The 67,709-nt window shown below is 44.6% G+C and overlaps 2 protein-coding genes and 1 long non-coding RNA gene across 14 annotated transcripts in view; 2 read left to right on the top strand and 1 right to left on the bottom strand.

Moving 5' to 3' along the window:
* Positions 1-11,816: 11,816 nt before the first annotated feature.
* Positions 11,817-25,127, bottom strand: LOC101150451 (uncharacterized). 3 transcript variants are annotated; one of them, XR_008674165.2, is made up of 4 exons: positions 24,965-25,127; positions 19,731-19,807; positions 14,172-14,361; positions 11,817-13,121 (listed from the first exon to the last, which is right to left on the bottom strand). It is a non-coding gene; the product is annotated as an uncharacterized lncRNA (long non-coding RNA). The 3 variants fall into 3 exon arrangements; XR_010131891.1 differs by having other exon boundaries at positions 19,731-19,811; positions 24,965-25,067; XR_010131892.1 differs by lacking the exon at positions 19,731-19,807.
* LOC115931610 (zinc finger protein 561) lies at positions 25,105-39,244 on the top strand. Of its 8 annotated transcripts, none has more exons than XM_031004286.3 (6): positions 25,105-25,447; positions 27,004-27,154; positions 28,405-28,493; positions 29,417-29,543; positions 32,485-32,567; positions 35,251-39,244. In XM_031004286.3, the coding sequence occupies exons 2-6, from the start codon at positions 27,130-27,132 to the stop codon at positions 36,406-36,408; spliced, it is 1,482 nt and encodes a 493-aa protein (XP_030860146.2). In that variant the 5' UTR covers positions 25,105-25,447; positions 27,004-27,129; the 3' UTR covers positions 36,409-39,244. The 8 variants fall into 8 exon arrangements, with proteins under 8 accessions (XP_030860146.2, XP_055227763.1, XP_030860145.1 ...); XM_055371788.2 differs by having other exon boundaries at positions 25,135-25,684; XM_031004285.3 differs by having other exon boundaries at positions 25,259-25,447; positions 28,418-28,493.
* A 22,763-nt stretch (positions 39,245-62,007) lies between these two features.
* ZNF121 (zinc finger protein 121) overlaps positions 62,008-67,709 on the top strand; it is a 21,905-nt gene continuing 16,203 nt past the window's right edge. Inside the window, exons 1-2 of one of the 3 annotated variants that reach the window (XM_019016603.3) lie at positions 62,032-62,111; positions 62,224-62,388. The gene's annotated coding sequence lies outside the window, so the exon portion shown is untranslated. Of the gene's footprint in view, positions 62,112-62,223; positions 62,389-67,709 lie in introns of all 3 variants that reach the window. The other 2 variants (XM_004059960.5, XM_055371842.2) reach the window with 2 other exon arrangements.

Below are 67,709 nucleotides of genomic sequence, written 5' to 3'. Positions count from 1 at the left end.
TATCCAGGTTTATGAATTCTTTCAGATAATATTTGGCTTGAAAAATCTACACTATTTCTTGCATGTTTTCTGTTCCACTAATTCTGTTAGATATTTATATAGTTACATCAGCTTGATTTTCCTCTACTTCTTAGTCTTTCTGTATGCTTTTTTAAAAAATGTGTCTTTTTATACATACTTTAGCTGGAGTTTTAAAAAATCTGTATACCGCTGGGCATAGTGGCTGACGCCTGTAATCACAGCACTTTGGGAGGCCAAGGCAGGTGGATCACCTGAGGTCGGGAGTTCAAGACCAGCCTGACCAACACTGAGAAACCCCATCTCTACTAAAAATACAAAATTAGCTGTGCCTAGTGGTGCATGCCTGTAATGCCAGCTACTCGGGAGGCTGAGGCAGGAGAATCATTTGAACCCGGGAGGCAGAGGCTGCAGTAAGCCAAGATCATGCCATTGCACTGCAGCCTGGGCAACAAGAGTGAAACTCTGTCACAAAAAAAAAGAAAAAAGAATACTTGAATAATACCAATTAACAATCCTTTTATGTTGCACATTTAGTGCCTGACATATAATTTAATTAGTAATAATTTGGATTAATTTCTAGCATCTTATTTTTTTCTGTTTGTTTCATTGTGTTCCCCTCTTTGTATTGATCTGTATTGATCATACCTTTATTTTATTCTTGATGTTTGAAATTTGTATGTTACTTTTCATTGTTACCATAAATAACAATTTTAAATATGTCTTCCTTAATACCTTTTCTTTCTAACTAAGTGCACTACGCTGTTTGAATAAAGTGATTCCCATATACACTTACTACACTTGGAGAGAGACCCAGAAGGAAGTGCACTGTCACACAAGCTATTAGACAGATCTGGTGGCAGAAAGAATAGGCTCCTTGACAGAGGCCCAGTGACACCCTGTGGTAGATTACAGATGTCTTGAGATTACTCTCTGAAGGTGCAATCTCTCTCCTTTCCTTTTTATGTGAGCCAGTCCTTGCTTTGACCAGTAGAAACCAGCACAACTTTGGTTTGCAAGTCCATCCTCAAGAGGCTTCTGCTAATTAAGTAGCTGCTGTTTTCAGCTAGTAATTTTTGTGGCTGTTTATTACACAGTAAAGGCCAACTGATACACATACCCCTTTGCCCACAAGCCAATAAACTGTGGTTCTTCAGGACCCATTGGGAAATCCTCCAGAACCAGGCCCACTCGTGTTAGCAGTAAAGAATTCTGGGCCAGGCACAGTGTCTCATGTCTTTAAACCCAGCACTATGGGAGGCTGAGATGGTTGGATCACGAGGCCAAGAGATTGAGACCATTTTGGGCAACATGGTGAACCCCCATCTCTACTAAAAATACAAAAATTAACTGGGTGTGGTGGCACTCACCTGTAGTCCCAGCTACTTGGGGGCTGAGATGGGAGAATCACTTCAACCTGGGAGGTGGAGGTTACAGTGAGCTGATATTGCGCCATGGCACTCCAACCTGGTGACAGAGTGAGACTCTGTCTCAAAAAAAAAAAGAAAAAATTCTGTCAGTGTTCACAGAGAGACTGGGCATCTCCCACTATGAGCTGCAATGAGAAAATCAAGATTTGAATTCATATTCCTCTGCTTAGGGACTCAGGAGGCCGGAAGTCAGCAGGACTGAAGGCCCAAAGAAACAGTTGATGTTATGAGCTGCAAGCAAGTTGCCAGGTGATATGGTTTGGCTGTGTCCCCACCCAAATGTCATCTTGAATTGTAGCTCCCATAATCCCCATGGTGTCAAGGGAGAGACAGGGTGGGAGGTAATAGAATCATGGGGGTGGGTTTCCCCATGCTGTTCAAGTAATTCTCATGCCTCAGTCGGCCAAGTAGCTGGGATAATAGGTGTGTGCTGTTTTTGTGACAGTGAGTAAATCTCATGAGGTCTGTCAGTTTTATAAGCAGCTGTTCCCCTGGACAGGCTCTCTGGCCTTCTGCCATGTAAGATGTGCCTTTGCTCCTCCTTCACCTTCTGTCACGATTTTGAGGCCTCCCCAGCCATGTGGAACTGTGAGTCCATTAAACCTCTTTTTCTTCATAAATTACCCAGTCTCAGCCGGGCACGGTGGCTCACACTGTAACAACAACAAGGAACACAGCACCTAAACTCACACTTTTTTATTTTGGTAGAGAAGGTATCTCACTCCATTGCCCAGGCTGTTCTCAAACTCCTGAGCTAGAGTAATCCTCTCTTCTGGGCCTCCCAAAGTGCTGGGATTACAAGCATGAGCCACCATGCCCAGCCAGACATCTTTACATTACTTGAAATTTTCAAGGTCCAATTGGTCCTAATTCTCCATAAATCCTTTCAGAGTATTAACAATGAAGCAAATCTTGCTAAATCTTTTTATGATGCAGTACAAGATGTATATATGTATCGTTTTTATCACTGATAAAAACAGTACAGTCATTAAAAACTACAGAATTATATTGGTAATGAATATTGGTACAAATGCACTAAGTAAGCCAGGTACGGTGGCTCACATGCCTGTAATCCCGGCACTTTGGGAGGCTGAGGCAGGTGGATCACAAGGTCAGATCGAGATGATCCTGGCTAAAATGGTGAAACCTTGTATCTACTAAAACTAAAAAAATATAGCTGGGCGTGGTGGCATGTGCATGTATTCCTAGCTACTCGCGAGGCTGAGGCAGGAGGTTACAGTGAACCAAGATCACACCACTGCACTCCAGCCTGGGAGACAGAGTAAGACTGTCTCAAAAAACAAACAAACAAAAAAATGCGCTAAGTATAATAGTAGCAACTGGGCAAAGTGGCTTATGCCTGGAGTCTCAACACTTTGAAAGGAGGCAAAAGGATTACTTGAGCTCAGGAGTTCGAGGCCTGCCTGGACAGCATAGCAAGCCCCCCTGTCTACAAAAAACTTAAAAAATTAAAAAATGCAGTGAGCCAAGATCATGCCACTGCATTCCAGCATGGGCAACAGAGCAAGACTCCATTAAAAAAAAAAAAAAAAAGAAGGAAAGAAGGAAGCTAGGAAGGAAGGAATTAGCAAATAAATTCCAACCCCTTGATAAGAAAATAGTAAACCCAGTGGCATTTACTGCAGGAATGTAAGGTTGGCTCTGGCTCATTCGTATCTTTGTATTTGTGCATTCATCATTATGGATGATGCCTGGAATTTGCCCACAGGGATGCTCAAGACCCTTTCAGACGCATTTTTTTTTCTAAACTTACTTATTTATGAATGACAGAGTCTCGCTCTGTCGCCCAGGCTGGAGTGCAGTGGTGTGATCTCAGCTCACTGCAACCTCCAATTCCTGGGTTCAAGTGATTCTCCTGCCTCAGCTTCCCAAGTAGCTGGGATTACAGGTGTGCACCACCACACCCAGCTAATTTTTGTATTTTCAGTAGAGACGGGGTTTTGCCATGTTGGCCGGGATGGTCTTGAACTCCTGAGACCCCCCTGACTCAGCCTGATTCAACCTCCCAAAGTGCTGGGATTACAGGAACGAGCCACAGTGGCCGGTGGTGTTCTTTTTTTTTTTTTTTTTCCAGAGACAGTGTCTTGCCACGTCACCTAGGCTGGAGTGCAGTGGTGCAATCATAGCTCACTGCAGCCTCGACCTCCTGGGCTCAAGCAATCCTCTCACCTCAGCCTTCTGAGTAGCTGGGAATGCAGGCATGTACCACCATGCCTGGCTAATTTTTTTATTTTTAATTTTTTTTTTTGGTCGAGACTGTGTCTCACTATATTGCCCAGGCTGGTCTTGAAATCCTGTTCAAGTTATCCTTCTGCATCAGCCTCCCAAAATGCTAGGATGACAGGGTTGAGCCACTGTGCCTGGCCTCTATTTCTAATGTCTAGGCAGCAACTGTTGTTGTGTTGTTCCTGTTACATAGTCTTATTACCCATTTGATACAAAGTTCAGATTGATTGTTCCTGTTCGTATTCCATTTTGGGTTTTCCCTCTATCTTTGTTGATTTTTTAAAAAATTAAATATGTAAAAGAATAAAGGGCCAAGCAGAGTGGCTCACAGTTGTAATGCCACCAATGTGGGAGGCCAAGGAGGGATGATTGCTTGAGCTCAGGAGTTTGAGAGCAGCCTGGGCAACATAGAGAGATCTCTTCTCTACAAAATATATTTTTAAAAATTAGCTGGATGTGGTGGTGCACATATGTAGTCCCCGGTACTCAGGCGAAGGATTGCTTGAGCCCAGGAAGTAAAGGCTGCAGTGAGCCATGATAATGCCACTATACTTCAGCCTGTGTGACAGAGTGAAACCCTGTTTTTTTTTTTTTTAAAGAAAAAAAAGAATGTGATTTTAAACATCAGAACTGTAAGGTACTCTGAGCTGGCCATACCATGGTCAAGCCATTGTGACATCCCCCCGCCCTTGTGATAATGTACTTTGTGATATTCCCCTGCCCTTGTGAATGTACTTTATAAGATACATCCTCCCCCACCTAGTGAATGTACCCTGCCCTTGGCCCTTGTGACAGTACACCCTCCCTGCCCTTGTAAATGTACTTTGTAACCTTCCTCCCCACCCTTGTGATGATACACCCTCCCCGCCCTTGTGAATGTACTTTGTGACATCCTCCCCGCCCTTGAGAATGTACTTTGTAACATCCACCCCACTGCCTACAAAAAAAATTGCTCCTAACTCCACCGCTTATCCCAAACCTATGAGAACTAATGATAATCCCACCACCCTTTGCTGACTGTTTTGTTGGACTCAGCCCATCCGCATCTGGATGTAATACACAGCCATTGTTGCGCGCACAAAGCCTGCTAGGTGCTCTCTTTACTCAGACGCATGTAACATTTTGTGCTGAAACCTGGGACAGTAGAACTCCTCAGGAGACCCATCCCCTGTCGTTACACTCCCTCCATGAGGAGATCCACCTATGACCTCGGGTCATCAGACCAGCCAGCCCAAGGATCGTCTCACTAATTTCAAATCGGTAAGCAGTTTTTTGCACTTGGGTAAGTGTTTTTTTTGCTCTCTACCTAATCTCTCTCACCTCCCTTCAATCTCTCTTCTTTCAGTTTCAGTTTCTCTCCCTTCCTAGTAGAGACAAAAAGGAGACACATTTTATCCGTGCATGCAGACTCTGATGTTGGTCATGGACTTGGGAAGACAGTCTTCCCTTGGCGTTTGATCACTGCGGGGATGCCTTCCTTGATCATTCACCCACATTCTCTTGATGGCAGGTCAATTGCAGGGATGCCTGCTTTGGCTGCTCACCCACATTAAAGCCCAGGACTCAGTCAGGGATGCCTACTGGAAGACTGGTAGCTGCCCACCTCCATTTCTCCATGTGTCTACCTTCCTCTTTAAACTTACCTTCTCCACTAAGGGCAACCTTCTGCATTCCATTCCTCCCTCTTCCCCCTTAGCCTGTGTTCTTAGAAACCTAACACTCCTTTGACTAACACCTGACCTAAAACCTGAACGTCTTATTTTCTTCTGTAATACCACTTGGCCCCAATACAAACTTGACAATTTTTCCAAGTGGCCAGAGAATGGCACTTTCGATTTGTCTATCCTACAAGACCTAGATAATTTTTGTTGAAAATTGGGCAAATGGTCTGAGATGCCTGATGTGCAGGCATTTTTTACACTTTACTCCCTCCCTAGTTTCTGCTCCCAATGCGACTTGTCCCAGATTTTCCTTCTTTCTCTCCCGTCTGCTTCTTTGTTCTCCACCCCAAGCTCAGAGTCCTCTGAATCCTCCTTTTCCACTGACCTCTCTGACCTCTCTCCTCCTCCCCCAGCTGCTCCTCGCCAGGCTGAATTGGGTCCCAATTTTTCTGCAGCCTCTGCTACCCCACCCTATAACGCTTCTATTACCTCCCCTCCTCACACCCTGTCTGGCTTATAGTTTTGTTCTGTGACTAGCTCTCCCCAACCTGCCCAAAAATTTCCTCTTAGAGAGGTGGCTGGAGCTGAAGGCATAGTGAGGGTACATGTGCCTTTTTCTCTATCAGACCTTTCCCAAATGAGCCAGCATTTAGACTCTTTCTCATAGGACCCCACTAAATATATACAGGAATTCCAATATCTAACTCAGTCATACAACTTAACCTGGAGTGACTTAAATGTCATCCTGACCTTTACCCCCTCCCCAGACGAACGAGAAAGAGTTTATTTTCTAGCCCAGTCCTACACAGACACCCACTGGCTTCATGAGCCAGAACTCCAAGAGGGCACCAGGGCAGTTCCCTGAGAGGATCCCCATTGGCAATACCAGACGGAATCCCCAGGTATAGCTAGGCAAGATTACATGGTCTCCTGCCTAGTTGAGGGGCTCCAAAAGGCAGCATATGGTGCTGTTAATTATGGCAAGCTAAAGAAAACTACCCAATGTAAAGACGAAAACCCAGCCCAGTTTATGGCCCAATTAGCAGTTACCTTTAGATGTTTTACAGCCCTAGACCCGTGGGGGCCAGAAGGCCCCCTTATCATTAATATGCATTTTATCACCCAATCCACTCCTAACATTAGAAAAAGAACTCCAAAAATTGGATTCCAGCCCTCAAGCCCCACAACAGGATTTAATCAACCTCACCTTCAAGGTGTTCAGTAACCAAGAAAAAGCTGCCAAGTGCCAACATATCTTGGGATTCTTCGTAAGCCGTGCCCTGTCTGTGTGGGCCGCCACTGGAAGTCGGACTCTCTGACTCACATGGCCACCTCTCCTAAAGCTCCTGGAGCTCAAATCAAACGTTCCTTGGCTGACTCCTTCCCAGATCTCTTTGGCTTAGCGGCTGAAGACTGACGCTGCCCAATCACCTGGACCATGATGGACACCAAGCTTTGGGTAACTCTTACAGTGGAGGTTAAGTCCATCCCCTGTTTAATCGATATGGGGGATACCCGCTCCACTTTACCTTCTTCTCAGGGGCCTGTTTCCCTTGCCCCTGTAACTGTTGTGGGTATTGATGGCTAGGCTTCTAGACCCCTTAAAACTCCCCAACTCTGGTGCCAACTTGGACAATATTCTTTTATGCACTCTTTTTTAGTTATCCCTACCTGCCCAGTTCCCTTATTAGGCTGAGACATTTTAACTAAATTATCTGCTTCCCTGACTATTCCTGGACTACAGCCACACCTCATTGCTGTCCTTATGCCTGATTCAAAGCCTCTTTTGCATCCTCGTCTCATGTCTCCCTACCTTAATCCACAGGTATGGGATACCGCTATGCCCTCCTTGGTGACCGATCAGGCACCCCTTACCATCCCATTAAAACCTAATCACCCTTACCCCACTCAACACCAGTACTCCATCCCACAACAGGCTTTAAAGGGACTAAAGCCTGCTATCACTCCTGTTACAGCATGGCCTTTTAAAGCCTACAAATTCTTACAACTCCCCTATCCTACCTGTCCAGAAACCAGACAAATCTTACAGGTTGGTTCAGGATCTTTGCTTTATTAACCAAATAGCCTAACCTATCCATCTGTGGTGCCAAACCCATATACTCTCCTATCCTCAATACCTCCCTCAACAACTCATTATTCTGTCCTCGAGCTCAAAGATGCTTTCTTCACTATTCCTTTGCACCCCTCATCCCGACCTCTTTTTGCTTTCACATGGACTGATCCTGTCACCCAACAATCTCAGCAACTTACCTGGACTGTACTGCCACAAGGCTTCAGAGACAACCCCCATTACTTTAGTCAAGCTCTTTCTCATGATTTACTTTCTTTCTGTCCATCTGTTTCTCACCTTATTCAATATATGGATGACCTTCTCCTCTGCATCCCCTCTTATGAATCTTCCCAACAGGATACCCTCCTGCTCCTTCAACATCTATTCTCAAAGGGGAATCATGTATCCCCCTCTAAAGCCCAAATTTCTTCTCCATCCATTACCTATCTCGGCATAGTCTGTCATCAAAACACACGTGTTCTCCCTGCTAACTGGGTCCAGCTAATCTCTGAAACCCCAACCCCTTCTACAAAGCAACAACTCCTTTCCTTCCTAGGCATGGTTGGATACTTTTGCCTGTGGATACCAGGTTTTGCCATCCTAACTCAACCCCTATATAAACTCACAAAGGGAAACCTGACCGACCCCATAGAACCTAAGTCCTTTTCCCACCCTTCTTTTCATTCCTTAAAGACAGCCCTAGAAATAGTTCCCACATTAGCACTCCCTAACTCGTCCCAATACTTCTCCTTATGTACGGCTGAAATACAAGGCTGTGTGGTCGGAGTTCTTACAGAGGAACCAGACCCACAACCTGTAGCCTTCCTATCTAAACAACTTAACTTCACAGTTCTAGGCTGGTCCTCATGTCTGTGTGTGCTGGCAGCCACCACTTCAATACTTTCAGAGGCCCTCAAGATCAGAAACCATGCCCCACTTACTCTACAGTTCTCATAATTTTCAAAATCTATTTTCCTCCTCACACTTGGTGCATATACTTTCTGCCCCCAGACTCCTCCAACTGTACTCACTATTCATTGAAACTCCCACAATTACCATTGTTCCTGGCACAGACTTTAACTCGGCCTCTCACCTTATACCTAGCACCAAACATGAACCTCATGACTGTATCTCTCTAATCCATATGGCATCCTCCACATTTCCCCATATTTCCCTCTTTTCTGTTGCTAATCCAGACCACACTTGGTTTATTGATGGTAGTTCTTCAAGGCCAAATCGTCGGTCACCAACAAGGGCAGGCTATGCTGTATTGTCTTCCACATCGGTCACTGAAGCTACTGCCCTGCACCCTTCCATTACCTCTCAACAAGCCGAACTCATTGCTTTAACTGGGGCTCTCACCCTTGTAAAGGGACTATGTGTCAATATCTACACTGATTCCAAGTATGTCTTCCGCATCCTACATCACCATGCTATTATATGGGCAGAAAGAGGTTTTCTCATGACACAAGGGTCCTCCATCATCAATGCTTCCTTAATAAAAATCCTCCTTAAGGCTGCTCTACTGCCCAAGGAAGCCAGAGTCATTCACTGCAAGGGGCCTCAGAGGTCACCAGATCCCACTGCTCAAGGCAACGCTTATGCTGATAATGCAGCAAAAGAAGCAGCTAGTATTCCCACATCTGTCCCTCATGGCCATTTTTTTTCCTTCTCATCTATCACTTCCACCTATACTCCCACTAAAACTATGACCTATCAATCCCTTCCTACTCAAGGCAAATGGTTCTTGGATCAAGGAAATTTCCTCCTTCCTGCCTCACAGTCTCATTCTATCTTATCGTCCTTTCATAACCTCTTTCATGTTGGTTACAAGCCAATGGCCCATCTCTTAGAACCTCTCATTTCTTTTCCATCATGGAAATCCATTCTCAGGGAAATTACTTCTCGGTGTTCCATCTGTTACTCTACCACCCCTCAGGGATATCTCAGGCCCCCTCCCTTTCTTACACATCAAGCTCAATGATTTGCCCCCACCCAAGACTGGCAGATTGACTTTACTCATATGCCCTGAGTCAAAAAACTAAGATACCTTTTTGTCTGGGTAGATACATTCACTGGATGCATAGAGGCCTTTCCCACAGGGTCTGAGAAGGCCACCATGGTCATTTCTTCCCTTCTGACAGACATAATTCCTCGGTTTGGCCTTCCCACCTCTATAGAGTCCAATAACGGACTGGCCTTCATTAGTCAGATCACACAAGCCATCTCCCAGGCCCTCGGCATCCAGTGGAACCTTCATTCCCCTTACCATCCTCAATCTTTGGGAAAGGTAGAAAGAACTAATGGTCTGTTAAAAACACACCTCACCAAGCTCAGTCTCCAACTTAAAAAAGACTGGACAGTACTGTTACCATTTGCCCTCTTTAGAATTAGATCCTATCCTCAAGAAGCTACAGGGTATAGTCCATTTGAAGTTTTATATGGACATACCTTCTTGTTAGGCCCCAACCTCTTGCCAGACACCAGCCCTCTAAGCGACTATCTTCCAGTCCTCCAGCAGGCTAGACAGGAAATTTGCCAGGCTGCTAATCTTCTCTTGCCTACTCCAGATTCCCAGCCATATGAAGACACCCTAGCTGGACGATCAGTTCTTGTTAAGAATTTGACCCCTCAAACTCTAGAACAACCTCAATGGACCAGACCCTACTTAGTCATCTATAGTACCCCACCTGCAGTCCACCTGCATTATTAACATAAAAAGGCAGGAATGTAAGGTCCTCTGAGCTGGCCGCATCATGATCAAGCCATCGTGACATCCCCCTGCCCTTGTGATAATGTACTTTGTGATATTCCCCCACCCTTCTGAATGTACTTTGTAGGATACATCCTCCCTGCCCTTGTGAATGTACCCCACCCTTGTGACAATACACCCTCCCCACCCTTGTCAATGTACTTTGTAACATCCTCCCCGCCCTTGAGAATGTACTTTGTAACATCCACCTCCTGCCTGCAAAAAAAATTGCTCCTAATTCCACTACCTATCCCAAACCTATAAGAACTAATGATAATCCCACCACCCTTTGCTGACTGTTTTGTCAGACTCAGCCCGTCCACACCTGGATGTAATACACAGCCATTGTTGCTCACTCAAAGACTGCTTGGTGGTCTCTTTACTTGGACATGCATAATAAGAACTAACAGAATGTTATTCTCAGAGAGCTCAGAGAGGTTTCCCTTTCCCTATCCTCTACATCTTGTTTTTGTTTTTGTTTTGAGACAGAGTCTTGCTCTGTTGCCCAGGCTGGAGTGCAATGGCACAATCTCAGCTCACTGCAACCTTCACCTTCTGGGTTCAAGTGATTCTCCTGCCTCAGCCTCCTGAGTAGCTGGGACTACAGGCATGCACCACCGCACCTGGCTAATGTTTGAATTTTTAGTAGAGACAGGGTTTCACCATGTTGGCCAGGATGGTCTTGATCTCTTGATTTCATGATCCACCCGCCTTAGCCTCTCAAAGTGCTGGGATTACAGGTATGAGCCACCATGCCCAGCCTCCATCATGTTCTTACCCCACCATTCTGTTCTAGCTGTTCCCATCCATCCCCAATAGATTCTGAATCTTATTATTTTCAGAATAATCCTATCAGTGTTTCCCTATACTCAGAATAAACAGATAATTATGCATTTTATTTTTCTTTTCTTTCTTTTTTTTTTTTTTTGAGATGGAGTCTCACTCTGTGGCCCAGGCTGGAGTGCAGTGGCATGATCTTGGCTCACTGCAACCTCTGCCACCCAGGTTTAAGCAATTATCCTGCCTCAGCCTCCCAAGTAGCTGGGATTACAGGTGCCTGCCACTGTGCCCAGCTAATTTTTGTATTTTTAGTAGAGACGGGGTTTCACCATCTTGGCCAGGCTGGTTTTGAACTCCTGACCTTGTGATCCACCTGCCTCAGCCTCCCAAAGTGCTGGGATTAGAGGGGTGAGCCACAGCACCTGGCCTTTATTTTCATTTTTTTATTTGTATTGTTATTATTATTATTGTTTTTGAGACTGAGTCTCACTGTATCACCCAGGCTGGAGTGCAGTGCTGTGATCTCGGCTCACTGCAACCTCTGCTTCCTGGGTTTAAGCAATTCTTCTGCCTCAGCTTCCCAAATAGCTGGGATTACAGGCACCCACAACCACGCCCGGCTAATTTTTTGTATATTTAGAAGAGACAGGATTTCACCATGTTGGCCAGGCTGGTCTCAAACTCCTGACCTCAAATAATCCAACCTCCTCAGACTCCCAAAGTGCTGGGATTACAGGCGTGAGCTACCGTGCCTGGCAACAGTTTTTATTTTCACTTAACCATATATCTTGGAAATCACTCCATGTTAGAAATAAGTTCTCGGTGCCACAGAGAGAGACCAGCACTCAAAACAAAAATTTCTCAGCAAGGCAAGGTTTACTTCTGCAGAAGGTGGCTGCTTGCGCCTGTAGCAGTCTCAAGAGCACATTGGACAGGGAAAGGAAGGGGTTTTTAACCCTAATGCATCATAGCTTCTGCTTCTGTGTTTTTTCCTCATTGGCTGGTGGTTGAACCACACAATGTAAGTTGATCCCGATTGGCAGTTTCAAATAGATTAGGGGTATGGATTACAGTGGTAGTGAAGGGCAGTTTTGGTCAGCGGGAAAGACAGTTTTTGCGGGAAGGGCAGTTTACAGAACAAAGGTTACAGAACAAAGGACAAGGAAGTTGGACCTTTGTAGAGCAACTCATTTTGTCTAATAATTTTCCCCTTTTGATTTTGTAGTCCTTCCTCTTCATATACTTCTAACAGGATCTGGCTTCACTGCTCTTCTTGGTTGCTTAGAAATAAACGTTTATCTGAATAGGGTGGGGGAGAGTTGTGGGAGGTCTTGGTAAGGGCTGTTTCTATGAGCTTTTGAACTAGTCCGGAGACACAGGGTGTAATACAGCACCCTAAGAGAATGAGCACCCCTATTATGATCACAAGGGAAGTGAGAATACAGGCCATTAGTCCTTTCCATCTACCAAACCATTTTTTCCATTACACCTGTAAAGGGATCATTTATTCCTGAATTTTCAGCTAGTTCATTTCCTAGAGTGGTGAGGCCTTATAGACCCTTAGTGATAGTTACATCAGGGGCTGTATTATTGGGGATAAAGATACAACATTGGACTTCACCTTTCTCCGCTAATATCATGTCAAGAGCTATTCTATTTTCCCAGGCCATTTGGCTGGTGAAACCCAATTGTTCAGCTATTCCTTTAATGGCATCCCTGGTGTAATTGACAAATCATTGTTGGTTATAGTATATGTAATTTATCCAGTCTACATTTTTATTTATAGTAGACCACAAGAAAAGGACAGACTTGAATCCAGCAGCTATTTGATTTCGAGCTTTGAATTCGTTTGGTACCCCTCAGGGGACCCCGATAGCATCTATGTAGATATCGGGGTCAAAGGACCCTTGAGGGGATTTCCTTTTTCTCTGAGTTAGTTGGTTTTTGTTTGGCTGATGAAATGCCAGGGTGAAAGGGATAGACAACTGGATTAGAGCCCAAGTGCCACTCCAGTTGCTTGGCAGCATACCCATTAGAGGTCCTCTGCAATACTATCAAACATCTGCTCATGGATAGACAAGGGCAGTCTGATTGGTGAGCTCTTGAAAAGGCTTGGGTTCACTGCATCCTGTTAGATTCCCAAAGAATGCCAAGTTTTCTCCCTGTTGTGAGAGACATGAGGAAAAATTGGCATCAGACACTGGGAGCTGGATGGCCCTTGGGGGCTGACTCACAGGGCGGTCTTTGACTTCTGGGAAAAGCAGTAAGAGAGTGCCGCATGACTTATTACCCCAGGCTGTGGGATGCTGGAAAGAGCTACCACGCAGTCCATACCCAGTTGGTTGGTTAGACCATCCAAGCAGAAAAGGAACTATTTTTGTTTCTGGCCTACCCGTTGCACAAGCGTAACAGTCACTTTTGTTTAGAGTATGAACGGAATATTTAATCCATTCCAGCTAGGCATTTGCATCCTGATACCCGGTTTCAATGGCTAGGGTTTAAGTCTTTGACTTCCACTATGGCCACTTTAGTTTTGTCATTAGGTAGTGGCAAAATAGTTGTTTGATTTGGAGGAGGGTTTGAAGAGGGGTTACCCCTAGGAGGTGGGGAAGGGTTGCTAAAGCGCATTTCAAAGGACCCTATGGGATCTGTCTCAGCCACTTCGGTTCCTATGCCATAGAAAAGACCTAAAGTGGGCTTAAGATTGATGGAGGTAGGGGTAAGATAGAAATTTGCACTGGGTTGCATTGATGATGTTGGCAATTAGAGGGGGCATTTCCTTTGGTGAAACGAATATATGGTTTTAAAGAGGCACAGCTTCCTGGGGAGGTCCACCCTTGACGCTTAGTAGTCCATAGGACATTGTTCCAGGTGGAGCAGAACCTTTCCCAAAACGTAAGGGTTTCAGCTTCTACCAAGCAAGAGTTGCGTGAATGTAAGAGGTTAGAATCTACCCTGGAAGGACAGAGATATTTCTACAAGGAGGATAGCTGCTTCTGGTTTTGGAGGTCCCCAAAGTGTATGGCAAGACATGCGTCAAACGTGATTGTTTGAGGAGAGAGTGATCTGGTTACATCACTCTGATAATGAAGTGTCCTTGAGTAGTTAAGGGAAGAAGGGAAAGACAGATTAGACCCTTTTGAATACTAACTTGGAGGGCATTGGTCTTGGAGTGACAGCCCATGACTCTGTAAGGGTGGGGTCCTTTTTACCTGGAGTGCTGGGTCCATCCTTTTTCAGCCATTCAGATTGCTGTTTCATTCATCAAGAGTACCAGATAAGGTCCTCCTAAGCTGGTTCAAGCTTTCCCTCTTCCAACTCTTGATGAGAACGTGATCCCCAGGCTGGTATTGATGTAACGGGAACTCCAGGGGTGGTGTTTGTGCTAGGAAGCCTTTCATCCTGAGGGAAGAGAAAGTGGAAGATAGATCGAGTATATAATTTTTGAGGAACTGATCCTTTGTTTCAAATGAAACAAACTTTGTTTCAGTGAATGTCAGTAGTAGAGTGTAGATAAGGCAATCCATATAGGATTTCATAGGGAGATAGGCCAACATCTCTCTGAGGGGCAGTTCAGACACTTAATAAGGCAATGAGAAGGCACTTAGTCCATAGTAACTGAGTTTCTAAAATTGATTTGGTTAGGTGGCTTTTTAGAGTCTGGTTCATCCTTTCTACTTTTCCTTATGAGGGTGGGTGCAAGGAGTATGATATTCCCATTTTATTCCTAGTACTTAGGCTAGTCCCTTAATGACATGTGCAGTGAAGTGGGTCCCATTGTCTGAATCAATGTTTTCTATCAGTCCAAACCTGGGTATAATATTTTCTACTAATGCCTTAATCACATTATTAGCAGTTGCACTTGAAAAGGGAATAGCCTCCACCCAGTGAGTAAGGTGGTCCACTATTACTAGCAAGTACTTTAGGTGGCCTATTGGGGGCATTTTGGTGTAGTCAATTTGGACACTTTGGAATGGTCTCAATCCTGGGCTTTTTCCCCCAATAGGTGGTTTCCTTAGGGTTTTTTAAAATTAGTTTTCTTACATATTAGGCAACTATCTGTAACTTATTTTGCTAGGGTATAAACTCCTATACACCCATAAACCCTGAGAACTGCATCGCACACAGCTTGAGGTCCCCAATGAGTCCCTTGATGCAGTTGAGATAGGACTTCCCTCATTAGGGGTTTTGATAGCATTTCTCTTTGGTCTGGTAACATCCATTTCCCTTCTGAGTTTTCTTTAGCTCCTATTTTCCTTAATTTCTCTTTTTCAGTGGGAGAGAAGATGTGAATTGCAGTTGGGGAAGAAAGACAAGGGGTTAGGTGAAAAATGGTCATTTTGGGAGAAGAGGCAGCTTGTTTGGCTATTTGGTCTGCAAGTTTATTTCCTTGGCTTTTGAAAGAAATATTTCTCTGGTGTCCTGGGACACACAGGATGGCTATCTCTTCTGGTAGCTGGAGATTTTCCAATACCTGAGTGATTAACTCCTTGTGGACAAGGTCCTGGCCTTTTATTCAGTCCAGATCTTTCCAAAAGTATGGACTACCCCGAAGGCATATTTGGAGTCAGTGTAAATAGTCCCTTTCCCAGTTATGGCTTGATTTAATGTGAACAATTCACATGTTTGGGTGGACCAGTTATTGGGCAGTCTTCCTGACTTTACCTCTGTGAGGGCTTCCCCATTGACTACCGAGTACCCATTGTGTCTTTTCTCTTCAAATACCCAGGAGGAGCCATCTATAAACAGGTGTTGCCCCGTTTTGAATGGGGTCTCGCTTAGATCAAGCCTGACTTTAGTTTGATAACAGATTAGATCCAGACATTTATGTTCAGGGTCCTTGCGGATTGGATTTCCCTTTAGGAAAGTGGCAGGGTTGAGTGTTTTTTCTGTGGTTAGGGTTAAATCATCTTTTTCTAGTAAGATAGCTTCATATTTTAAGATTCTTGAATCGGTAAGCCATCTGCCTGCTTTTTGGTTTAGGATGGTTCTAACCTGATGGGTTGTGCTTACAGTGAGGTTTCCCCCAAAGGTTATCTTCCTGCTTTCCTCTGTTAATAGGGCAGTTGCTGCAACAGATTAAATACACTTGGGCCACCTGTGGGTTAGTGGGTCAAGAATTTTTGACAGAAAGGCTATAGGCTGCCGGTGGCCCCCGTGTGTTTGGGTGAGCACCCCTAGAGTTATCCCTTTATTCACATTGACGAAGAAGTGGAATGGCTGTTCTAGGGAAGGTAGAGCTAAGGCAGTTATGAGCAGGTGTTTTAATTCCTCTACTTGTTGGACCTCCCGTGGTGTCCAAAGAAGAGGATCAGGTCTCTCTTGAGTAAGTTTCAGGTATAGAGGCTTTGTTTTTAAAGCATAAAGTCAATCCATAAGTGACAATATCCAATCAAACCCCAGAATTTCCTAAGCCCTTATTTTGTTTCAGGCAAAGGTAAGGCTATGATTCCTTCAGTTTGTTTGGGGCCTAATCTCTGTTTGCCTTTGCTTATTAAGTATCCTAGGTATTTTACCTCAGGTTCCACAAACTGGAGTTTACTCCTTGAGACCAGCAATCCGTGTTCCCTCAGAAAATTTAGAAAGTTAATTGATACTGCTGTTACCCAGCCCTTGGTGCCTCCTGAAATTAGCAGGTCATCCACATATTGGAGCAGATATATGGATGAGGGGAGGGGAAAATTCTCTAGGACTTGTTCTAGAATTTGACCAAATAGATTTGGGGAGTCCACAAACTCTTGGGGCAGGACTGTCCATCAGTACTGTTGCTTCCAACTGGAGTGAGGGTCCTCCCATTTGAAAGCAAACATGTCCTGGCTGTCCTCTGCTAAGGGGCAAGCCCAAAAGGCATCTTTTAGGTCTATTACCATGAACCATTGGTGGTCATATGGGATTTTGCTGATAATGGTATAAGGGTTGGGGACCACAGAGTGAGCAGTCTGGACTATTTGGTTAATAGCCCGGATATCTTGCACTAGCCGTGATCCATGTGACTTTTTTACAGGCAACATTAGAGTGTTATAAGGAGGCATACAGGGTTCAAGGAGTCTGTCATGGACGAGACCTTTGATTATAGGTTTTAAACCCACTCTGCCTTCTAGGGGAATGGGGTGTTGTTTTCTTTTTACTATTTCCCCAGGAGGTTTTAGTTTTATATGAATTGGCAGAACTTGAATCTTCCTTGATTTCCCTCCTTTGACCACACATCAGGGTGGATTTGGCTTTCTTTAGGGGCGGTAAGCAAGTTTAAGGAAGTAAATAATTTTCCCTGATTAACATATAGACCTATCTCCAATTTAAACATTAAGTCCCTTCCTAACGAATTTGTCCCTGCTTCAGGGATTAACAGGAATTTAATGGTGGCTGATCTATTCTTGAATTTAACTTCTGTTTCCTCCAAAATTTTTGTTCTAAACCTTTCCCCCTTTACCACCGTGACGAACAGCTCCTCTGCAGAGCAGGCTACATTTGATGAAAGGTAGCAAATAGAGGAGCAAGCTACTCCTGAATCTATTAGGAAAGTGATAATTTCTAGCTTGGGTCTCACCTGTAGATTTATCAAGGGCTATTGGTGGGATTTGAGATAAAAGAGACAGAGCCTCTGAACCCCCTATTCTTCTTCAAAAGTCACGAGTGGGAGGATTTCTCTCTCTTTCTCATTTGGGACATTCCGTCTTAAAGTGTCCCGGTTTCCCACATCTGAAACATTTATTTTCCCCCTTTTCCCTTCTTGCCGTTAGGTCCCCAGGTTTTATCCCTTTTCTTTCCTGTATGTGACTTTGCAGCTAGTGGCTTAGAACATTTATGGGACCTATTTCCTTGTGTCCCTTGTTGAAGGATGGGCAGCGCAATTTTTGCTTTTTGTTTCTGCTTTCCTCGTCTTTTCTCATATATACCTTTTGGGCCTCCTTTAGAAGTTCTGCTATGGAGCTATCTTTCCAATTCTCTATTTTTTTGACAATTTTTTTGTAATTTCTGGCCAAATGTTGGTGACAAAGTGGAGTTTTAACAATCCTTGCCCAAGTGGATCTTCTTATTTCTAAGCCTGCATATTTCTTACTTGCTCTTAGAGTCTGTTTAAAAATTCCATGAGCTCTTCATCCTTTCTTTGTTGTATGTTGAATGCTCGGGAAATATTTTGAGTTCAGGGTACTGGTTCCCGAATTCCTTTAATTATCATTTCCCTGAGATCCCTCATATTTTCTTGGTGAGCTGCATTGTGATTGTCCCATTGAGGGTCTTGGAACAGAAATTTTTGGTCCGCTGCAGAACGTTTTGGCCAGGAGGATGTTCACGTTCCCTGACTATCACAGTGGCCCTGTGGATCACAGTCCTTTCCTCCCCTGAGAAAAGAATATCTAAAATGGACATTAGTTCAGCCCAAGTATACAACTGTGGCCCTAAAAATTGATCAATTTGATCTGCTACCCAATAAGGGTCATCTAATAATGGTTTGAGTTCCCTTTTGAAGTTTCTGACTTCTGAGCTGGTTAAGAGGGCATTTATGCAACCAATGCCCCCTCCCCCCAGTGGGACTTCCCTTAAGGGGACAACCGTTGGGGCAGATTCCTTTGACAAACAAGGGAAAGGGAAGTTTTGAATGTCCTTTCTACATTGTTCTATCTCATGTTGGAGGTTTCCTGGGGGAGGGACATGTTCAAGGAGGTGACTAGGAAGAGCATGGGTTGTTGATTCCCTGGGGACAGGATTATATTGGGGAGGAACTGAGATATAGACATACATAAGAATAGAGTTGGACCCTAACCTTATACCATATATAAAAATTTACTTAAAATGGATGAAGGATGGGCGTGGTGGCTCATACCTGTAATCCCAGCACTTTGGGAGGCCAAGGCAGGTGGACCACAAGGTCAGGAGTTCGAGACCAGCCTAGCCAATATGGTGAAACCCCATCTCTACTAAAAATACAAAAATTAGCTGGCCATGGTGGCAGGCGCCTGTAATCCCAGCTACCCAGGAGGCTGAGGCAGGAGAATCACTTGAACCTGGGAGGCAGAGTTTGCAGTGAGCTGAGATTGTGCCACTGCACTCCAGCCTGGGTGACAGAGCAAGACTCCATCTTAATAATAATAATAATAATAATGTGGCATGATTTTTAAAAAATGGATCAAAAACCTTAGTGTAGTGTAAGAGCTAGAGCTGGAAAACTATTAGAAGAAAACATAGGTGAGAAAGCTTCAACTGGAAATGACTTCTTAGTTATGTCATCAACCACACAGGCAACACAAGAAAAATTATGAGTTGAACCTAATTAATGATACAAATTTTGTGCATCAAAGCATAATAACAAGAGAGTGAAAAGACAATCTACAAATGGGAGAAAATATTTGCAAGTCCTGTATCTGACTGGGGACAAATATCCAGAGTTTATTTTTAAAATTTCTAGAACCCAAGAGTAACAACAACAAAACCCATTTCAATACAGAAAAAGGACTTGAATAATATCACCAAAGAAGATATACAGATGGCCAATAAACACAGGAAAAGATGCTCATGAAAAGATGCTCAACATCACTAAACATCATGAAAATGAAAATCAAAACCATGCTGGATGTGATGGCTCACACCTGTAATCCCAGCACTTTGGGAGGCTGAGGCCAGGGGATTCCTTGAGATTAGGACTTCAGGACCAGCCTGGGCATATGGTGAAATATGGTCTTTACAAAAAAATTTTTTTTAATTCAGCCAAGGATGGTGGTGGCATGCACCTGTAATCTCTGCTACCTGGGAGGTTGAGGTGGGAGGATTACCTGAGCCCAGTAAGTTGAGGACTGCAGTGATCCATGATCACGTCACTGCATTCGAGCCTAGACAATAGAGTGAGACCCTGTCTCAAAAAAAAAAAAAAAAAAAGAATGATTAAACAGAATTACCATGTGATCCAGATATTCCACTTTGGCATATCCAAAACTGTTGAGAGCAGGGACTCAAAGAGATATTTGTACACCAATGTTTGTCTCACTAGTATTCACAATAGCCTACCCCTGCCAAACTGCAATTTTAACACACTGGATTGTTTGAAACATAGCCTGAACAAGCCTATTTTTAGCCATTTTGAGTGTGCCTGCTTTGTATTCTCTGAAATTATATCCAATATCTGACAGCCATAGATAAGATAACTCCAGGGCTATGAAAACCCCATAACCCTGCGGTCCTTCAGAGCTTTTTTTTTTTTTTTCTGATGCAGGGTCTTGCTCTGTCACCCAGGCTGGAGTACAGGGGCACAATCTCAGCTCACTGCAGCCTCCACCTCCTGGGTTCAAGCGATTCTCCTGCCTCAGCCTCCCAAGTAGCTGGGATTATAGGCACCTGCCACCATACCTGCTAATTTTTGTATTTTTAGTAGAGACAGAGTTTCACCATATTGGCCAGACTTATCCTTCAGAGCTTTTTAACTGGAAGATATGCTGCCAGTCTGGTGAATATCATCATTTAGTTATTTATAAGCCCCCTCTTTGATTCCCCTTCTCCTCTGAGAGTCTTTCTTCCTTTCCACCCTTTCTGAGCAGCGACCCACAGGTAGAGGCCTGAGGATACTCTCTTGCTGTTTGCTACCTTCCCCACTGCTAACCTGTCAAAGCACATCCCAAATGAAGCTTGTGTGCTACTGCCGCCTTGTGGTAACATCTTTTTCCTTACTCAGCCAAGAAATCACTTAAACACCCTAAATACGTGTATGGTTTTATTTTTTACACTTAGATCCCTAGTCCACTTGGAGTTTATTCTTGTATATGCTGTGAAGTATGGATTTAATTTCATCTTTTCTCAGATGGCTAACCAGCTATCTTAGACCTTCCATTTGTTACAAATGGCATTTTTTGCCCCATTTATCTGAAATGCCACTTTTTTTTTTTTGGACGGTGTTTCGCTCTTGTTGCCCTGGCTGGAATGCAATGGCACGATCTCCACTCACCCCAACCTCCGCCTCCTGGGTTCAAGCGGTTCTCCTGCCTCAGCCTCCTGAGTACCTGGGATTATAGGCATGTGCCACCATGCCCAGCTAATTTTGTATTTTTAGCAGAGACGGGGTTACTTCATGTTGGTCAGGATGGTCTCTAACTCGTGACCTCAGGTGATCCACCCGCCTCTGCCTCCAAAAGTGCTGGAATTATAGGCATCAGCCAATGCACCCGGCTTTTTTTTTTTTTTTTTTTTTTTTGAGACAGAGTCGTGCTGTGTCACCAGGCTGGAGTGAAATGGCGTGATCTTGGCTCACTGCAACCTCTGCCTCCCAGGTTTGAGCGATTCTCTTGCCTCAGCCACCTGAGTAGCTGGGCTTACAGGCGCCCACCACAACGCTTGGCTAATTTTTTTTTTTTTTTTTTTAGACGGAGTCTCGCTCTATCGCCAGGCTGGAGTGCAGGGGAGCGATCTTGGCTCACTGCAACCTCTGCCTCCTGGGTTCAAGCGATTCTCCTACCTCGGCCTCCTGAGTAGCTGGGATTACAGGCACCCACCACCATGCCAGCTAATTTTTCTATTTTTAGTAGAGACGGGGTTTCATCAAGTTGGCCAGGATGGTCTCGATCTCGTGACGTCGTGATCTGCCTGCCTCAGCCTCCCAAAGTGCTGGGATTACAGGCATGAGCCAGCATGCTCGGCCATGCTTGGCTAAATTTTTTTTCTTTTTTGAGACAGAGTCTCACTCTGTTGCCCAGGCTGGAGTGCAGTGGTGCGATCTCAGCTCACTGCAACCTCCGCCTTCTGGGTTCAAGCAATTCTCCTGCCTCAGCCTCCTGAGTAGCTGGGATTACAGGCATGCATCACCACACCCAGCTAATTTTTGTATTTTTACTAGAGATGGGATTTCACCATGTTGGTCAGACTAGTCTTGAACTCCTGACCTCGTGAGCCGGCTGCCTCGGCTTCCCAAAGTTCTGGGATTACAGGCATGAGCCACCGAACCCGGCTATGTTTTTGTATTTTTAATAGAGATGGGGTTTCACCATGTTGGGCAGGCTGGTTTTGAACTCCTGACCTCAAGTGATCCTCCTGCCTCGGTCTCCCAAATTGCTAGGATACAGGCATGAGCCACCGCGTCTGGCAAAATACATTTATGAACCAAATTTCTACATGTTCTTGGGTCTATTTTTTGATATTTTATTAGTTTATTTCTGTTTCACGTGCTAGTATCACAGTTTTAATTATAGAGGCTTTATAGTATGTTTTTTAAATTAATTAATTAATTAATTTTCTAGACAGAGTCTCACTCTGTCAGCCAGGCTGGAATTCAGTGGCACAATCTTGGCTCACTGCAACCTTAATCTCCCAGGCTCAAGCAACTCTCCTGCCTCAGCCTCCCAAGTAGCTGGGATTACAAGCATGTGCCACCATGCTTGCTAATTTTTGTACTTCTAGTAGAGACAGGGTTTCACCATGTTAGCCAGGCTGGTATCAAACTCCCGACTTCAGGTAATTTGCCTGCCTCGGCCTCCCAAATTGCTGGGATTACAGGCATGAGCCACTGTGCCTGGCCTTTATTTTTATTTTAAAATAATGCAATTCTTTGCCTTGCATGAAAACTGTCAATAGTATGTTTTAATATCTGCTGCTCATCATTGCTTTTGTTTTTGTTTTCTTGGTTATTATTAGATGTTTGTTCCTCCACATAAACTTCAGTATCAATGTACTTAACTCCAGAAAAAAACTTTTGGTATTTTTACTGGGAGTATGTTACATTTCTGAATAATCTTGGGGAGAATGTCTGGTATCAGTGCTATTTTACAACGTAGGAAATGTGTTCCTGGCCCATGTGGTAAGATCAGAAAAATAACAACAGAAATACATATTTTTGGCTGGAGCAGTGGCTCATGCCTGTAATCCTAGCACTTTGGGAGGACCAGGTGGATGGATCATGAGGTCAGGACTTTGAGACCAGCTGGGTCAATATGATGAAACCAGGTCTGTATTAAAAATGCAAAAATTAGTTGGGCGCGGTGGCACATGCCTGTAGTCCCAACTACTCAGGAGGCTGAGGCAGAAGAATGGCTTGAACCCAGGAGGCAGAGTTTGCAGTGAGTGAAGATCGCACCACTGCAGTCCAGTCTGGGTGGCAGAGGGAAACTACGTCTCAAACAAAACAAAACAAAACAAAACAAAACAAAACAAAACATTTTTTAATTTAAATTATATATATATATATATACACACAGATGGGGTTTTGCTGTGTAGTCCAGGCTTGTCTTAAACTCCTGGCCTTAAACGATCCTACCATCTTGGCCTGGCAGATATTTTAGGCCAGGAGTTCGAGATCAGCCTGGCCAACCTGGGGAAATCGTTCTCTACTAAAAATACAAAAATTAGCTGGGTGTGGTGGCAGGCGCCTGTAATCCCAGCTACTCCAGAGGCTGAGGCAGGATAATCGCTTGAACCTGGGAGGTGGAGGTTGCGGTGAGCTGAGATCACACCACTGCACTCCAGCCTGGTCTGATCCAGTGAGATCTGTCGCAACGAGCAAGCAAGAAAGAAAAAGAAAACCCAATGGAATCAGCAGGTTCTAAAAAATAAAGAATGAAGAAATAAAGGCCTACAGAAACTCTGACTGAATGGAAGGGATAGACCATGCCATTCACTGGCAGCTTTATCAATATGGAAGAATCATGGAAAGGCTCTGGGAACATGAGGAGAGGCATACAAACAAGCTTTATATTTATATCTAAAAAGTAAAGCAGAGGTTCCTCTTCAAAGACGTTCCTTCACATTTAATTAGGAATAAATAGTAACTTCTCTTAGAAGCAAAATTTATTCAAAGACCTGTGCTAACATTCTCAAATATCTGTGAGCCGTGATAAAGAAACCAATGTACTTTATATTCTTAGCTCCCACAGTTTAGTCTACATATTTGCCCTGGCATGCTTGTACTGGTCCAAGCAAGCATTAGGGCATAGCCTGTTCTTTTTCCTTATTTGAAGATGTTTTGACCCTTCTCAGCATTCCACAAGTTACTTCCTCCTTCCTTTGTTCTCCTCTACCTTTGCCTCTTTTAAAAAGTTATAAGTTGCTAGCCAATTGGGACAAATACAGAACGTGAGGTCCCATTCCAGCCAGTGGAAACTGGACACAGCAGTAGGTTGGAAGCATCAGGTTATAAATGACCCTATCTCCTTTGTTTGGTGTACTCTCGTGGCAAAACTGCTGGTGAGTATACCGTTTCTGAAGGAAGTAAAAATGGCCTTGCTGAGTAAATTAAATTTATGTTCAAGTGCTATTTCTTTATGGCACCAGGGAACAAGCATGTTGAACATGTATATTTATATATATTTTTATATATTTATATATTTATATGTATTTATACATATATGTTTATATATAGAGAGAGAGAGAAAGAGAGAGACAGGGTCTTGCTACTTTGCCCAGGCTGGTCTCAAACTCTTGGACTTGTAGAAAATGAAATAAATACAGGTTCCTCTTCAAAGTGACTTTCCTCCCAGTCTGATTGAAATAAATAGTAATCCCTCTTAAAAGCCAAATTTTCTCAAAGACCTGTGGTAATATTGCTAAATTCTGCCATCCGTAATAAAGAAATCAACAGACTCTGCGTTTTAAGCTCCCACATTTTAGCCTAGATATTTGCCCTGGCATGCCTGAACTGGTCCAAGCAACTATTAGGTCATGGCCTATTCCTTTCCCTATTTAGAAGTGTTTTTGCCTCTCTCAACAGTCCACAAGTTACTTCCTCTCTTCCTTTGTTCTCCTCTGCCTTTGCCTCTTTCGGGAAGTTCTAAGTTGCTAGCCAATCCAGTGAAGTACAGAAGGTGAGGTCCCGTTCCAGCCAATGGAAGCTGGACACAGCAGAAGGATGGACACTTCAAGTTTAAATAACCCTGTCTCCTTTGTTAATGTGTCCTCTGGTGGCAAGACTGCCAGCCAGTGGCACCCATTCTGCAGAAAGTAAAACTAGCCTTGCTGAGATCCTTTGTCTCAGTGTTGATTTTGTGACACCAAGTGAGCACCCATTCCCAGCAGACTCAAGCTATTTACCTACCTTAGCCTCCCAAAGTGCAGGAATTACAGGCGTGAGCCACTGCGCTCGCCCGATAAAAGCTTTGGAGGAGCATCCCCCGGGATGCTTCCCATCCCTCATCCCCGCCCTTCCAGCCCGACCGGCCACCTGAACCACCGGCTAGGCCGGGTCCCTCCTCTAAATCACCCCCCGAGTACGGGCCCCTCCCCTCGCCCACAGTTCCGTCCGGAGGCCCGGTTCTAACCTCACCTTTTTCTCTGGACCTACTTCTGCATCCCCCTCCCTGAGCCAACCCCAGGCCCTCTCTGCACCCACCCGGGAGGAAACTAGAATTTCTGTGTTCTACCCGGTCCTACGTGGCTGAAACTCGAGCCCACGAGCCTCGCCCGGCCAGAGTGTTGAAGCGGAAGTGATGTCAGCGCACCACCGCCATCTTTTCCGGCGCTGGCTCCCCTCGGTCAGTACGGTTTCGCCTTTATGGCGGTGGAGTCCGCCCAGGCTGTGGTGAGTTCCACCTCCTTGGCGGTCCCGGAGATAGCAGGGGGCGGCAAAGGAATGATTGCGCGCTGTCGCCTAGGAGCCTCTCAGATCCGCTTCACTTCACTCGCTTCTCCAGGGACTATCAGTCCTCCCTGTGCGGCCAGTTCGGAGAGGCTGCACGCTCTCTCGGCTCACTGCAACCTCTGCCTCAAGGGTCAAGCAGTTCTCCTGCCTCAGCCTTCCGAGTACCTGGGATTACAGGCAAGTGCCACCGCCCGGCTACTTTTTGTATCTTTAGTAGAGATGGTTTTGCCATGTTGGCCAGGCTGGTCTTGAACTCCTGACCTTAGGTGATCTGTCTGCCTCGGTCCCCCAAAGTGCTGGGATTATAGGTGTGAGCCACTGCACCCGGCCGACTTTTGAAAATTTTAGATTTTGTTCTTAAGTCATCTTAGGTACTTAATGAAGTTATCAATAACACACGTGGCTGGTGACTAATGAATTGTTCTGTGCAGGTCTGCACTGTCTTCTGGTCATATGGGGGGGTAACACCATATACAGGAGATCAGGCTCTAGGGACAAGTATCAGACCGACTACTAGAGTTGTTTGAGTGTAGGTTTTTTTCAGTATTAAATAGAAGTAATGGGCCAGGTATCGTGGCTTATGCTTATTATCCCAGCACTTTGGGAGGCCAAGTCAGGATTGTTTGAGCCCAGGAGTTTGAGACTAGCCTAGGCAATCTGGTGAAAACTTGTCTCTACTAAAACTACAAAAAATTAGCCGGACCCAGTGGTGTGCACCTGTAGTCCCAGCTAGTTGGGGGGCTGAAGTGGGAGAATCACTTAAGGCCAGGAGTTCGAGACCAGCCTGGCCAACACGGCGAAACCGCGTCTCTACTAAAAATGCAAAAATTAGCCAGGCATGGTGGTGCGTACTTGAAATCCCAGCTACTAGGGAGGCTGAGGCCTGATAATCGCTTGCACCTGGGAGGCAGAGGTTGCAATGAGTTGAGATCGTGCCACTGCATTCCAGCCTGGGCAACAGAGTGAGACTCTATCTCAAAATAATAATAATAATAATGAGTGATGATATGCACGTATGGTCCCAGCTATTCAGGAGGCTGAAGTGGGAGGATCACTTGAGCCCGGGAAGTCTAGGCTACAGAGAGTTGTGTTAGTGCCATTGGATTTCAACCTGGGCAACAGAGTGAGACCCTGTCTCGATAGATAGATAGATAGATAGATAGATAGATAGATAGATAGATAGATAGGATAGATATAGATAGATAGATATAGATAGATATAGATAGATAGATAGATATAGATAGAGGTAATGATAGCTATTGGGAAGGATGGTTATGATAATTGAGCATGTATATATAAAGCTACTAGAGGTACTTCTGACATATCAGTCCTCAGTAAATGTCAGTTACTGTTATTAATACTTTTGTTACTGAGTGACGGTACTGAGTGGGCAATTTTTGGTGGCCTTCACATCTGTCACCTGCAGAGACAAAGCTCAGGCATAATGTTTGATGACTGATGTTTCATGCTTGTTGTTTGATGATTGATATGAACAGGACCGCAAATAACCCTGTACAAAGAGGAATGGAGATTGCCTCTATCCACCTAGATTCATAAGCTGGCCTGAGGTGATCTTGGCATCAAGGAAGGGATGCACATCATCACACCATCAGCTTCAGAGAATGGCAGCCATTTATTTGTACCGTGGTAAGTCCTTGTTGATGCTCTTTTTCAGAGATTCTGCTTTAGGTCACCCTCCACAACACAAGCGTCCAGTGAGCTGAGCCTGAGCAGGCATGCAGCTGGTTCTTTTAGGAGGAATTGAAGTGAACCACAGAACAGAATGCTGTTTTATTATTTATTTATTTATTTATTTTTGAGACAGCATCTTGTTCCGTCACCCAGGCTGGAGTGCAGTGGTGCAATCTTAGCTCACTGCAACCTTCACCTCCCGGGTTCAAGTGATTCTCTTGCCTCAGCCTCCCAAGTAGCTGGGACCACAAGCACATACTGCCAGGCCTGGCTAATTTTTGTTTGTTTGTTTGTTTTTGTTTTTGAGACAGAATCTCACTCTGTCTCCCAGGCTGGAGTGCAGTGCCTATGGTCTCGACTCACTGCAACTTCTGTCTCCTGGGTTCAAGCAATTCTCTGCCTCAGCCTCCCATAATTTTTGTATTTTTAGTAGAGATGGGGTTTCATAATGTTGGCCAGGCTGGTCTCAAATTCCTGACCTCAAGTGATTTGCCCGCCTTGACCTCCCAAAGTATTGGGATTACAGGCATGAGCCACTGTGCCCGGCCAGAATGCTGTTTTAGAATTCAGCCCTGGTTTGTGTACCTTAGGAAATGCTACATAAGCTTCATGAGTGTTACTACTATGGGCAGATAGAGAGTCCCTTTTTTTTTTTTTTTGAGACGGAGTCTTACTCTGTCACCCAGGCTAGAGTGCAGTGGCACGATTTCGGCTCACTTCAAGCTCCACCTCCTGGGTTCACACCATTCTCCTGCCTCAGCCTCCTGAGTAGCTGGGACTATAGATGCCCACCACCACATCCGGCTAATTTTTTGTATTTTTAGTAGAGATGGGGTTTCACCGTGTTAGCTAGGATGGTCTCGTTCTCCTGACCTCATGATCCACCCTCCTCGGCTTCCCAAAGTGCTGGGATTACAGGCGTGAGGCACCACACCTGGCCGAGAGTCACATTTTTCAGGGTGTAAGTTTCCTTGAAAAATGAAACTATTACCCTTTACCCAACAGGCAGTTTGGCCCAAGTCTGCTTTTGTGTCTAGCTGACACAGGACTTACTATGGCATTTCATGGAAGTGTTGTGTGTGTAGTTTTCTCGAGTGTGTAGGAGCATATGGGAGTTTCAAGCTAGGATGGAATGACTTCTAGCCATGAGAATGTGGGAAGGATGGGCAGCTCTGGCTTCTCATGCCTTCTTACTTTTCCACTAGGGTTTTTTTCCAGGGAACCAATCTGCCCTTTTGAAGAAAAGACAAAGGTAGAAAGGATGGTGGAGGACTACCTGGCAAATGGTTATCAGGTAAGCAGAAAACGTACTGTTGTTAAAAATGTTATGCTTTCATCCAATAGGTAGACACATTTCTTTCTAGACAGACTCATCTTCAGAGTTTTCTTAGAGCAAATGAAGCCTTACTCAAGGACTGAGTCCCCAGGTGAATTTCCCCAGGGAATGAAGTCTCCTATACATAAAGTGTTAACTTGAAAGTCAGTCCGGTAGCTCAGTAATTACTACTTAAGCTTGACCTTCATGGTGCCAACTGCATCTTTCTTACATTGCTGGGTGCGGTGATGGATGATAAAGCAGATGAAAGTGTCCTTTTATCAAATCATTCACTTATCAGCATTTATCAGGTATCTGCAGTGTGCTGAGGAGTGTGCTGCATAGACACCAATGGGACAGGAAGAGCTCCTAGCCTGGTTGTGCTGAGATCAAGCGTAAGCAGCGTGCAGTGGCTTATGCCTGTAATTCCAGCTACTCAGGAGACAGAGGTGAGAGGACCACTTCAGCCCAGGAGCTCGAAGCTGTAGTAATCAGCAGTTGTGCCTGGGTGACACAGTTGGTCCCTGTTTTTATATATAAATAAATAAACAGATTAGATAGATGATAGATAGAGGAAAATTCATCTTTAGGAAGTACTGTTCTAATCAAAATAAAAATAAAATTTAAAATTTAAAAATACAAATATTAAAAAATTAAAAATAAATAGATCAGCAAAAAAAGATTTAAAAAAATTTTAAAAAGTGCTGTTTAAGGCATATGCCTGTAGGAGGTCAACCTTGAGTGTTTAGACACAAGAGCTCCTGAGACATTAAACCCTGGAGTAGATCATGGGAGACCTGACAACCACGTATAAGTGAGTATAAGGTTCCCCTTCATCATTCACCAGTGAATATTGGTGGAACTGTTCATTGGCTCAAACCAGCATGTGTATGATGACATAGGATTCAGTGACGTTTGATGATGTGGCTGTGGACTTCACCCCAGAGGAGTGGGCTTTACTGGACACAACTGAGAAATACCTCTACAGAGATGTGATGCTGGAGAACTACATGAACCTGGCCTCTGTGGGTAAGAGTAACATCACTATGCTTGGCATGGTGGCCTGCACCTGTAGTCCCAGATACTTGGGAGGCTGAGGTGGGAGAATCGCTGGAGCCTGGGAGTTTGATACTAGCATGGGCAACATTGTGACACCTTGTCTCTTAAAAAAAAAATTCTAGGCCGGGTGCAGTGGCTCATGCCTGTATTCCCAGCACTTTGGGAGGCTGAGGTGGACGGATCACAAGGTCCAGAGATGGAGACCATCCTGGCTAACGCTGTGAAACCCCATCTCTACTAAAAAAATTCAAAAAAATTAGGTGGGCATAGTGGCAGGTACCTGTAGTCCCAGCTATTTGGGAGGCTGAGACAGGAGAATTGCATGAACCCGGGAGGCGGATCTTGCAGTGAGCCAAGATCACACCACTGCACTCCAGCCTGGGTGACAGATTGAGACTCCATCTCAAAAAAAAATCCTAAAAATGAAGACTAGGCCGGTTGTGGTGGCTTACATGTATAATCCCAGCACTTTGGGAGGCTGAGGCAGGCAGATCACATGCGGTCAGGAATTTGAGACCAGCCTGGCCAAAATAGTGAATCCCCATCTCTACTAAAAATACAAAAATTAGCCAGACTTGTTGGCGGGCACCTGTAATCCCAGCTACTTGGGAGGCTGAGACAGGAGAATTGCTTGAACAAGGAGACAGAAGTTGCAGTGAGCTGAGATTGCGCCACTGCACTCCTGCCGGGGCGACACAGTGATACTTCGTCTAAAAAAAATACATTAAAAATAAAAATAAACACTAGCATCATTTCTTGTAGCCTGTTATAGAGCAGATGTATGTTACATGCTTGCTTGTCAATTCTGAAAGCAGTGGGGAATAACAGAGACAGTCCCAAAGTAACAGTCCCTGCTGTAGTTTGTTTTAATTTACTGTGGTAATCCTGGAAACTTCATCAACAGCATCAGCTTTGTGCTGTAAGAAATATACATCTTCCTTCCCCTATTCTTTGATGTAGTAAATTGGAAACTCCAGGGTTGGGGCCCAGTCATCTGTGTTTTCAGAATCACTGAAGGTGAATCTGATATACTATCATGTTTGAGATCCAGTGGCAGAGTTGTTTACCCATGACAGCAAGCATCTTTTTGTTGTACTTACTTTATTTCTGCTTTTTTTTTTTTTTTGAGACAGAATCTCACTCCATCGCCCAGGCTAGAGTGTAATGGTGCCACCTCAGCTCACTGCAACTTCAGCCTCCCAAGTTGCTGGTATTAGGCACACCTGCTACCATGCCCAGTTAAATTTTTTTTGTTGTTGTTGTATTTTTAGTAGAGATGGGGTTTCGCCATGTTGGCCAGCCCGGTCTTGAACTCCTGACCTCAGGTGATCCACCCGCCTCGGCCTCCCAGAGTGCTGGGATTACAGGTGTAAGCCACTGCACCCAGCCTACTTACTTTATTTATTTATTATTTTTGTGACAGGGTCTTGCTCTGTCGCCCAGGCTGGAGTGCGGTGGTGCAATCTCTGTTCACTACAACCTCTGCCCTCCCAGGTTCAGGCGATTCTCCTGCCTCAGCCTCCTGAGTAGCTGGGATTACAGCCAAGTGTCACTGTGCCTAGCTAATTTTTGTATTTTTAGTAGAGAAGGAGTTTCACTATGTTGGCCAGGCTGGTCTTAAACTCCTGACCTCAAATGATCCACCCACCTCAACCTCCCAAAGTGTTAGGATTACAGGCATGAGCCACCACACCCAGCCTACTTTATTTCTTACTGAAATAAAAGTTTTAGTGCTTTACAGGTGTGTACATAAGTCTGAATTTGGGTTTAATGGGTCGGAGATAACCGATCTTTTTTGGGCACGGAAATGGAGATCTTAGCTTTTATATCCCTTTTGTAATAATTACATTGCTTGTATTAGAAATATATCTCCTGGCCAGGTGTGGTGGCTCATGCCTGTAATCCCAGCACTTTGGGAGGCTGAGGTGGGTGGATTGTCTGAGGCCAGGAGTTTGAGACCAGTGTGTCCTACACTGTGAAACCCCGTCTCTACTAAAAATACAAAAAATTAGCCAGACGTGGTGGCACACGCCTTTAGTCCCAGCTAGTCAAGAGGCTGAGGCAGGAGAATCACTTCAACACAGGAGGCAGATGTTGCATTGAGCCAACATTGTGCCACTGCGCTCCAGTGTGGGTGACAGAGTGACACTTCATCTCAAAAAAAAAAAAAAAGAGATTTTTAAAGATGCACTTTGCCTCAGAAGATTTAAGCTATTTTTCTCAGAGTTTTGGATATCTTTGACTCTTATTTTCCATCTTGCCAAACATTCCTATGATCTAATAAAACTACCTGTTCTGTTTCGTTAACTTTATCATTTTGATACATGCTGTTTATCTAGATCTTTCCTACTTTCCTTTCCCGAAAATCTTCTCTTTCTGTTTTCCATCAGCTTTAATTTTCTTTTCTTTTCTGAAGTCTTGCTCTGTCACCCAGGCTGGAGTGCAATGGCATGATCTCAGCTCACTGCAACTTCTGCCTCCCAGGTTCAAGCGATTCTCCTGCCTCAGCCTCACGAGTAGCTGGGATTATAGGCATGCGCCACCATGCCTGGCTAATTTTGTAGTTTTAGTAGAGATGGGGTTTCTCCATGTTGGTCAGGCTGGTCTCGAGCTCCTGACCTCAAGTGATCTACCCGCCTCAGCCTCCCAAAGTGCTGGGATTACAGGTGTGAGCCACCATTCCCGGCATTTTTAATTTTTACAGAAGTAGTTTGTAATAAACTATCTAAACACATCAGTTATGTAATAAACCCCACATCATTATAGCCAAATTTTTGACGTACCAAAATCCTCAAGGTTCTCTGGCTTTTATTTTATTGCTGTGTTTAATTTGAAAACAAGTAAAAATGACTCATTTTAAATGAATATTTATTCTCTAATCCCTTACGTTTCTTTTTCTGCTTAACTTCAGAATGGGAAATACAACCTAGAACCAAACGGTCATCACTTCAGCAGGGTTTTTTGAAGAATCAAATATTCAGTGGGATACAAATGGTAAGATTCATGAGGGATATTTCTTAATTTCCTCTCTTAGAAAAGATAGAGAATTCCATTCTAGAAAATCAGCTCAGTCAGAGGTGTGGCTTACATCTGTAATCCCAGCTATTTGGGAGGCTGAAGTGGGGGGATCATTTGAGCCCAAGCGTTCAAGACCAGCCTAGGCAGTATAGTAAGATCCCATCTCTGATTTTAAAAAGAGGGTGAATGCGGTGGCTCACACCTGTAATCCCAACATTTTGGGAGGCCGAGATGGGTGGATCACTTGAGGTCAGGAGTTTGAGACCAGTCTGGCCGACATGGTGAAACTCCATCTCTACTAAGAATACAAAATTAGCCTAGTGTGGTGGTGGGCACCTGTCATACCAGTTACTTGGGAGGCTGAGACAGGAGAATGGCGTGAACACAGAGGCAGAGGTTGCAATGAGCTGAGATTGCACCACTGCATTCCAGCCTGGTTGACCGAGTGAGACTCTGTCTCAGAAATAAAGAAAAGAAACTGAGTCTGTAATCCCATCACTTTGGGAGGCCTAGGCACGTGGATCACTTGAGATTAGCACTTCGAGACCAGCCTGGCCAATGTAGTGAAACTCTTATCTCTACTAAAAATACAAAGTTAGCCAGGCGTGGTGGCAGGCACCTGTAATCCCAGATACATGGGAGGCTGAGGCAGAATTGCTTAAACCCGGGAGGTAGAGTTTGCAGTGAAAAAGAAACTGCACAAATGAGAGATACTTGAGAGAATTAGAGAAGGAGCCTGCACCATTGAGGGAGCAGGGTCTCTGGAGAGATAGTCTGAATGTGATTAATTTTATGATATTCCATATCTGTATAACTTGTCACCTCAAAATACCCACAAGTACACATTCCCACATAAGTAACTAGACATTGAGGATTTACGCAGTTTCATGAAAGTCTACACTATTTGACTGGGTGCAATGGCTGACACCTGTAATCCCAGCACTTTGGGAAGCTGAGGCAGGAGAATCACTTGAGCCTAGGAGTTCAAGACCAGCCTGGTCAACGGAGACCCTGTCTCTACAAGGAATAAAAAATTAGCAGGGCGTGTTGGCATGCACCTGTAATCCAGGCTCCTTGGGGGACTGAGGCAGGATGATGGCTTCAGCCTGGGAGATTAAGGCCACAGTGAGCTGTGATTGTGCCATGGTACCCAGCCTGGGTGACAGAGTGAGACCTTGTCTCAAACCACCCTGCATAATAGTAAAAAAACCCTACAGTTTTCTTTTTTTGAACAATTAGAGCCAGTGGCGTAGAATTCTGGCAAAAGGTCCCATCATTCAATCCGGAAGAAATCAAGAAGTCAGGAAATAAAAACAAGGAAGAAAAATTGTAAAAATTATAATTATCAAAGTAGGCTGACATGGTAGCTTATGGCTGTAATCCCAGCACTTTGGGAGGCTGAGGCAGGGGGGTTTTGTGAAGAGTTTGAGATCAGCCTAGGCTACATAGTAAGACCTTGTCTCTATAAAAATAAATTGAGGCTGGGTGTGGTGGCTCACACCTGTAATCCCAGCAGTTTGGGAGGTCGAGGCAGGCAGATCATGAGGTCAGCATTTCAAGACCAGCCTGGCGAACATGGTGAAACCCCATCTCTACAAAAAATAACAAAATTAGCTGGATGTGGCTACACCTGCCTGTAATCCCAGCTACTCGCGAGTCTGAGGCATGAGAATCACTTGAGCCTAGGAGGTGGAGGTTGCAGTGAGCCAAGATCTCACCACTTGCACTCTAGCCAAAGTGAGACTACATCTCAAAAATAAATAAACTGAGGTGAGGCATGGTGGCTCACCCCTGTAATCTCAGCACTTTGGGAGGCCAAGGCAGGCAGATCATCTGAGGTCAGGAGTTCAAAACCAGCCTGGCCAACATGGTGAAACCCTGTCTCTACTAAAACTACAAAAATTAGCCAGGCATGGTGACCCATGCCTGTAATCCCAGCTACTCAGGAGGCTGAGGCAGGAGAATCACTTGAACCTGGGAGGCAGAGTTTGCAACTAGCCGAAATCATGCCATTGCACTCCAGCCTGGGCTACAGAGCAAGACTCTGTCTCTAAATAAATGAATAAACAAACAAACTGAAAGATTGGCCAGACATGATGGTGCATTCAAATAGTTCTAGCTACACAGGAAGCTAAGGCAGGATGATCACTTGAACTCAGCCAGGAGTTTGAGGTTACAGAGAGCCATGATCACACCAGTGCACTATAGTCCAGGCAATGGAGCAAAACCCCAACTCTGAAAAAAGTGAAACATACTGGGTGTGGTGGGTCATGCCTGTAATATCACCACTTTGGGAGGCCGAGGCAGGCAGATCACCTGAGCTTAGGAGTTTGAGACCAGCCTGGGTAACTTGGCAAAACCTTGTTTCTACAAAACAGAAAAATTAGCCAGGTGCAGTGGTGCACACCTGTATTCCTAGCTACTCGGGAGGCTGAGGCAGGAGAATCACTTGAGCCTGGGAGGTGGAGGTTGCAGTTAGCTGAGAGTGTGCCATGCACTCCAGACAGGGAGATAGAACAAGACTTTCTCTCAAAAAGAAAAAAAGATAAACATTAAAAAGTAAAATCATAATTGTCATCAAAATGCTTCTGTGTTCAGATGGGTGAAATCTCTTAATATGTCTGAAAATGTTTTAAAACCTTTATCTCATCATCAACAGACAAGAGGCTACAGTGGATGGAAACTCTGTGACTGTAAGAATTGTGGAGAGGTCTTCAGGGAACAGTTTTGCCTTAAGACACACATGAGAGCTCAGAATGGAGGGAATACTTCTGAGGGTAATTGTTATGGAAAAGACACCCTCAGTGTGCACAAGGAAGCCTCTATTGGACAGGAACTTTCCAAATTTAATCCATGTGGAAAAGTCTTCACTCTAACTCCAGGTCTTGCTGTACATCTTGAAGTTCTAAATACAAGACAACCCTACAAATGTAAGGAATGTGGAAAAGGCTTTAAGTATTTTGCAAGCCTTGATAATCATATGGGAATCCACACTAATGAGAAACTCTGTGAATTTCAGGAATGTGGGAGAGCTGTCACAGCTTCTTCACACCTAAAGCAGTGTGTAGCAGTTCATACAGGAAAGAAATCCAAAAAGACTAAGAAATGTGGGAAATCCTTCACTAATTTTTCTCAACTTTATGCACATGTGAAAACTCATAAAGGAGAGAAGTCCTTTGAATGTAAAGAATGTGGAAGATCCTTTAGAAATTCCTCATGCCTTAATGATCACATTCAAATTCACACTGGAATAAAACCACACAAGTGTACATACTGTGGGAAAGCCTTCACTAGATCAACTCAACTTACTGAACATGTAAGAACTCACACTGGAATAAAACCCTATGAATGTAAGGAATGTGGCCAAGCCTTTGCTCAGTACTCGGGCCTTTCTATACACATACGAAGTCACAGTGGAAAGAAACCCTATCAGTGTAAGGAATGTGGGAAAGCCTTCACTACATCCACAAGTCTTATTCAGCATACAAGAATTCACACAGGAGAGAAGCCTTATGAATGTGTTGAATGTGGGAAGACCTTCATTACTTCTTCCCGTCGTAGTAAACATTTGAAAACTCATAGTGGAGAAAAGCCCTTTGTATGCAAGATATGTGGGAAAGCATTTCTATATTCCTCACGCCTTAATGTTCACCTGCGAACTCATACCGGAGAGAAACCCTTCGTATGTAAAGAATGTGGGAAAGCATTTGCTGTTTCCTCACGCCTAAGTAGACATGAAAGAATTCACACTGGGGAGAAATCCTATGAATGTAAGGATATGAGTGTTACCATTCAGCCCATCGGTTGCCATCTTTAATTATTGGCAATGACACCAAAGATTATCAGATTTGTCCTAAATGCCTTGCAGAGGTTGTAATGACTCATGGATTGGCCTTAGATGCCATCCTGAGGGTCTGAAATTAAACCTACAGGCTCTGAATACAACTTCATGGTTGCCTGAGTCTGGGCATCTGTGAAGAAGGGTCATGGATGGTGAGGTCAGTACTGCAGGCTGCCTCACCTTGGTGATTAGAATCCTAAGATCATAGCATTAATAAGTTGTGTATGAGATAAATCATGCAGATTGACCCCAGCCCCTGTTGGTTAGTGGCTGCCAGTGTGGCCCATTTATGTCAAAATTTACCAGAAGCCAAGATGACGTAGGACCCCAAAGGTGGGTTGTTAAGAGATGCTCCTCCAAGGGTGTCTTCAGTTCCCACGGATCCTGCAGAGCATGTCAGGAATGAAACCATCCATAACTGCCAGTGCACTTTCACAGCTGATTATTTCCGTGTCCCCTTGTAAAATCTAAGAAGTGTGACAGCCTTGCCTGTTCTGCCTTGTATGTCTATTTTAGATGGCACAATGTAAGTGGCAATGTCTCTTCTAGTATAATCCAGTCTCTCTTCTCACTTCTGTCAAGGTGGCTGATATAGTCCATGAGTCTCATTCGTGATCTCTTTATCAGATGATTGTTCAGCCACACTTTGAGGATTCTCTTCAGTACAAGTTTTCTAATTTTTGCAGTATGGATAGGCTGAGAATTTTCCAAATCTCCAAGTTCTGGTTCCTTTTTCCTTAACAATTTCTTCTGCAATTCAGGTCTCCTTTTGCATTTTTGCCGAGACCAGCTGGGTCATGGAGACCCTAACCCAGTGGCTCTAGAGGAATTAAGACAAAGACACAGAAATAGAGTGCAGAGTGGGAATCGGGGCTCACAGCCTTCAGAGCTGAGAGCCTTCAACAGAGTTTGGCCCACATATTTATTGACAGCCTGTGATAAACATTATTTCTATAGATTATAGATTAGCTAAAAGTATTCCTTACAAGAAAGAAAGGGACAGGCTCTGGCTTGTTATCTGCAACAGGAACATGTCCTTAAGGCACAAATCACTCATGCTATTGTTTGTGGTTTAGGAATGCCTGAGCAGTTTTCCAGTTTTCCACTCTGGGTGGGCCAGGTGTTCCTTGCCCTCATTCGGGTAAACCAGCAACCTCTAGCATGGGTGTCATAGCCATCACGAGCATGTCACAGTGCCGCAGAGATTTTGTTTATGGCCAGTTTCTCATGGCCTGTTTATGTCCAAATTTGGGGAGCCCGTTCTGAGCACATTTTCCTGTAAGCAGTCAGGAATAATGAAGCTTCCTGTGTCCTTTAACACTTTAATTACAGATCTTAGTGATACATAACCAGTTTTATCTCTCTCAAGCTCTACCTTCCACAAAGTGCTAGAATACAGCTCTGCCAAGTTCTTCACTACTTCATATCAAGGGTTGTCTTTTCTTCATTTCCCAATAGCATGTTCCTCATTCCCCAATGACACCTCACCAGGATCACCCTTACCAACCTTATTTCCAGCTTGCACATCAGAATTTTTCCAGCCTCATTTGTCAGTTTCAAATCTGCTTCACATTTTTAGTTTTTTTGTTTGTTTGTTTTTAATCTGCCTTAATGAGCTCAGGCCACTATCACAAAATACCACAGACCAAATGGCTTACAAATTTGTTAATTTTAAATAAATGAGGTTAAAAACAAATTTATATTCTCACATTTCTCGAGGCTGGAAGTCTGAGATCAGAGTGCCAGCATGGTCAACTTCTGGTGAGAGCTCTCTTCCTGGTATGTAAATGCCCACTTCCTCATGTCTTCACAGGAGGGAAACCAACAAATAGGTCTCTCTCTCTCTCTCTCCTCTCTCCTTTCTCCTCTCTGCTCTCTCTCTCTCTCTCCCCACCATCTCTCTCCTTTCCCTCCCTCCCCCCACCCATCTCTTGACATCATTTCACGATACTTCTAAAGACCCTATTTTCAGGCCGGGCACGGTGGCTCACACCTGTAATCCCAGCACTTTGGGAGGCCGAGGTGGGCGGATCACAAGATCAGGAGATCGAGACTGTCCTGGTTAACATGGTGAAACCCTGTCTCTACTACAAATACAAAAAATTAGCCTGGCGTGGTGGCGGGTGCCTGCAGTCCCAGCTACTCGGGAGGCTGAGGCAGGAGAATGGCGTGAACCTGGGAGGCACAGGTTGCAGTGAGCCGAGATTGCAGCCACTGCATTCCAGCCTGGGCAACAGAGCGAGACTCTGTCTCAAAAACAAAACTAAAAAACCCTATTTTCACATACAGTCACATTGGGATTTGGAGCTTCAACATATGAATTTTCAGGGTTATCGTTCAGTCCAAAGTACTTAATATGATTCTTTTCCATTTCCACATAGACAATCACATAATCTGTAAATAATGACTCTTACTTTTCCACTTTAGTCATTAGGTTATACCTATATATATATTTTCTTGCTTTACTGGACTAATTTCAACCTCCAGCACAACACCAACAAATAGTAGTAATACCAGCATAATTGTCTGCAGTTCTGCTGAGATATGTGCTCTATTTTATTGGCTTGGCTGTAGGTTTTCATTTTATTTTTTGAAGAGGCTATCTCTTACAGGAAAGGTTTCTTTTTATATCCAGTTTTTACATGATGAATGATTTCCCGATATTTCATAATTCATGAGGCTGAATTCCTCTTGAATTTATTAAATGCTTCCTGTGCATCCTCTGTGATGATCATGTTTATTTACTGCTAGAACTCAAGTACCTAGAACTGTTCCTGGCCCATGATGGTACGTAATAAATACTTCAATGAAATGATGTGGTGATGCATGTCTATAGTTCTAGCTACTTGGGAGGATGGCCTGAACCCAGGGGTTCTAGACCAGCTTAGACAACATAGCAAGACCACATCTCAAAAAACAAAAAACAAAACGAATGAATGAATGCATGGAAGGACTCGTTTCTAAAATAAATGTGGTCAGGTTGGGTGTGGTGGCTCATGCCTGTAATACCAGCACTTTGGGAGGCGGGGATGGGCAGATCACTTGAGGTCAGGAGTTTGAGACCAGCCTGGCCAACATGGTGAAGCCCCATCTCTACTAAAAATACAGAAATTAGCTGGGTGTGGTTGTGTGCACCTGGAATTCCAGCTACGCGGGAGGCTGAAGCAGGAGAATCGCTTGAACCTGGGAGGTGGAGGTTGCATTAAGTGTAGATTGTGCCACTGCACTCCAGCCTTGGTGACAGAGTGAGACTCCATCAAAAATAAAATAAAATAAATGTGGTTTTTGTATTTATTACATTTCTAGTGTTACATCAACCTTGCATTCCTGGATAAGCTCAACTGAGACATAATGGATCATTTTAAAAGACTATTTGATTACCTTTACTAATATGTTATGAAGCTATGTTTGAATAACTTTGCAATTTTTTTTCTTCTTGTCCCTGAATGATTTTTTTTTTTTTTTTTGAGACAGAGTCTGGCTCTGTGCCCAGGCTGGAGTGCAGTGGTGCGATCTAGGCTCACTGCAACCTCCACCTCCCTGGTTTGAGCGATTCTCCTGCCTCAGCCTCCAAGGAGCTGGGACTACAGGCATGCACCACCACGCCCAGCTAATTTTTGTATTTTTAGTAGAGACGGGGTTTCACCATTTTGGCCAGGATGGTTTCGATGTCTTGACCTTGTGATCCACCCGCCTTGGCCTCCCAAAGTGCTGGGATTACAGGTGTGTGCCACTGCACCCAGCCCTGAATGATATTTACATGTAAATTATGACTGTCATATACTGTATTGGGGCATGTTCCTACTTTTTCTAAATTCTTAATCTGTCTCTATGCTATAAGAATCTAGGCTGGGAATAGTAGCTCAGGCCTGTAATCCCAGCACTTTGGAAGGCTTAGGCAAAAAGATCACTTGAGCCCAGGAGTTCAAGGCCACCTTGGACAACATAGTGAGACCACATCTCTACTTAAAAATACTACGTGCTGGGCACGGTGGCTCATACCTGTAATCCCAGCACTTTGGGAGGTTGGGGTGGGCAGATCAAGAGGTCAGGAGTTGGAGACCAGGCTGGCCAACATGGTGAAACCGCATCTCTACTAGAAATACAAAAATTAGCCAGGCATGGTGGCACATGCCTGTAATACAGCTACTTGGGAGGCTGAGGAGGAAGAATTGCCTGAACCCAGGAGGCGGAGGTTGCAGTGAGTTGAGATTGTGCCATTGCACTCCAGCTCTGGGTGACAGAGCAAGATTCCATCTCGAAAAAAAAAAGTACAAAATATTTTAAAAAATAATAAAAGTTGTCTATTCTGGCTGATAATGGTGGCTCACACACATATTCCCAACACTTTGGGAGGCTGAGTCAGGAGGATTGCTTGAGGCCAGGAGTTCAAGATCAGCCTGGGCAACATAGTGAGATTCCATCTGTACAAAAAAATAAGAGTTATCAAGCTGGGCGTGGTGGCTCACGCCTGTAATCCCAGCACTTTTGGAGCATAGGCGGGTGGATCACCTGAGGTCAGGAGTTTGAGACCATCCTGGCCAACATGGTGAAACTCCATCTCTACTAAAAATACAAAAAATTAGCTGGGCATGGTAGCTGGCGCCTGTGATCCCAGCTACTCCAGAGGCTGAGACAGGAAAATCACTTGAACCCAGGAGGTGGAGGTTGCAGTAAGCCGAGGTCGTGCCACTGCACTTCAGCCTGGGCAACAGAGCAATACTCCATCTCAAACAAAACAAAACAAAACAAAACAAAAGGCGTGGCGCAGAGGCTCATGCCTGTAATTCCACTTTGGGAGGCCGAGGTGGGCAGATCACGAGGTCAAGAGGTTGAGACCATCCTGGCCAACATGGTGAAACTCTGTCTCTACTAAAAAATACAAAAATTAGCTAGGCGTGCTGGCGTGCACCTATAATCCCAGCTACTCAGGAGGCTGAGGCTGGAGAATCACTTAAATGTGGAAGGCGGAGGTTGCGGTGAGCCGATATCCTGCCACTGCACTCCAGCCTGGGTGACAGAGCGAGACTCCATCTCAAAAAAAAAAAAAAAAAAAAAAAAAAAAAAAAAAATTACCCAGTCTCTGTTATTTCTTCATAGCAATATGAAAATGGACTAATACATCAGAAGTTAGAATTTCAAGACCTACCAGGCATTTATTTCAGTGATTCTCAAAAGCTGTCTTCAACAGAACCCCTTCCTTTCTCAGATTTCTTCCATTGGCTCCTGAACCTGGTTGGATGGACTGACAGAAGGATGTTCTTGAAGCCCCCAGAGTGACTCTCCCCACCTGAAAGTAGGGACTTAGCCCTATCCAGAGCTGCAGAGGGCCAGAGAATTGACTGCTGTCTGGCGAGGCTGCCGTCTATCCCCCACTGCTTTCTCTAGTCCATCAGAGCAGAGGGTTTCATCTGTCCTCCACTGAGGCTGCAGTTTTACCCCTGAGAACAGGTGAATGTTCCCCTTTGGGGGAGGATGTGTCTGAAAGGGTCTTGAGTATTGCTGTGGGCAAACTCCAGACATCATCCATAATGGTGAATGCACTAATACAAAGATACAAATCAGCCAGAACCAACCTTACATTCCTGGAGTAAATGCCACTGGGTTTACTACTTTCTTACCATGGCGTTGGAATTTGTTTGCTAATTTCTTTCTTTCCCTCCCTCTCTCTCTCTTTCTTTCTTTCATTTTTTTTGTTTTTTGTTTGTTTTTGTTTTTGTTTTTTTAAGACGGAGTTTTGCTCTTGTTGCCCAGGCTGCAGTGCAATGGCGTGATCTCGGCTCACCGCAACCTCGGCCTCCCAGGTTCAAGCGATTCTCCTGCTTCAGCCTCCTTAGTAGCTGGAATTACAGGCATGTGTCACCACGCCCAGCTAATTTTGTATTTTTAGTAGAGACAGAGTTTCTCCATGTTGGTCAGCCTGGTCTCGAACTTCCGACCTCAGGTGATCTGCCCACCTCGGCCTCTGAAGTGCTGGGATTACAGGCGTGAGCTACTGCACCCAGCTCTTTCTTTCTTTCTCTTTCTTTCTTTCTTTTTTCTTTCTTTCCTTCCTTCCTTCCTTCTTTCTTTCTTTCTTTCCTCCTTTCCTTCCTTTCCTTCTTTCCTTTCCTTTCCCTTCCCTTCCCTTCCCCTTCCCTTCCCTTCCCCTTCCTTTTCTTTCTTTCTTTCCTTTTTTCTTTCTTTCTTCCTTTCTTTCTTTCCTTTCTTTCTCCTTCCTTCCTTCCTTCTTTCTTTCTTCCTGTCTTTTTCACCCTTCCTTCCCTCCCTCCCTCCCTCTCCTTTTCTTTCTTTCTTTTCTTTCTTTCTTTTTCTTTCTTTCTTTCTTTCTTTCCTTCTTCCTTTCTTTCTTTCTTTCCTTCTTTCTTTCCCCTTCCTTCCTTCTCTCTCTGTTTCTTTCTTTCTTTCTCTCTCTCTCTCCCTCTCTCCCTCCCTCCCTCCCTTCCTTCCTTCCTTTCTTTTCTTTCCCCCTCCCCTCCCCCACTCTCCCTTCCCCTCTCGTCTTGCTTTATCACCTAGGCTAGGTGCAGTGTTGCAGACACTGTAGCCCTGACCTCCTGGGCTCAAGCAATCTTCCCACCTCAGCCTCCCAAGTAGCTGGGAGTACAGGGGTGCTCTACCACACCCAGCTAATTTTTAAATTTTTTGTAGAGATAGTCGCTTGCTATGTTGCCCAGGCTGCTCTCAAACTCCTGGGCTCAAGCAATCCTGCCTCTATTATACTTAGTGCATTTTTTTTGTTTGTTTTTTGGTGTGTTTTTGTTTGCTTGTTTGTTTTGCTTGTTTGTTTGTTTTTAGATGGAGTCTCGCTCTGTCGCCAGGCTGGAGTACAGTGGCGCGATCTCGGCTCACTGCAACTTCTACATCCTGGGTTCAAACAATTCTCCTGCCTCAGCCTCCTGAGTAGCTGGGACTACAGGCTTGCGACACTACACCCAGCTAATTTTTGTATTTTTAGTAGAGACGGGGTTTCACCACGTTGGCTAGGATAGTTTCAATCTCTTGACCTCATGATCAGCCCACCTTGGCGTCCCAAAGTGCTGGGATTACAGGCATGAGCCACTGTGCCCGGCCTACTTAGTACATTTGTAGCAATATTCATTACTGATATGATTCTGCAGTTTTTAATGATTGTACTATTTTTATCAGTGATAGAAACAAGATATACATATATCTTGTACTGGCATCATAAAAAGCTTTAGCAAAATTTGCTTCATTTTTAATACTCTGAAAGGATTTATGGAGAATTAGGACCAACTGGACCTTGAAAATTTCATGTGATGTAAAAATGTCTGGGCTGGGAATGGTGGCTCATGCTTGTAATCTGAGCACTTTGGGAGGCCAAGAAGAGAGGATCATTCTAGCTCAAGAGTTTGAGAATAGCCTGGGCAATGGAGTGAGATACCATCTCTACCAAAAAAAAAAAAAAAAAACTCTCGAGTTTAGGTGCTGTATTCCTTCCATTGCAACTACTAAGTACACTGAGCCAGGGGTATTACTTGAGGCCAGGCATTCAAGGCAATAGTGTACAACTATTACATATCAATTTTTTTTTAGTTGATCTCACTCTGTCATCCAGGCTGGAGTGCAGTGGCATGATCTTGGCTCACTGGACCCTTCACCTCCCCAGTTCAAACGATTCTCCTGCCTCAGCCTCCCGAGTAGCTGGGATTACAGGCATGTGCCACCTCGCCGAGCTAATTTATTTTATTTTATTGTATTTATTTATTTAACTTTTTTTTTTTGAGGCAGAATCTCACTCTGTCACCCATGCTGGAGTGCAATCATGCGATCTCGGCTCGCTGCAACCTCCTTCTCCTGGATTCAAGCGATTCTCCTGCCTCAGCCTCCTGAGTAGCTCGGATTACAGGTGTGCACCACCAAGTCCAGCTAATATTTGTATTTTTAGTAGAGACAGGGTTTCACCATGTTGGTCAGGCTGGTCTTGAACTCCTGACCTCGTGATCCCCCCACCTCGGCCTCCCAAACTGCTGGGAGTATTACAGGTGTGAACCACTGCACCCGGCCTTTGCCCAGCTAATTTTTGTATTTTTAGTTGAGTTGGGGTGTTGCCATGTTGACTAGGCTGGTCTCAAACTCCTTACTTCAGGTGATCTGCCTGCCTTGGCCTCCCAAAATGCTAGGATTACAGGCATGAGCTACCAAGCCCAGCTTTACATATCAATTCTAAAAAGAGTTATACTTCTAAGACTTTGGGTTTTTTTTTTTCTTCCTTTTTTCTGGGGGACAGGGTCTCACCCTGTCACCCAGGCTGGAGTGCCGTGACACAATTGTGGCTCACTACAACCTTGACCTTGTGAGCTCGGGTGATCCTCCCACCTCAGACTCCCCAGTAGTTGGGACTGCAGGCATGCACAACAACACCTGGGTAATTTTTGGTACTTTTTGTAGAGACAGAGTTTCAGCCTGTTGCCTAAGCAACATAGCAAGACCCTGTCTCCACAAAAATTTTTTAAAACCTGGCCAGGCATGTTGGTGTACACCTGTAGTCCCAGCTACTTGAGATGCTGAGGCAAAATGATTGCTTGAGCCCAGGAGTTCAAGGCTATAATGAGCTATGATTGAATTACTGACTCCAGGCTGGGCAACAGAGCAAGACCCTGTGTCAAAAAAAAAAAAAAATGTGTTACTTGTCAATTGTATGTGCTTTTTATCACAGTAAAAAGGAATACAATAAAACAGAAGTTACTGCCCGGGCACAGTGGCTCATGCCTGTAATCCCAGCACTTTGGGAGTCCTAGGTGGGTGGATCACTTGGGGCCAGGAATTCGAGACCAGCCTGGCCAATATGGCAAAAACCCTGTCACTAGTAAAAGTACAAAAGTTAGCTGGGTGTGGTGGCATGTGCCTATAATCCCAGCTACTCGGCCGACTGAGGCATGAGAATTACTTGAACCTGGGAGGTGGAGGCTGCAGCGATCTGAGATTGTGTCACTGCACTCCAGCCTGGCCAATAGAGCAAGACTCTGTCTCAAAAAAATAAAATAAAATAAAAAATAAAAAAATAAAAAAAACCCCAGAAGTTACTTGGGTCAGTTCTTGTTTATTTTTTTCTTTCCGTTTTGGTCGTTCTTGAGCCCCTACCTATATTAAGGATGCAGTAGCAGAGTGACTAGCAATGCTGCCCTAACAAGAAATGAAGGGGAGCCAGATGTGGGTGTTTACAGGGAGCCTTTCTTTCAAGTGATACATTTTATTTTATTTATTTGTTTATTTTTATTTATTTTTTTTTGAGTTGGAGTCTTGTTCTGTCTCCCAGGTTGGAGTGCAGTGGCACGATCTTGGCTCACTGCAACCTCCTTCTCCGGGGTTCAAGCGATTCTCCTGCCTTGGCCTTCTGAGTAGCTGGGATTACAAGCACGTGCCACAACATCCGGCTAATTTTTGTATATTTAGTACAGATGAGATTTCACCATGTTGGTCAGGCTTGTCTCGATCTCCTGACCTTGTGATCCACCCGCCTTAGCCTCCCAAAGTGCTGGGATTACAGGCGTGAGCCACCGCACCCAGCAGCCTATTTTTTTTTAATTTAATTTAATTTAATTTTTTTTTTTTTGAGACAGAGTCTCGCTCTGTTGCCCAGGCTGGAGTGCAGTGGCGCAATATCAGCTTACTGCAACCTCCACCTCTCAGGTTTAAGCAATTCTGCCTCAGCCTCCCAAGTAGGTGGGACTATAGGCACATCCGCCACGCCTGGCTAATTTTTTTTTTTTTTGTATTTTAGTAGAGACGGGGTTTCACCATGTTGCTGAGGCTGGTCTTGAATTCCTGAGTTCAGGCAATCCGCCTGCCTCAGCCTCCCAAAGTGCTAGGATTACAGGCGTGAGCCACTGCACTCAGCATTATTTCCATTCTATTCTATTCTGTTCTATTCTATTCTTTTTTTTTTTTTTTTTTTTTTTTTTTTTGAGATGGAGTCTCCCTCTATCACCCAGGCTGGAGTGCAGTGGCGTAATTTCGGCTCACTGCAACCTCTGTCTCCCAGGTTCAACCAATTCTCCAGCCTCAGCCTCCCAAGTAACTGGGGTTATTTTTGTATTTTTAGTAGAGATGGGGTTTCACCATACTGGTCAGGCTGGTCTCGAACTCCTGACCTCAGGTGATCCACCCGCTTTGGCCTTCCAAAGTGCTGGGACTACAGGCATGAGCCACCACGCCCAGCCTATTCTATTCTATTCTATTCTATTCTATTCTATTCTATTCTATTCTATTCTATTCTATTCTATTTTTGAGATGGAGTCTTGCTGTGTAGCCCAGGCTGGAGTGCAATGGCTTGATCTTGGCTGACTGCAACCTCTGCCTCCTGGATTCAAGCGATTCTCCTGCCTCAGCCTCCCGAGTAGCTGGGACTACAGGCATGCACCACCACACCCGGCTAATATTGTGTTTTTATTAGAGATGGGGTTTCATCATGTTGGTCAGGCTGGTCTCAAACTCCTGACCTCAGGTGATCTGCCCGCCTCAGCCTCCCAAAGTGCTGGGATTTCAGGAGTGAGCCACCACTACTGGCCTAAGGGATACATTTTTTAAAGTTAATTAATTATTTATTGATGAATGACAGAGTCTGCCTTTGTCATCCAGGCTGGATGGAGTGCAGTGGCGTGATCTCAGCTCACTGCAACCTGCCACTCCAGAGCTCAAGCGATTCTCCTGCTTCAGCCTCCCAAGTAGCTTGGATTACATGCCTCCGCTACCATGCTGGGCTAATTTTTGTATTTTTAGTAGAGACGGGGTGTGGCCATGTTGGCTATGCTGGTCTGGAACTCCTTAGCTAAGTGATCTGCCTGCTTCAGCCTCCCAAAGTGCTGGGATTACAGTGTGAGTTGTCACGCAAAACCTGGTTGACAGGGGGTCCCTCACCTGGGAAACTTGTTTATACTGATAGATGACCTAGGCCGCTCTTTTTCTTTTTTTTTTTTTTTTAAGATGGAGTCTCCCTGTGTCTCCCAAGCTGGAGCGCAGTGGCCCGATCTTGGCTTACTGCAACCTCTGCCTCCTGGGTTCAAGCAATTCTCCTGCTTCAGCCTCCCCGAGTAGCTGGGACTACAGGCATGTGCCACCACACCCAGCTAATATTTTTGGTATTTTTAGTAGAGATGAGGTTTCACCATGTTGGCCAGGCTGGTCTCAAACTCTTGACCTCAGGTGATCCGCTCACCTTGGCCTCCCAAAGTGCTGGGATTACAGGCGTGAGTCACCGTGCCCAGCGACATAGCTGCTCTTGTCTGACCTGTGTTCAGTTTATGCCTGCCTGATCATCACTCTGACACTGGAAACCTGACCTTGTGTTCCCACCAGCTCCCTGGGGAAATCTCAACCAGGGGCAGCCCCTGGTTCTTCAGATGGTAGGTGCAAATTCAAAACACCACCCCAATAGGACATAATTTCAAAGATTTATTGCTTACACGTCCTGGGAAGGGAGGGCAAAATGAGTTGTGAGGACCGTCTTCCATCCATGGGTCACGCAAGGCAGGGATGAGAGGCAGAGAAGGAGGGAGGTTGTGGCAGCTAGCTGTATACATAAGGGAATAGGGTGTGAGTCACTTTAAATTTAGGAGCAAATACCTGGATAGTGAGTTTAAAGGAAGTAGGAGGAAAACACTATCTTGGGCAGGAAAGATGTCTCTAGATTCTTTCTAGATTTTTTTTTTTTTTTGAGACACAGTTTTGCTCTGTCACCCAGGCTAGAGTGCAGTGGTGTGATCTCGGCTCACTGCAAGCTCTGCCTCCTGGGTTCACTCCATTCTGCCTTGGCCTCCCGGGTAGCTGGGAGTACAGGCGCCCACGACCACGCCCGGCTAATTTTTCTTTTTGTATTTTTAGTACAGACGGCGTTTCACCGTGTTAGCCAGGATGGTCTCAATCTCCTGACCTCGTGATCCGCCCACCTTGGCCTCCCAAAGTGCTGGGATTACAGGCGTGAGCCACCGCGCCTGGCCAATTCTTTCTACATTCTTATCTCTAGCCACAGGCTTGAGCTGATTGGGTGTGGTGTTTATTTATTTACTTATTTTTTTGAGATGGAGTCTCTGTCACCCAGGCTGGAGTGCAGTGTAGTGATCTTGGCTCACTGCAACCTCTGCCTCTTGGGTTCAAGCGATTCTCCTGTCTCAGCCTCCTGAGTATCTGGGACTACAGGCACGCACCAGCATGCCCAGCTAATTTTTGTATTTTTTAGTAGAGATGGGGTTTCACCATACTGGCCAGGCTGGTGTCGAACCCCTGACCTCATAATCCACCCACCTCGGCCTCCCAAAGTGCTGGGATTAAAGGCCTGAGCCACCGTGCCTGGCCTCTTTGTTAATTTTTTAAAATATTAAATATGTAAAGGAATAAAGGGCCAAGCACAGTGGCTCATGTCTGTAATCCCAACAATGTAGGAGGCCAAGGCTGAGCATGGTGGCTCATGCCTGTAATCTGAGCACTTTGGGTGGCCTTGGCAGGTGGATCACAAGGTCAGGAGATCAAGAGCATCCTGGCCAACATGGTGAAACCCCATCTCTACTAAAAATACAAAAATTCACTGGGTGTGGTGGCTGGCACCTGTAGTCCCAGCTACTTGGGGGGCTGAGGCATGAGAATCACTTGAACCCAGGAGGCAGAGGTTCCAGTGAGCTGAGATCAATCCACTGCACTCCTGCCTGGCAACAGAGTGACAGTCTGTCTCAAAAAAAAAAAAAAAAAAATGTTGAGGCCAAGGATGGAGAATCGCTTTAGAGTTGTTGAGTATGAATTTGAAATTTCCCTTCAAAGAATTAATATGTCAGTGTGCTCAATTCTTTGCCTTCTACTTTTAAACTTCCTCATAAAGCAACCTTTTCCACCCTGACTCATTCTCCACCTTGACTCATTACCTACTCCACCCTGACTCATTCTCCTCATTCAGATTACCTACTCCACCCTGACTCATTCATTCCAATTCATTTCATAACCATTTTTCCTGCCAAACCACTCACCCCATCAGTCTGTTTAAATTAATCAGTTGGAATTAGTTTAGCCTGTGTGGTCTAACCCTACCCAATAGGGGAATGACACAGCAGTAGGGACCACGTGCATCAGGAATAAGAACCCCTTTCCCTCCTTTGTGAAGGTGTGTGCCCACCATTGCTCCATCTGTGAGAGCACACCCTTCTATAGAAGTACCTTGCCTTGCTGAGAATTAAAATTAAAATTTTATATTTGAATGCGATTTCTTTTTCTTTCTTTTTTTTTTTTTTGAGATGGAGTCTCACTCTGTTGCCCAGGCTGGGGTTCAGTGGTGTGATCTCTGCTCACTGCAAGCTCCACCTCCCAGGTTCACACCATTCTCCCGCCTCAGCCTCCTGAGTAGCTGAGACTACAGGTGCCCGCCACCATGCCTGGCTCATTTTTTGTATTTTTTAGTAGAGATGGGGTTTCACTGTGTTAGCCAGGATGGTCTCGATCTCCTGCCCTTGTGATCCACCCACCTAGGCCTCCCAAAGTGCTGGAATTACAGACATGAGCCACTGCATCTGGCCTCAAGTGCTATTTCTTTTGCAGCACTGAAACTTATTATATAACAATTTGGGGGCTCATCCAGGATTACATTCCCCTCTGGGGGTGGTCTCTGGTTCTCTCTCTTGAGGAGGCATGCACCCCACCCTTTGTGGTGGCCTCATAGGGGAGAAATCAGAACCCACCCATTGTGAGGAATAACCCTAGCTCTAAGCAACGCAGGAAAAAAAAAACTGGCCAGCAACCTAGCTTAAAGGATCCTCATGTACTGCAGTGATGACTCTGTGCACCTACCAAGGAAGGAGATGCCACAGGAGCCAGTAAAGTATTTCCTTGGTGGTCAGGAACAAGGTAAGAAAGCCATGGGGGTTGGGGGTGGGTGCAGTGAAGTACTCCTTGGTCGGGGTGGCTAAGTGGTTAAAAAGAAGTGAGACATCCCCATTGTTGGGGGGGACTGAACCTCACGCAAACCTCCAATAGTAGAAAGGCAAGAAATTTCCAGAGGGGAAATTGAGCCTTACCCCAAAAGGCAAGAAGTTTCCAGTGAAAATTAAGCCTCACCCTGAAAGGTGAGAAATTTTCAGTAAGGGAAATTGAACCTTGAACCTTACCCCAAAACCATCAAGATGGGAAATACCCCAAGCAAGACAGGGAGCAAGGGGGATAAAGATGGTAACAAAGATATTCCCCCAGATAGCCCGCTAGGTCTCATGCTGAAACACTGGAAGGATAATGAAAGGGCTAAACATAGGAAAAAGCAACAAATGATAAAATATTGCTGTTTTATTTGGACTCAGGGACCCATCCTTAATCCCTCAATCTTCTGGCCAAAGTTTGAATCAACTGAATATGTAATGTGTCAGCTTCCAATCTGATATGTTAATAATAAAAGTCCAGTGTCTCAAGAAGAACTACGCTATGCCCTTTGTTGGAGGCAAGGACCAGCCCTCCTTTTTCCCTTAAAAACAAATAGGGAAGAACCCAATCTGGCACCTCAAAATGAAAAGTCAGAGGAGCCAGCTCTCATGCCTAAAGACTCCAGTGCATGGGATCCCCTAAACTATCTTCCTCCATTCAGTATCCCCAATCTTTCCCCTCAGACAGCCACTGCCACATCAGATCCCGTTCCAAATTCCCCCTCTACTCACGTTATCCCTCCTCCTTATAACCCTGACTCTTGGGAATTACCATCCCACCAGCCTGTCCTCCCCCCAACCTTAATACCCCTCTCTAAAAGGACTCCAGCGTGAGGTAGAACAATGTAAAAAAGATACTCAGAATTTTCCGCTTCCCTCCGTACCTAAGAGGTCAGCCCTGACCCTCTTCCCTTTGAAAGAGGTACCACAAGGAGTAGGGGCCAATGGCTTTGTAATTGGCTTTGTAAATGCTCCCTTAACCAGTTCAGAAGTCCGGAATTTTAAAAAGGAGCTTAAACCGCTACTAGATGACCCTTACAGAGTGGCAGACCAAATTGACCAATTCTTAGGACCTCAGTTACACTTGGGTCGAGTTAATGTCCATCTTGGCCGTCCTCTTTTCAGGGGAAGAAAGGAGTATGATTCCTAGGGCTGCTATGGTAGTTAGGGAACGTGAGCACCCTCCCGGTAAAAACATTCCTACCACGGAACAGAAATTCCCCACCCAAGACCCCCGGTGGGACAATAACAACGCAGATCACCGGGAAAATATGCAGGACCTAAGGGAGATGATAATAAAAGGAAATCAGGAATCAGTACCCTGAACCCGAAATCTTTCTAAAGCGCTTGATATACAACAGGAAAAGGATGAAGGGACTGTGAGATTCCTAGACAGACTGAGGGAGCAAATGAGGCAATATGCAGGCCTTAATTTGGATGATCTCCTTGGGCAAGGAATGTTGAAACTCCAATTTGTCAGTAAAAGTTGGCCAGACATTTCAAAAAAGTTATAAAAAATAGACAATTGGGAAGACCGTCCTCTAAGTGAGCTTCTCAGGGAAGCTCAGAAAGTACATGTGAAATGGGACGAAAAAAAACACAAACAAAAAACACAACTTATGTTTTCCACCTTCCAACAGATGGCTCCAAACCCAGGTACTTCTAGACAGAGCTTCCAGGGACCTAGAAAGTATAAAGGGTCTGAACCCTGTTTTAAAGGACCCCAGCCTCCATCTGGAGGACAAAGGTCCTCATCTACCAGGCCCCCTAAAGAGTATGGGGGGACAGGGTTAAAGAATCCCAGAACTAAGAGGGAGGAAGGACAAGATATGTGCTATAGATGTGGAAGAACAGGCCACTTCAAGAGAGAATGTCCTGAACTAAGAAAGGAGAAAGAAGCCCTTCCACTCATGACTTTCAAGGAATAGGGGGATCAGGGGCCCTGTCTCTTTTATCTTGAGTCCCACCAGGAGCCGTTGATCAATTTGGATGTGGGACCTAAACATGAGCTTATCGCCTTTTTAGTCGATTCAGGGGCTGCTCGCTCCTGTTTGTTTCCCCCCATCTAATGTTGGCTCCTCCTCAGAGGAACTTTTAGTTTCCAGGGTAAAAGGGGAAGGATTTAGAGCAAAAATTTTACAAAGCACAGAAGTTAGACACCAGGATCGCTCAGCTTATATTCAGTTCTTGTTAATCCCTGAAGCAGGAACTAATTTACTGGGGAGGGATTTAATGTTAAAGTTGGGCATAGGTCTACAAGTCAGCCCACGAGAATTCTTCACCTCATTAAACCTACTCACCACTGCGGATGAAAAATATATTAATCCTAATGTCTGGTCCAAAGAAGGAGACTAAGGGAAACCCCAGTCCCTCCAATCCACATCAAGCTAAAAACCCCAGGAGAAGTAGTAAGAAGGAAACAATACCCTATTCCCCTAGAAGGTAGGATAAGGTTGAAACCTATAATCAAAGGCCTTATTAAGGACGGGCTTCTCCAGCCCTGTATGTCTCCTTAAAACACCCCAATACTGCCAGTCAAGAAATCAGATGGGTCATATTGGCTAGTACAGGACTGTAGAGCTATCAACCAAATAGTCCAGACTACCCACCCCGTTGTCCCCAATCCTTACACTATTCTTAGCAAGATTTCATGTAATCATCAATGGTTTACTGTAATAGATTTGAAGAATGCTTTTTGGGCATGTCCCCTGGCTGAAGATAGCTGAGATATATTTGCTTTTGAATGGGAGGATCCCCAATCAGGGCGGAAACAACAATATCGATGGACAGTCTTGCCCCAAGGGTTCACAGACTCCCCTAATCTTTTTGGCCAAATTTTAGAACAAGTACTAGAAAAAGTTGTCATCCCAGAACAAATATACCTTCTTCAGTACGTGGACAACATTCTTATATCTGGTGAAGATATAGAGAAGGTAACTGACTTCTCTACACATATTCTTAATCACCTGTAGTTTGAGGGGCTACGAGTCTCAAAAAGAAAGCTTCAGTATGTAGATCCCAAAGTTAAATATTTAGGCCACTTAATAAGTAGAGGCAAGTGAAGAATAGGGCCTGAATGAATTGAGGGAATTGTGTCCCTACCCTTGCCTCCTAAACAAGAACTCAGGAAATGTTTAGGATTAGTTAGATACTGCCGCTTATGGATTGACTCATATGCACTGCACAGTAAACTGTTATATCAAAAACTTGCTCAGGAGAAACCTAACTGTCTCCTGTGGACTTCTGAGGAAGTTGATCAAGTTGAGAAGCTGAAAGAAAGGCTCATAACTACCCCTGTTTTAGCCTTACCCTCCCTGGAAAAGCCATTCCACCTTTTTGTTAATGTGGACAGTGGGATAACTTTAGGAGTGCTGACTCAAGAGCATGGAGGCTGCTGACAGCCTGTAGCCTTCCTATCAAAAGCCTCAGACCCAGTCACTTGTGGATGGCCTCAATGCATCCAGTCCATCGCGGCTACAGCAATAGTAGTCAAGGTAAGCAGAAAGTTAACTTTTGGAGGAAAATTGACTGTAAGCACGCCTCACCAAGTTAGAACTATCTTAAACCATAGAGCAGGGAGGTGGCTTACTGACTCAAGAATCTTAAAGTATGAGGCCATTCTGTTAGAAAAGGATGATTTATGGCCGGGTATGGTGGCTTATGCCTGTAATCCCAGCACTTTGGGAGGCCGAGGCTGGTGGATCACAAGGTCAATAGATCGAGACCATCCTGGCCAACATGGTGAAACCCCATCTCTACTAAAAATACAAAAATTAGCTGGGCGTGGTGGCACACACCTGTAGTCCCAGCTACTTGGCAGGCTGAAGCAGGAGGATCGCTTGATCCTGGGAGTTGGATGTTGCAGTGAGTTGAGATGGCACCACTGCACTCCAGCCTGGTGACAGAGTGAGACTCTGTCTCAAAAAAAGAAAAAAAAAAAAAGGATGGTTTAACATTGACCACTGATAATTCACTCAACCCAGCAGGTTTCCTACAGGGAATCCAAATCTAAGGAGAGAACACACATGTTTAGATTTAATTGATTACCATGGAAAGGTTCGACCAGACCTAGGAGAAACCCCCTTCTGGACTGGAGGGCACTTATTCATAGATGGTTCCTCCTGGGTGATTGAGGGAAAAAGACACAATGGGTATTCAGTGATTGATGGAGAAACTCTCATAGAAATAGAGTCAGAAAAATTGCCCAACAGTTGGTCTGCTCAAATGTGTGAGCTGTTTGCACTCAGCCAAGCCTTAAAGTACTTACAGGACCAGGAGGGAACCATCTATACCGATTCTAAGTACACCTTTGAAGTGGCTCATACATTTGGAAAAATTTGGACTGAACGAGGTCTCATTAATAGTCAAGGTCAAGACCTTGTTCACAAGGAGCTGATCACCCAAGTATTGAATAATCTTTAGTTGCCGGAAAAAATAACTATTGTCCATGTTCCCGGACAACAGAAAAACCTCTTTTGAAAGTCGAGGAAATAACCTAGCAGATCAGGTAGACAAGCAGGCTGCTGCGTCTTCTGAAATGCATATTTTTCACTTAACTCCCTACCTCCCTCCTCCTACCATAATCCCCATTTTCTCTTCCACCAAAAAGAGAAACTAATAAACATAGACGCTAAAGAGAATTCAGAAGGAAAGTGGATGCTGTCAGACCAGAGAGAAATGTTGTCCAAACCCCTTATGAGGGAAGTCTTATCCTAACTACATCATGAGACCCACTGGGGGCCCCAGGCCATGTGTGATGCAGTTCTCAGAGTTTATGGTTATATAGGAATTTATACTCTGGCCAAACAGGTTACAGATAGTTGCTTAGTATGTAAGAAAACTAATAGACATACTATAAAAAGATTACCTCTCGGGGGAAGGAATCTGGGCTTAAGGCCATTCCAAAGTATCCAAGTTGATTACACAGAAATGCCTCCAATAGGTCGTCTAAAATATTTACTAGTGATAGTAGACTACCTCACTCACTCAAAGCTGTCCCCTTTGCAAATGCAACAGCAAATAATGTTGTTAAGGCCTTAATTGAAAATATAGTACCCAGGTTTGGACTAATAGAAAATATTGACTCAGACAATGGAACTCATTTCACCACACACATTATTAAAAAGCTATCCCAAACGTTAGACATTAAATAGGAACACCATACTCCCTGGCACTCACCCTCATCAGGGAGAGTAGAAAGAATGAATCAGACTCTAAAGAACCACTTAACCAAATTAGTCTTAGAGACTCGATTGCCATGGACCAAGTGTCTTCCTATCACCCTGCTGAGAATTCAAACTGCACCACGGGAAGACGTTGGTCTTTCCCTTATGAGATGCTCTATGGATTACCTTATTTGCACTCCACTGCTGATATTCCTACCTTTGAAACAAAAGATCAATTCCTTAAAAATTATATACTTTGTCTATCTTCTATTCTCTCTTCTCTTAAAACTAAAGGTCTATTAGCACAGGTGCCACCCTTAGAGTTCCCAGTGCATCATCAGCCTGGGGATCATGTCCCCATCAAGAGCTGGAAAGAGGAGAAGCCTGAGCCAGCCTGCGAATCCCATTACTTAGTGCTCCTCACTACTGAAACCGCAGTCCGCGTGGCAGAGAGAGGATGGACTCATCACACCAGAGTCAAGAACGCGCCACCCCCTCCAGAGTGGTGGGCCATAGTCCCAGGGGAAAACCCTACCAAACTAAAGCTAAGAAGAATTTAACTGTCTTTCATCTATTCTATTACTCTTTCTTCTTTCCTCGCTCTGTTGCTGACCATCTAGTTATTAACATAACCAAGTCAATTTTGCCTCAAACTGTTGCATTTAATGCTTGCCTTGTTATACCCTGTGGGGATTTGTCAAGTCAAAGGCAGCTCACTACTTCAGAAAAGCACCTCTGTCCCTCCTGGCTCTCCTCAGACTGGGCATTAGTGAATTAGGACCATTTAATCTGGGAGATTTCAATAAAGATCCCAGTGGAAACCAGGAGTCTTGCCCCCAACCCCTGATGTAGAGCTTTTATGCCGTAGTTGGTCCAACGTTCTGTGGACCACCAAGGAGCAAGGTTGGACTGCCCCACCAGTTTTTGGAATTTCCTAAAACCATACATTCATTTACTAAAGGGACAGCCCCCCCGCAACTGTCAGCCAAACCAGTGCAACCCTATACAGTTTATTATTTTGAGCCCCAAAGTTCTCCTCCTTTTCTAAGCCAGTTCCTTTCTTTAAGCCAGTTTTATGGTATAGGGCCTGAGGTTTCAAGGACAGACCCTACTGGATTCTTTGAAATGCGTTTCTTTGATCCCCCGCTGCCTGCACCTGCCTCTTAGCCTTTTTCCAAAACCTCTCACAACGGAACCATTGTTCCTCCTCCATCTAAGGACAAGGCCATGATAGTGATGGTAGAAGTTAAAGACTTAAACTTTGGCAATTGAGACAGGATACCAAGATGTAAATGCCTGGTTGGAATGGATCAAATATTCCATCTGCATGTTAAACAAAAGCAATTGTTATGCTAGTGCGCGCAGCAGGCCAGAGGCCCCGATTGTCCCCTTTCCACTAGGGTGGTTCTCCAATAGACCGGGCATGGGCTGCATAGTAACTCTTTTCCAGGATTCTACAGCCTAGGGTAAAGAGTCGTGCCGACTGTCTCTCTCTGCTATATCCTGAAGTTCAACAACATGCTGGTCAGCCCCCGAGGGCCATCCAGCTTCCATCTCCCAACACTAAGTTCACTTCATGTCTCTCACAACAGAGAGGGAACTTAGTGTTCCTTGGAGACCTGAAGGGATGCAGTGAGCTTAAGAACGTTCAAGAGCTTACCAATCAGTCAGCCCTTGTTCACCCCTGAGCGGATGTATGGTGGTATTGTGGTGGACCTTTACTGGACACTCTGCTGAATAACTGGAGTGGCACTTGTGCTTTAGTCCAATTGGCTATCCCTTTCACCCTGGCATTTCAGCAACCAGAGGGAGGAAAGATAAGACTTCATAAAGCAAGAGAAGCCCGTTATAGGTCTTTCAACTCTCATGGCTATTTAGATGCAATTGGAGTCCCACAGGGAATACCAGATCAATTTAAGGCCCAAAATCCAATAGCTGCAGGATTTAAGTCAATATTTTGGTAGGTGACAGTTAATAAAAATGTAGATTGGGTGGGTCGGGCGCGATGGCTCATGCCTGTAATCCCAGCACTTTGGGAGGCCGAGGCAGGCGGATCACAGGGTCAGGAGATTGAGACCATCCTGGGTAACACGGTGAAACCCTGTCTCTACTAAAAATACAAAAAATTAGCCGGGCATGGTGGCGGGTGCCTGTAGTCCCAACTACTCAGGAGGCTGAGGTAGGAGAATGGCATGAACCCAGGAGGCAGAGCTTGCAGTGAGCCAAGATCGCACCACTGCATTCCAGCCTGGGTGACAGAGTGAGACTCCATCTCAAAAAAAAAAAAAAAAAAAAAAAAATGTAGATTGGGTAAACTACATCTATTACAACCAACAGTGATTTATTAACTACACTAGAGATGCTGTTAAAGGAATAGCTGAGTAATTGGGGGCTACTAACCTGATGGCTTGGGAAAATAGGATAGCTTTAGACATGGTATTAGCAGAAAGAGGAGGAGTTTGCATCATGATTAAAACTCATTGTTGCAACTTCATCCCAAACAACATGGCCCCTAATGGAAGTATAAGAAAGGCATTGCAAGGTCTGACTCCTCTATCCAATGAGTTGGCCAGCAATTGAGGGGTAAATTACCCCTTTACAGAACGGCTAGAAAAGTGGTTCAGTAAATGGAAAGGAATAATAGCCTCAATTCTTACCTCCCTTGTAGCCGTAATGGGTGTACTTATTTTTGTCAGGTGCCGTGTCATACCATGCATCTGTAGGTTGGTGCAGAGGCTCATAGAAACGGCACTTACTAAAACCTCCTTTAACTATCCTCCACCTTATCCAGAGAAGCTCCTTCTTTTGGAAAATCAAGCAGAACAACTAAGTCAAGACATGTTAAATAAGTTTGAAGAGAAAGCCATAAAAAAAAAATGCAAGAGGAGGAAGTTGTTGAATATGAATTATACATTTCTCTTCAAAGAATTAATATGTCAGTATGCTCAATTCTTTGCCTTCTACTTTTAAACTTAACTTTGTCATAAAGCAACCTTTTCCCAAACCGCTCACTCCATCACTCTCTTTAAATTAGTCAAGCGGAATTAGTTTAGCCTGTGAGGTCCAACCCTAGCCAATAGGGGAACGACAGAGCAGTAGGGACCACGTGTGTCAGGAATAAGAACCCCTTTCCCTCCCTTGTCCAGGTGTGCGCCCACCATTGCTCCATCTGTGAGAGTGCACCCTTCTATAGAAGTATCTTGCCTTGCTGAGAATTAAAAAGAAAATTTTATATTCAAGTGTTATTTCTTTTGTGGCACCAAAACTTTATATATGACAGACTGGAAGTTCAAGAGCAGCCTGGGCAACATAGAGAGATCTCTTCTCTACCAAAAATATTTTTAAAAATTAGCTGGATGTGGTGGTGCACATATGTATTCCCTGGTACTTGGGCAGGAGGATTACTTGAGCTCACAAGGTAAAGGCTGCACTGAGCAATGATAACACCACTACACTCCAGCCTGTGTGATACAGTGAAACCCTGTCAAAAAGAAAAAGTAGAATGTGATTTTAAACATCAGAACTAAACAGAATGATATACTCAGAGAGGTTTCCCTATCCCTATCCTCTCCATTTTGTTCTTATCCGACCATTCTGTTCAAGCACTTCCCATCTATCCCCGATAGATGCTGAATCTTATTATTTTCAGGATAGTCCTAACAGTGTTTCTCTGTACTCAGAATGAACAGATAATTACATATTTTATTTTTATTTTTTTGAGACTGAGTCTCACTCTATCGCCCAGGCTGGAGTGCAATGGCGCGATCTCGGCTCAATACAACCGCCGCTTCCCGGGTGCAAGCAATTCTCCTGCCTCAGACTCCCGAGTAGCTGGGATTACAGGCGCCCGCCACCATGCCCGGCTAATTTTTGTATTTTTAGTAGAGGCGGAGTTTCACCATGTTGGCCAGACTTGTACTTCAGAACTTTTTAACTGGAAGATATGCTGCCAGGCTGCTGAGCATCGTCACTTAGTCATATAAGACCCCTCTTTGATTCCCCTTCTCCTCTGGGAGTCTTTCTTCCTTTCCACCCTTTCTGAGCAGCGACCCACAGGTAGAAGCCTGTGGATATTCTCTTGCTGTTTGCTACCTCCCGCCACTCCTAACCTGTCAAAGCACATCCCAAATAAAGCTTGTGTGCTACTGCCGCCTTGTGGTCACGTCTTTTTTCTTACTCAGCCAAGAAATCACTTAAACACCCTGAATGCGTATATGGTTTTATTTTTCACATTTAGATCCCTAGTCCATTTAGAGTTTATTCTTGTATATGCTGTGAAGTATGGATTTAATTTCATCTTTTCTCTGTTGGCTACCCAGCTGTCTTAGACTTTCCATTACAAATGGCTTTTCTTGTCTCATTGATCTGAAATACCTTTTTTTTTTTTTTTTTTTTTTTTGAGATGGATTTTCACTCTTGTTGCCCAGGCTGGAGTCCAGTGGCGCGATCTCGGCTCACTGCAACCTCTGCCTTCTGGGTTTGAGCGATTCTCCTGCCTTAGCCTCCCGAATAGCTGGGATTACAGAAAGCCCACCACCATGCTTGGCTAATTTTATTTTTGTATTTTTATTAGAGACAGGGTTTCACCACGTTGGACAGGCTGGTTTCGAACTCCTGACTTCAGGTGATCCTCCCGCCTCGGCCTCCCAATTTGCTAGGATTACAGGCATGAGCCACTGCGCCTGACAAAATACCACATTTAAGAACCAAATTCCTACATGTTCTTGGGTCTGTTTTTAGATATTTTATTAGTCTGTTTCTGCTTCATGTGCTAGTACCACATAGTTTTAATTATAGAGGCTTTATAGTATGTCTTATTTATTTTTATTTTAATATAATTTAATTATTTGCCTTGTGTGAAAACTGTTAATAGTATGTTTTAACATCTGCTGCTAATCATTGCTTTTGTTTTTGTTTTCTTGGTTATTATCAGATATTTATTCTTCCACATAAACTTTAGTATCAACGTACCTAACTCCAGAAAAAACTTTTAATATTTTTACTGGGATTATGTTACATTTCTTAATAAACCTGGGGAGAATGTCTGGTGTCAGCGCTATTTTACATTGTAGGAAATGTGGTCCTGGCCCATGTGGGAAGATCAGAAAAATAACAATAGAAATACATGTTTTTGGCCAGGCGTGGTGGCTCACATCTGTAATCCCAGCACTTTGGAAAGGTGAGGCAGGCGGATCATGAGGTCAGGAGTTCGAGACCAACTGGGCCAATATGGTGAAACCCTGTCTTTACTAAAAATACAAAAATTGGCCGGGCATGGTGGCGCCTGCCTGTAATCTCTGCTACTCAGGAGGCTGAGAGAGAAGAATCGCTTGAACCTGGGAGGCAGAGGTTGTAGTGAGCAAGATCGTGCCACTGCACTCCAGCCTGGGCAACAGAGCTAGACTCCATCTCAAAACAAAAACAAAAACATATTTAAAAAAAATTTTTAAATAGAGACGGGGTCTTGCTGTATTGCCCAGGCTGGTCTCAAACTCCTGGCCTCAAACGATCCCTTGGCCTCCCAAATTGCTGGGATTATAGGCATGAGCCACCGTACCCAGCCAGAAATACATACTTGATGAAGACAAAAAAAAAATCAAGATTTACAGAAAATATTATTATATTGAAAACGTGGCCGGGTGCGGTGGCTCATGTCTATAATTCCAGCACTTTGGGAAGCTGAGGGAGACAGATCATTGGAGGTCAGGAGTTCGAGATCAGTCTGGCCAACATGGTGAAACTCTTCTCTACTAAAAGTACAAAAATTAGCTGGGCGTGGAGTCAGACATCTGTAATCCCAGCTACTCGGGAGGTTGAGGCAGGAGAATCGCTTGAACCCGGGGGGCAGAGGTTACGGTGAGCCGAGGTCATGCCACTGCACTCCAGCCTGGGCAACGGAGTGAGATCTGTCTCAAAAAAAATAAAAAAGGAAAAAGAAAAACGAAAAAAGAAAACGCAATGGAACAAGCAGGTTCTAAAAAATAAAGAATGAAGAAATAAACGCCTACAGAAAGCCTGACTGAATAGAAGAGATAGACCATGCCATTCACTGGCAGCTTTATCAATATGGAAGAATCATGGAAAGGCTCTAGGAACATGAGATGTATACAAACAAGCTTTATATATATGTATACACACACATATATATTTTAATAGAGAAAGGATGTTGCTATTTTGCCCACGCTGGTCTTGAACTCTTGGACTCAAGCTATCCACCTGCCTTAGCCTCCCAAAGTGTTGGACTTACAGGCCTTAGCCACTGTGCCCACCTGGGAAAAACTCTGCAGGAACATCTCCTGGGGTGCGTCCCATCCCCCACGCCCGCCCTTCCAGCAGGTCCGGCCACCTGAACCGCCGGCTAGCCGGGTCCCACCTCTAAACCGCCCCCAAGTACGGGCCTGTCCGCGCCCACCCGGGAGGAAACTACAATTTCTGTGTTTGACTGGGTCCTATGTGGCTGAAACTCGAACCCAGGAGCCCCGCCCGGCCCGAGGCTCGGAGCGGAAGTGACGTCAGCGCACAATCGCCATCTTTTCCGGCGCTGGCTCCGCATGGTCAGTGCCATTTCGCCTTTATCGTGGTGGAGTCCACCCTGGCTGTGGTGAGTTCCGCTTGCTTGGGGATCCCGGAGATAGCGGGGGGCGGCAAAGGAACGATTGGGCGCTGTCGCCCAGGAGCCTCTCCGATCCGCCTCGTTTCACTCTCTTCTCCAGGGGCTGTCGGTCCTCCCTGCGCGGCCAGTGGGGAGAGGCCGCAGGCTCAGTGGGTGCCAGTCAGGATCCAGGTCGGGAAGTGTGTTTGTCCCGACTCCGCGCGTGTTTTCTGGAGTGGTTTCATCTGCTGTGCTCCCTTCTTCAAAAGCTTGGAAAGCAACCTTTGTGAGTTTCTTTCTTTCTGAAAGTAAAAGGATTTCTGCCGTTCCAGTCAGGTTGGCTCCCGCCCCGCATTTCCGCGCCTCAGGAACCTGGCGTTTCCGGCGTGTTCCTGGTGAACACCTGCAGAAAATTGGTTTCAAGAGGGCTCTGACTTCCATTTCTTTGCTAAAAAATGTCTCGTCTGAGAATCTGGCATTGATGTCCTATTCTTATTTTTGACACATTACTTTCTGATGGAAAAAAATATAGTCGTTTAGGGTGTGCCTATATCTGCATGTAAATATGAACACATGTAGACTGTGAGCCTTTAGTTTCTTATTTTATTTTCTTGGACTTAATGTTTTTTGTTGTTACCAGCTACAAGCCTTTCTGCAAAAGAAAGGCAGGCTGGGCGCGCTGGCTCACGCCTGTAATCCCAGCACTTTGGGAGGTCGAGGCGGGCAGATCACCTTAGGTCAGGAGTTCGAGACCAGCCTAGCTAACATGGTGAAACCCTGTCTCTACTAAAAATACAAAAAATTAGCTGGGCGCGATGGCGGGCGCCTGTAGTCCCAGCTACTCGGGAGGCTGAGGCAGGAGAATGGCGTGAACCTGGGAGGCGGAGCTTGCAGTGAGCCGAGATCGCGCCACTGCACTCCAGCCTGGGCAGAAGAGGGAGACTCCGTCTCAAAAAAAAACAAAAAAAAAACAAAAACAAAAAAAAAACCAGGCTTGGTGGCAGTCCCCTGTAATCCTAGCTACTTGGGAGGCTGAGGCAGGACGATTGCTTGAACCTGAGAGGCCGAGGTTGCAGTGAGCCGAGATCTGCCACTGCACTCCAGCCTGGGCGATGAGAGCGAAACTCCGTCTCAAAAAAGAAAGAAAGAAAGGCAATAATACACAGCTGTTGTCTTTATCTGAAGTTCCTAGGTCTGTACCCCCCCCCCCCCCCACAGAGCTTCAAAACAGGGGCCCACAGGAAGAAAGGATGGAGGCTTTTGTTTGTTTTTTTCAGACGGAGTCTTGCTCTGTCGCCCAGGCTGGAGTGCAGTGGCGCGATTTCAGCTCACTGCAACCTCCGCCTCCTGGGTTCAGTGATTCTCCTGCCTCAGCCTCCCGAGTAGCAGGGACAACAGGCATGGGGACCATGCCCAGCTAATTTTTTTTTTTTTTTTTTTTGTATTTTTACTGGATACAGGGTTTCGCCATGCTCGCCAGGCTGGTCTCGAACTCCTGACCTTGTAATCCGCCTGACGGCCTCCCAAAGAGCTGGGATTACAGGCGTGAGCCTCCGCTCCTGGCCAGGACGGAGGCTTTATTAAACTGATACTAGAATTATTTATTATTAAAATCAGAATATTATTCTAGTATTAGTGTAATAAAGTAGTATCTATTGAATTTATTAACAGCATGTTTAGACTAAGTGTTGTTTTGACATTTTTTCCCAAAAAATTTGATCCTAGGGAAAACTTGAACATCTAACACACCCAGTCTAGTAGATTTTTTTTTTTTTTTTTGAGACAGAGTCTCGCTCTGCCACCCAGGTCGGGGTGCAGAGGTGCGATCTCGGCTCACTGCAACCTCTGCCTCCCAGGTTCAAGTAATTCTCCTGCCTCCCTAGCATTAGGCGCGTCCATGTGAAGAGACCACCAAAAAGGCTTTGTATGAGCAATAAAGCTTTTAATCACCTGGGTGCAGGCAGACTGAGTTCAGAAAAGGAGTCAGCAAAGGGAGATAGGGGTCGGGCAGTTTTATAGGATTTGGGTAGATAGTGGAAAATTACAGTTAAAGGGGGTTGTTCTCTTGCGGGCAGGGGCGGGGATCACAAGGTGCTCAGTGGGGAGCTCCTGAGATTCATTGTCCAGGAGAAGGAATGTCACAAGGTCAATTGATCAGTTAGGTTGGGGCAGGAACAAATCACAATGGTGGAATGTCATCAGTTAAGGCAGGAACTAGCTATTTTCGCTTCTTCTTGTTGTTCTTCAGTTGCTTCAGGCCATCTGGATGTATACGTGCAGGTCACAGGGAGTCTGATGGCTTGGCTTTGGCTCAGAGGCCTGACACCTAGTAGCTGGGACACAGGCACATGCCGCCATGCCCAGCTAATTTTTTTTTGTATTTTAGTAGAGACAAGGTTTCACCATGTTGGCCAGGCTGGTCTCGAAATCCTGAGCTCAGGCAGTTCACTTGCCTCGGCCTCCCAAAATGCTGGGATTACAGGTGTGAGCCACCATGCCTGAACACTTACTTTTTAAGCATTGTGCTTGTTTTCTTTCACCCCAGGTAAATACATTTTATGGTGAACAATTTGAGTGTAAATTGAGCATAATTGCACACGTGATACTTGACCTTTAAATACTTGGTAATGCATTGCCTAAAAATATGGCACTGTCATTCTGAAACCACAATACTAGTATTTCACTTAAATAAAAAATAATAATGTCATCTAATGTCTGCTTTTTATAATAACTAAAATTCTCCGCATTGATTCAACGTATGCTCTTGGATGTTTTTGGGTTTAAGATCCATTCAAGATTTTTACATTGCAATTGTTAATGTTTTCAGTGTCTTTTTACCTAGAACAGTTATTATTGTATGTTATATTGACTTTTGGAGAGTCACACTGTGGGATATGAGGATATGATGAGGTTTCTCTTCAAATAATCTCATCAATCTTTTATTCTTTAGTTCATAGTACCCCCCCCCCTTTTTCTCCTTTTTTCTCCTTTTTGCCTTTGTTAGATGCCCAGGCATGCCACAGTACAAAGCGTTATCAGTACCAGCTCACATACCTTTCCTTACTTGGAAAGAGGACTTTCTAGCTCATTACAGACATCCTTTCCCCTTCCTCTCCACTTTTCTTTTACATGCCCACCCTATCTAAAAAAAATCAAGTGTTTCACCAACCGGGATTAGTTTAGATTGTATGACCTGACCCCGGCCAATAGGGAAAGGGTACAGGGGCAGGACTTGCATCAGGAGTAAAGGCTCTCATGCCCCTTTGTTCAGGTGTGCTCTCGTGGCAACTGGTCAAGGAGGCACCCCTCTGCACAGAAGTAAAATTGCTTTGCTAAGAATCCTTTGTTCGAGTGTTCAATTTCCTTAGGATTTTGAGCGTTATTCCTAACACTCATTCTCTTAGAAAGTCATACAATCAGATATTTCTGATTGGATTCTCATAGTGTGTGTAAATATTCCTTTATTTCATGTGATTTCCTACAAACTTGGGGTTTTTGGTCTAAAGGAGAAGCTGACAACCTTTGTTTGATAAGGGCTGACAGTAGGTACTTCATGCTTTGGGGACCAGAAAGTCTCAAATTACTCAGATCTGCCTTAGTTACTTCATGTCCCATGATTAGTTGTTCATTCTCTATCGCATGGTAGTGGCAAACCACAACCTGTTTCTCAAAAGAGAAACAGTTAATCTGCACAAGAGGGCATGGATTGACTCTGGAATACCAGAGGCCTCTACTCTACATCTTCTGTTGGTGTATGCCAGAGGCTTCCAATAAATAGGATGCCATTTAACATGGACACATTGAGTATCATTGGGTCCGCTGGATCAGGTGGACCAAGTGCTTGGGAAGCCTGCACTGCAGCCTGAAATTGCTCTTGTCTACAGTTGAAACTAGAATTCTTACAGGCAACTGTGTGGGGCGTTAAAGCACATACAAATGTATATGTTGCCTCCAAAATTCAAGAGGTTTACGGGTGGTAGCTCTATTGATAGTTCTATTTTTAGTTTTTTGAGAAACCCCCATACTGAGTTTTTTTTTTTTTTCTTTTTTGAGTCTTGCTGGATCACCCAGGCTGGAGGGCAATGGCATAATCATGGCTCATTGCTCCTTTTTAGTGGTAGGTGGTATTAGGTGAAGTAACTTGGAGGGACATCTTGCAGGGAATGTCTTTTTGTAGGGAATGTCTTTACATGATCCAGACAAGGGAATATCTATCTTTTTTTTTTCTTTTTTCTTTTCTTTTTGAGACTAGTCTTTCTCTGTCACCCAGGCTGGAGTGCAGTGGCACAAACTGGGCTTACCGCAAGCTCTGCCTCCCGAGTTCACGCCATTCTCCTGCCTCAGCCTCCTGAGTAGCTGGGACTACAGGTGCCCGCCAACACGCCCGGCTAATTTTTTGTATTTTTAGTAAAGACGAGCTTTCACCGTGTTAGCCAGGATGGTCTCGATCTCCTGACCTCGTGATCCGCCCGTCTCAGCCTCCTAAAGTGCTGGGATAACAGGTGTGAGCCACCCGCGCCTGGCTGACAAGGGAATATCTTTACCCACAGACATGGTGGCCCCAGAATCTCCCACCCCCTATTTGAAAATTCAAAAAAAGTTTTTTGATTCATAATAGACGTACATGTTTTCTGAGTACATGTGATAATTGGATACATTTATATTATCAAATCAGGGTAAGTAGAATATCTGTCACCTTAAATATTTATCCTTTATTGCAGGAAAATCAAGTTATTCTCTTAGCTGTTTTGAAATGTACAATAGATGAGTGTTAAATGTAGTCACCCTACTGATCTATTGAACACTAGTTCTTATTTCTTCTAACTGTGTATTTTACCCATGAATCAACCTCTCTTTTTTTTCTAGAGACGGAGTCTCACTGTTGCCCAGGCTGGAATGCAGTGGCATGATCTCGGCTCACTGTAACCTCCGCCTCCTGGGTTCAAGTGATTCTCCTGCCTGGGACTACAGGCGCACGCCACAATTCCCAGCTAATTTTTGTGTTTTCAGTAGAGATGGAGTTTCGCCATGTTGGCCAGGCTGGTCTCGAACTCCTGACCTCAAGTGATTCACCTGCCTTGGGCTCCTAAAGTGCTGGGATTACAGGCATGAGCCACTGTGACTGACAGGTTTTATGTGTGCATATGTGTGCAGACAGGTCTTCTTGTGTTGTCCAGGCTGGCTCGAACTTCTGGGTTCAAGTGATCCTCCCACCACAGCCTCAAGTTTTGGGATTACAGGCATGAGCCACTACACCTGAATATTGTTCTCTATAGTGGCTGTACTAATTTACATTCCCATCAACTGCATACAAGGATTATCTTCTCACCACATCCTCATCAGTATTTGTTATTCCCTGTCTTTATAAAAGCCACTCTATGAGGTGAGATGACATCTCATTGTGGTAATGTGTGATTTGTATTTCTTTGATGTTTAGCCATGTTGAGCATTTTTTCCGTATACCTGTTGGCCATTTGTATGTCGTTTTTTGAGAAACAACTATTCTGACCTTTTGCGAATTTTTTGATCGGATTTTTTTTTTTTTTTTTTTTTTTTTGCTATCAAGTTGAGTTCCTTATATATTTTGATTACTAATCTTTGTCAGGT

This window comes from Gorilla gorilla, chromosome 20, assembly GCF_029281585.2.
Source record: "Gorilla gorilla gorilla isolate KB3781 chromosome 20, NHGRI_mGorGor1-v2.1_pri, whole genome shotgun sequence".
Lineage (NCBI taxonomy): Eukaryota > Metazoa > Chordata > Mammalia > Primates > Hominidae > Gorilla > Gorilla gorilla.
The sequence above is the reverse complement of the archived record's forward strand: the minus strand, read 5'-3'. Positions and strand labels throughout refer to the sequence as shown.

What these genes read in the sequence shown, in the direction of transcription:
- LOC115931610 (XM_031004285.3), top strand. Translation starts at nt 27,099, where the DNA reads ATGCACATCATCACACCATCAGCTTCAGAGAATGGCAGCCATTTATTT. An exon ending in ACCTGGCAAATGGTTATCAG is followed by an intron (nt 28,494 to 29,416) that starts GTAAGCAGAAAA and finishes ATGATGACATAG; the next exon opens with GATTCAGTGACGTTTGATGA. An exon ending in TATTCAGTGGGATACAAATG is followed by an intron (nt 32,568 to 35,250) that starts GTAAGATTCATG and finishes CATCATCAACAG; the next exon opens with ACAAGAGGCTACAGTGGATG.